This window comes from Saccopteryx leptura, chromosome 2 (assembly GCF_036850995.1).
Source record: "Saccopteryx leptura isolate mSacLep1 chromosome 2, mSacLep1_pri_phased_curated, whole genome shotgun sequence".
NCBI classification, from domain to species: domain Eukaryota; kingdom Metazoa; phylum Chordata; class Mammalia; order Chiroptera; family Emballonuridae; genus Saccopteryx; species Saccopteryx leptura.
This window is the reverse complement of record NC_089504.1, coordinates 122346789-122418877: the sequence shown is the minus strand read 5'-3', so window position 1 is coordinate 122418877 and position 72089 is coordinate 122346789. Positions and strand designations below refer to the sequence as shown.

At 39.9% G+C, this 72089-nt stretch overlaps 1 pseudogene; it reads right to left on the bottom strand.

Annotated features, from left to right (window-relative positions):
- Window positions 1-59519: 59519 nt before the first annotated feature.
- On the bottom strand, window positions 59520-61143 carry LOC136393876 (elongation factor 1-alpha 1 pseudogene; annotated as a pseudogene).
- Window positions 61144-72089: the final 10946 nt, after the last annotated feature.

Sequence of the window (72089 nt, the reverse complement as noted above, 5' to 3'; positions counted from 1 at the left end):
ATGTTCTTTCTTTCTTTTTTTAGACATGGCTATCTTTTTAAATGAAGGAATGAAGAGAAAAAAAAAACTAGCAATTTGTGACACTAAACACAAACTAAAGCAGGACAGGGTTGGGTAGGGATATGGGAGGGAAAGCCTAAGGCCACCTGTTTGTCATAGATTAAGTTTAAACAAAAACATTCTCAAGCCTCCATGTAACCTCCAGGAAGATAGTTCATTTCCCAATTCCCTACTACCACACTTTACCCTGCAAACAGAGAAATTCAGAATGACTTGAGAGCAGCTGGGGCAGAGAAAGGGGGGCCCACAGGGTGGTCCACACTTTTTTACACAGATGGAGAGTGGGAGGCAAAGCAACAGTTGTAGCAGCCCGCCTCCACTGACGATCTGCCCGACATCCTGGCCTGGAGAGTTCATTTTATGGGTGGTGCCCAACCTTCCCGAGACAGGACATTATCTGCTCCTTTAAGACGGTAGCCACACCACAGTGATGGTATTTACTGAGTCAAAGGCAAAACAAATAAGCTGATCAAAGACTTTGCAAATTGGTAAATATAGTTCTGTTAATAGATTATTGAGCCCTGGCCAGATAGTTTGGTTGGTTAGAGCACTATCCAGAAGCACGGGGGTTGCTGGTTTGATCCCCAGGCAGGGCACATACAAAAAGAGAACAATGTTCCTCTCTCTCTTTCTCTCTCTCCCTCTACCTTCTGCTTTTGTTAAAATCAATCAATAAAATTTTTAAATAGATTATACAATACATCTTATATACATACATTTATTGAGAATTAAGTGATTTTATCAGGAAATTATAAAATTAAGACTTTGTTCAGAAAAGCTTCAAGATATATGTAATCATTGCTGCTCTCTTTAGGCATGTGCCTGCCTGCACACACATGCACGCACACACACCTATACAAACACAGGCTTACTTTGTGCGTGTTTTGAAACCATCATCCTAATCATTGAAGCATTCCAGGCAGGTCCTCCTGGATAGACTCTAATCCCTAAGAAGATCCTTATGAGTGAACTTGCAATGCCTGACTGTTGGGGAAGATGACCACCCTAGGTTAAGGTTATGCTGACCTATAGAGAGATTGGCTTGGCCTTAAAATTCCACAGTGTAGATCACAGCATTTGGACTCATTGTTGGCTGATATCTAAATGAATAAAAACTATTAACTGTCCTTTTCTTTGATCCAGGATTCCACTTTTAGAATGATGATTTTTTTTAACATTATTATTTTCAGCACATATATTGAAAACCTAAATGCTCATCAATAGGAGATTGGTTAAGTAATGTGTTATTCCCATAAAAAAGAAACAAAAAAAAAACCCAAAAAACAACAAAAAACATGGTATAGATCCATAGGTACTAACATATAAAAGATGTTCACAAATATAGTTTAAAGGGACATGGGGGTGACAGACAATGCATGCATCATGATTGAATTTTGTTTTATATAAATGTGTGTTTTGTATATGACCATACAAACACCTTGGTTATACATAGGAAAAAATATTACAACAAAAATGAACAGTTTTATATCTGTATGGTGCAATTATACCCAATATTCTTTTTAATCTAAACACTTATCTGCATTGTCTGATTATTTTTTTGCAATGAGAAAATATTACTCTATAACCAGAAAACATAATAAAAGTATCTTAACCAAATTACACTAGGAGGTGCTTCCTTACTTACCCGGTGCATAGGCAGTACTAGTTCTAAGCACATGAGATGGCCAGTTGTACCCACGGCAGAGCACGAGACAGCAGACTGCCCGTGGCTGTGAACGATGCAGAAGCAGAAAAACCTACCCCAGCTTCACAGAGGTTCTGCTGGCTTCAGTGACAGGGCGAGCAGCCGTGAGCCACAGGGACCTGGGCCGTGACGTTGGGTTGCAATGGTCTTCTAGAAACCCTGCTGTTGGGATAAGGGGGCCTGACAACTGTTCCCTGATGCTTTGATATGATGTTGTAAATGGAAATGCAAAGTCTAGAAGAAAATAGGAAGGAAAGTGAACTTTGAATTTACCAAGCTTATATTGATACCACTTGGAAGAGTTTGTTAGAAATAATAAATTCAACTGTTAGCGACTACAGAAATGGATAATACAAGCTGGGTTTTGCCTGAGTATTGTTCTTGGTTTATATAGCTATGGACAGCACCTGAGATTCTTCTCCTCCAAAGGAATTCTCCACACCAGCCTAGGCCATCTCATTGTCATATCTCTCTCTCTCATCTTGCTGGCCAGCTTTTACTACACTATGCAGATCACCTGGCTGGTTACACATTTATCAGTATAGTTTCACAAAAGAGGTCTCTCTCAGGCCACTGAATTTCTCTGGGCCCTTCCTTAGTACAGGTATCCTTGGTATAACCTCTTACCATTATAGCAAAAACCTTTACATCTATCCTTTATCTGATATAAAAAGAAATGGTTTGGAAGCCTAACCAGGTGGTGGTACAGTAAATAGAGCATCAACCTGGGATGCTGAGGTCTCAGGTTTGAAACACCAAGGTTGGCGGCCTGAGCTCAGGCTCATCCAGCTTGAACACTGGGTCCCAGGCTCGAGTGTAGGTAGGATCATAGACATGACCTCGTGGTTGCTGGCTGGAGCTCAGAAGTCACTGGCTTGAACCCAAGGTCCCTGGCTCAGTTGGAACCCCCCCCCCCCAGTCAAGGCAGGTATGAGAAAGCAATCAATGAACAACTAAGTGAGTGCCACAACAATGAGTTTGATGCTTCTCATTTTTCTCCCTTCCTGTCTGTCTCTGTCTCTCTGCTCTCACACTGAAAGAAAGAAAGAAAGAAAGAAAGAAAGAAAGAAAGAAAGAAAGAAAGAAAGAAAGAAAGAAAGAAAGAAAGAAAGGAGAGAGAGAAAGAAAGAAAGAAAAGAAAGAAAGAAAGAGAAAGAGAGAGAGAGAGAGAGAGAGAGAAAGAAAGAAAGAAAGAAAGAAAGAAAGAAAGAAAGAAAGAAAGAAAGAAAGAAAGAAACTATTCTGAAGAACTTTTCTATTATTCTTTTTTAAAACTCTCTCCAAACATCCCCATCCACACATGCATACACATAAACACAGATTTTTCAACATTCATGTGTGATTCTGACAACCAAAAACAAACATCTTGATCTTTACTCCCCACCTGAAACCAGGAAAGGCAAAACAAAAGTCAGCTGTGCTTCCCAGCACAAGTCTTGCAGTACTAGCATCCTGGAACCCTACCTCTGCCTGTAGACAGACGCACACTCTAAATGAGAAAAAGGGCATTCTCCAGCCCATCCCTGGAATGTAAGGAAAAGGTCTTGCAGAGACGCCACTAGTGCTCAGGTTAAAAGAGAATATAGAGGATAGCCAGGGATTCCTCCATAAAACTATAAAAAACCTTTATTTGACTCTAAGAGGTTAGCTCTAACCAGTGAGGCCAAAAAACATGTGGTATAGACAGCAGAAATCATTGGAAGCAGCCAAAACAGAATTTAGACAGAGGTATATTTTAACTTAAATATTGCTTTTGAAAATTTTAATTCCTCTGAGTGCCCAGAGGTTTATATAGCTTTTATATTTGATTAACCATTTCACCCTGAGAGAGGAGAAACAGACACAAAAGAGTCATATTATATGGAAAAAAAATGCGTCATTTTTATTCTCCTCCTTACTCCAGGGGGTCCCATGATAGTCTGCGCAAGATTTATACTAATGCCCACGGGCCTCCGGTTTAACCATAGGGTTCTAAATCATTCTAGAACACAAATTAATTTTCAATATCTATTCAATAGGAAAATGCCAAGCAACATGGAAATCTGGGCTGCATGTTTCATTGATGGAATGCTAGTGTTTTATTAATTTGGCAGTGATATACCAGATAAATTCTAGTCAAGAGGGACCACTTCGCAATATAATGGCTTGTTTACTTGGCTGCCTGAACATTAGAATGTAATCTCCATTTGGCCAAGGACTCTGTTGTTTTCTATTAAACCCTACGGCCCCAAATGTGATTAAGTATTTAATGCATAAATAAATAATTTTCTTAGAGGGTTCAAGACCCAAGGTGATGAGAAGCTGCACTCAGGCGACTGCAGTGCCAAACACAAATGTTTCCCATAGGGCCCTCCAACATCATCAGAATGAATCATACACAGGCATCATGGCCTTGTAAGAAGTTCTCTGATTCCAGGGCAGCTGCATAGATGAGGACCAGGATCTTCCAAATTTTTAGCCATTAGGTATAAAGCATAAAGCCAGAGATAATTTTCTAAAAGAAAACAAGCCATTGAATATTACCACCAAGAGTAAACCCTATGTGTAGACTATGGACTTTGAATCAAAATGATTATAATGCGTTCATGAATGGTAACAATTGCACCATGCTGGTGGGGGACAGTGTTAATAAGGGGGGAAGTTTTGCATTAGTGGTTACAGGTGTATACGTGAAATCTTTCTACCTTATGCTCAATATTGCTGTGAACCTAAAACTATTCTAAAAAATAAAGTCCATTTAAGAAAAAAAAAAGGAAAAAGAAAAGAAAACAAGGAAGAAGGCAGAAATAGATAAGGAGAGGAGGCAAAACATAAGGGAAGAAGAAAGAACAGGAGAGGCTATGAACAAATCAAGTCCTGTCATTCCATCTTGGTGGCCCTGAGATCACAGGCTAAGAGCCCGGCCCTGAATCTACAATAGTATTATTGCTCACACAGCAAGAGTGTTAAGTGCTATTGGGGGTTTTCTTATGCACAGAGAAAAGGAAATTTGAAAAAAAAAATAAGTTAATTTAGTTATTTCCATGCCTAGCATGATGAGATTTTCTGCTTTTTATCATTTTTTAAAATTACATTTGACATACAATTTTATATTAGTTTCAGGTGTAAACACCAGTGATTAGACATTATATAACTTACTAGGTGGTCATCCTGGTAAATCTAGTACCCATCTGACACCATACATAGTTATTAGAATATTATTGACTATATTCCCTATGCTGTACTTGACATCCCCATGACTATTCTGTAACAACCAATTTGTACTTCTTAATCCCCTCACCTTTCTCACCCATTCCCCCAAACCCCCTCCCATTTGGCAGCCACCAAAATGTTCTCTGTATTTATAAGTCAGTTTATGTTCTGCTTCTTCATTTATTTTGTTTTTTCTTCAGATTCGTTTATTGCTAGATATGTATTTATTGCCATTTTATTGTTCATATTTTTTTATCTTTTTCTTCCTTCCTCTTAAAGAAGACCCTTGAACATTTTGTGTATTGCCGGTTTGGTGGTGATGAACTCCCTTAGCTTTTCCTTGACTAGGAAGCTCTTTCTATGCCCTTCAGTGGTAAATGATAGCTTTGCTGGGTAGAGTAATTTTGGTTGTAGTTCCTTCTTTTCATCACTTTGTATATATTTTGCCAATGCCTTTTGGCCTGCAAAGTTCCTGTTAAGAAAGTAGCTGACACTCTCTGGAAGCTCCTTTGTAGGAAACTAACTCCTCTTTTCTTGCTGCTTTTGAGATTCTCTCTTTGTCTTTCACCTTTTACATTTTAATTATGATGTGTCTTGGTGTGGACTTATTTGGGTACATTTTCTTTGGGATTCTCTGCACTTCCTGGACTTGTATGTCTATTTCCTTCACCAGATTAGGGAAGTTTTCTGTCATTTTTTGAGACAGTTTTTTTAACTTTTTGTTGTCTTTCTTCTCCTTTCAGCACCCCATGATGCAGATGTTGATATGCTTGAAGTTGTCCCAGAATGTATTTACACTGTCTTCATTTTTTATATTCTTTTTTCTTTTTGATGTTCTGATTGGGTGTTTTTCTTCTTTATATTCCAAATCGCTGATTTTATTCTTGACTTCATCTACTCTACTGTGATTCCCTGTAAATTGTTCTTCATTTCAGTTAGTGTACCCTTTATTTCTGACCGGTTCTTTTTTATGGTCATTGTGTCCTTTTTTTTTAGGCTGTTGAAGTTTTCTCTAAGTTCAATTACCTTTTCCTAAGTTCATTGAACATCCTTATAACCAGTGTTTTGAACTCTGTATCTAGTAGAGTGCTTGTCTCCATTTTGTTAAGTTCATTTTTTGGAGTTTTCTTCTGTTCTTTCATTTGAAATGTGTTTATTTGTCTCATTTTGTCAGCCTCCCTGTGTTGGCTTCTATAATCAGGTAGATCTGTACATCACGTGAGGTTGGTAGAGTGGCCTTGTGTAGTAGGTGTCTTGTAGCATCCAGTGGCACAGCTTCCCCAGTCACCTAAGCTGGACACTCCGGTTGTGCACTCCCCTCTTGTGAGCTGTGTACACCCTCCCATTGCCTGCTATAGTTGAGCTTAGATTGCTGTTGGCATGTTAATGGGAGGGATTTATCCTCAGGCCCATCTGCCACAAGGACTGGCTGCAACCACAGACCTCCATGGAGAATGAGCTGTGCAGGAGCCGATCCCACTGAGCAGGACTTCCTTTAGTGGGACTCAGGTGCCTGCTGAGTCTGCCCCTTGAGTGTGTTGCTCTGGAAGTGGTTGGGTTTTGTTTCAATGTGATCTAAAACTGTCCACTGGGTGCACTGGCTCTGGAGCCTTCCTGGAGGTGCGGGCCAAGGTCAGCCACTCACTGCCTGTGTTCTGCCTAGGGCCACCCAGTATGAGCTACAGAGCAATCTGCAGATGGCTGCTACTTGTACTGGACTTGGAGGTGCCCAGGGGAGGCCAATATGTGAAGTAAGGCTGGCTGCTGCTAGTGCCAGAACTGCGGCCCCTTAGCAAGAGGTACAAGTTATGCTTAGATCAGATACTTGCTTGTTAGAAAAAGATTTTAGGAAAATCTGAAGTGTAAGCCAAGACAGGCTATTCATATGGAAAAGGCGCTGGAAACAGTTGAGGAGGCCTGCAAGTTTGGTGAGGTTGGATCTCAAGGAATTTCCAGGGTGGGGCAAACAGTGACGAGCCGGTTGATAGAGACTATATGGCATTCGCCTGCTGTCTGTGTGCAGAGAGAGCCCATTCAAGGAACAATGGCTTCTGCCAGCACTTTTGTCTGGAAGAAAGCTGTCCCCCAGCTCTTGCCTTGATGCTAGACAGATCAGTTCCTCCCCGTACATCCTTGGTTCCTTTCAAACTGCTGCCTCAGTGCTGGATCTCAGAGGGACTGAGTCTAAGTAAGTCTATGTGAAGATCTTTAAGAGGAGCTGCCTGAGGTTCCAGCAGCCCTATGTCAGCCTCAGTTCCCACTGATTTTTACAACCTGAAGTTATAAGGACTTCTCTTCCTGTCACTGGATCCTTGGGCTTGGGGGTTCAGTATGGGACTGTGATCCCTTACTCCTCAGGGGGGATCTCTACAGCCAAGATATCCCTCCCAATTTTTATCTGCCACACATGGGTGTGAGGCCAACCTGATCTGTGTCTCCGCCCCCCCTGCCAGTCTCCATGTGGCTTCTTCTTTAAATCCCTAGTTGTAGGACTTCTATTCATCTAGATTTCAGATGGTTCTGCATGATGGCTGCTCTGTAGTTTAGTTGTAATTTTAATATGGTTGTGGGAGAATGAAAAGTATTGCATTTACCTATGTCACCATCTTGACTGGAAGTCCAAGATTTTCTGACCCAAAACTCAGAGCACATTGATATTTGTTCTCATGTAGAACAGACACTGGATACCAGAATTCCATAGTATGAAAATGCTACCATTCATTTCAACATTCCTATTCCAGTGGAAATATAAGCTGTTTCTATTTTTTTACTGTTACAAGCAGCACAATAATGATCATTCTTTATGTTCCTTCTGTGCAGGTGCACACGTTTCTCCAAGGTGACTACAGGAGTAAGTTTTGGGTGTCAGGGGTAATATGCATGTTTAGTTCTAATAGGTGCTGACAAATCACCTTCTTTATTAGTTTTACTACTTATCACTTCAATCAATAGTGTAGGAAAATATGTTGAACTACTTCCTTACCAATATGATGGCATTAATTTTTTTTCCCCAAATTTATGTTTAAAATGATACAGCTTAATTTTTATTTCTGTGAAGTCAAACATCTTTTCTTGACTTTCCTGGCCCATTTCTATGAATTAGCTCTTCATAGCTGTTGCACTTTTTTAAGCCATTTATTTTTGTTTCTAACATATATTCCTAATATGAATCCTCAGTCTCTTGAATGTGTTGCAAATATTTTCTTCCAATCTACTAGTTATTTTCTAATTTGTAATCCAACTTTGTTGTACAGGGGTTTATAAGTTATAATTAATAAAATTTATCAGGTTTTTCTTTATGGTATTGCTTTTATCCATAATTTATGAACATCTTCTATACACTACAAATTTTTTTTTACAGAGTTCTAGTTATTTGTGTTTTTAATTCACCTGAGTTGATGGTGTGTGACAGTCTGATTTTTTTTCAGATATGGAGCCACAACCAATCTTTTTAACTATGGTCTAAACACTAGAGCCATAATATATTAAATTGGTATGTAAGATAATGTATCTTTTCAACCACTATTCTATTTCATTAATCAACTTATTTACTCAATCACCAACAACACATTTCAGTTAACACAACTTTATTTTGTTTTTCACCAGGTGCTATGAGCAAGCCCTTGCTCTGTAATTCCTTTTCTAAATCACTTTAACTATTCTGTACATTTATCCTTATAAAAATTTTAGTGCCCTTTTTATAGTTTTATTAAGATTACATTGAATTTGTAGATTATTTGGAGGAGAATTAACATTTTTAAATGTTGACTATTTTTTTATCTTCTCATTGTCAATCCTTCCATTTATTTTGTTGGTTTTTAAAAAAATATCTTTCAGTAAAGGTTTGTAGTTCTTTCCACAAAAAAATCTTATGGAGAAATTTATGTTATTTCCATTTTTGAATGAGATCTTTTATTCTATTGTATTTTCTAGTGGGATATTACTGGTGTATAAAGTAAATCTTTTTTTACATAGTATTTTTTAGTAAATGTCCTAATATATTTCTTCTAATTTCCTGGTATTGCCAGTACTAGTGGGAAAGATGAAGGACATATGCCAATTCACAGTATTCTACAAAAATAATTACCTGTGGAGAATTCATGAGAACATCTTTAGTGTTACATAATAAATTCAGCATAAAATGAGTCTCTGTTAAATTTTCCCCCTCCTCCCGATATCACATCTCACCTGCCTGAGTCACTGTGCCTCTTGCCTGACCCTTCTATTCCTTATCTCTCCTCTCCTTCTCCCCTGGACCCCATTGTTGTTGTCCCGTTATTCAGTAAGAAACTGTTCCTTTTTTCAGAAGTACAAAACAAAAGAGAAAGGTTATACTGTCCTTTTCCATCCTAACAGCATCCAAGTAGAAAGAAAAATCCATCTTTTGTGGAATTTATAAAGAGGGAGGGAAGTCTCTTTCCCTCCTGCAGCCAGTGGTTTGATTGGTTCAAGCATGACCCCAGGCACTGAGGATAGCTCAGTAGGTCAGCACATCAGCCTCAAGCACTAAAAATAGCTTGGTACTCCAGCACTGGCGCCATATGAGGTTGCTGGGTGGATCCCAGTTGGGGCACATGCAGGAGCCTGCCTCACTATCTCCCCTCCTCTCACCTAAAAATGAAAAACAAATTTTAAAAAAGAGGGAGGGAGGAGAATCAGAGGTATAGAAAAGTTTAAAGATCTACTCCCCCATTTCCTCTGGTTTCATCTTCTTAGCATTAAAAACCAAACATGATGACTTGGTATTGAGCACACCAGACCCTGTGCAAAATATTTAGTCTGCATCATATGTAAGTCTCCCTGCAGGACTGTAAAGTGGGTACTATTATTATCTCCATTGTGGAGAAAAGGAAACGTAAGCCCCTCATGGGATAGATAACTTTTCAAACTACATAACAAGTAAGTTTGGCTAGGAATGAACCCCAACAGTCTAACTCCAGCCCCTGTTTTTAGGCCTTAGTCTAAGCCAGTAACAGTGTGGGAAGAAAGGATGGTGCAAAATAATAGCAATTATGGACTATGAACTTCGGGCTGTGTGGTGGAATTTTCTTTCCACTTGGATATTGTTAGGATGGAAAAGGACAGTATAACTTTTCTCTTATGGTGCAAAATAATAGCAATTATTCTGATACATATATATCTGCATATATAAAGCCTACAAGGTATTCAACATTTCACTGTTCAGCACAGTAATAATTACTGTTTTAGCCATAAAGGCTACCTGCAAGACAGAAAATACAGTCTCTTACCTACAAAGGAAGCATAAATTTGGGGTTATGGGCCCCCACAATGCTCCTGACCCCATGACTACAGAGAAAGAAAAACAAATGAGACTGTGATGTTTTACCACATCCCTCCTCTTCAGGAGGCTACGAACTTCGGGCTGTGTGATCCTGGGCATACCGCTTCATTGCTCTCTATCTCAGTTACCTCAGTGGTACAATAGTGAGAATAATCAGGCTGCTAGGGTTGCTGAAAGAATTAAGTGAGCACATATATGGTGCTCAGAAGAGGGGCTGGCACATTTTTAACACCATGGGAGGGGTTGCATCATCTTTAGATCTTTTATTATTCAGGGTAACAAGCTCAAATTTACTCTTTTTCCAATATCTCAAACTGGCTTCCAGTTGGCGGGAGTGGTATAAGAATCCAAATATTTAGTTTTTCTAAAGCTTTTAGAAGCTTTTGGACCTCTGTGTTCAGACCTATACACACTTTCAAGGACAATGTGTGTGTGTGTGTGTGTGTGTGTGTGTGTGTGTGTGTGTGTGTGTGTGTTTCTGACTCGCATGAAAAGAATATTTTCTTTGCTTCATTTCCCCTCCCCCCACCAAAAGTCACTTACAATTCATCTACTATGAATCTTTTAGGAAAATAAATACTTTTGGAAGGATCCCCTTTGACCCAGAACACGATCCAAATCTTCAACAGCAGAAGCATGCACTCTTCTGAGCCTGGGACTTCGCTGTAATCTTCTAAGACTCTCTGCAACTGACTCACGGGAGCCGGGCTGACCCCTCCTGGTAGCCTGGATGAGTTTGGCTCATTTCAGCCTGTGAACTCATTGCTGGTTCTCACCTGTGCCATCTAGACCAGCCCTGCTGGGACTGCCTCCCACCAAATCGTTGCTGAAGAAAGCCTCAGAAACAGGAACAGGAAGCCTATTCAGGCATTGGATTTCCCTGATACCAATCTGTCCTTCTGTGTTGCCCTGCCTGGTCCCTCACCCACCTTTTATTCTCCCACTCCCTGTGGCCTTATCTTCACTCAGACTCTTTGACTTTGGGTGCCCTTGAACTTCTCTCTCATAGAGGCCGATTTCTCATTTTCTCAGACCCAGCCTGCTCTGTCACTAACCCCAGCCTGCCCTACCTGCCTGCCACCTGAGCTTACTTTTGACTTTGGACAAGTTGTCCTTGGCTCAAAACCCTAAGTCTTGAGTGGAACCACCTGTGCCCTGGAACCAACATATCCCTGCCTTTTCTTTTTATGTGAAACTCACTGATTAAGGAGACTCAGAAAGATTTGTCATCTCTACCAGCGTGTGACTGATGTGTTGTGGCATTGCAAAACCAGAGAAAACACAGTGAGAGACCTTGTTTATTCTTTTTGTGCATAATCTTGGCTCATTAGAGTTTCTAAAGATCAAAACACACAATTTTTTTATATTATCTTGTAAAAAGAAACTCAAATATTTTGTGCCCATTAGTGGGTGGTTTCATCGAGCTTCAGGGCCATCACACATGTGATGAGAGGACTAAAACCTGCCTATGGTCCGGAGTGGCACCAGCTGTGTGACTGTGAGCGAGTCTAATGCCTCCAAACCTCCATTTCTGCTTATTGAGACCAAAAATCCACTAAATTTAATCATTTGAGATTATGAGATGTGTCTTAGTTTTGTGACACTCTTCCCCTACAACTGAACCAGAGAAAGAGCTCCAAGATACCAATTTCATAAGGCTAATAAAAGAATCAAATAAATTAAGGTAGGCATAATTGTTGAAAATTACAGAGCAGAAGATAAGTGTCTTTGTGATTATAAATGAGTTATGTGCCAAACATTTTTATAGAATTCAGAATGTATTTTCCCCAAACCCATGCTCTAGGGCCCCTCAGCCCTCAGTACTCAAATCAGACATGACTCGAATCCCTCTACTTCCCCTCTTGCGGGCCTTCGTTAGGCTTGGCCTGCCCCCATTCTAGTACCTCCTTATCAGAACTCCCCGCTAGACCGCAAACTCCCTGAGGGCAGAGCCATGTGGCCATGCCTACACCATTGTACATACAAATAATATAAAACACATTTGGCATAACTGAGGCTTCATCATTATATGCTTTACATATATTAGCTCATTGAATCCTCATCAAAATCTTATGAGATAGAAGTTACTAGTATACCTATATAATAAATGTAGAAACTAAAGCACAGAAAGGTTAAGTAAACTTCTTAAGCACACACAGTGGCACAGCTGGAATTTAAACCCAGATATACTAGTTTCAAGGTCCACGCTCTTAACTACCACATTATAGTGATTTGGTTGGATGGATAGGTTGGTGGGTGGATAGGTAGGTTATGTGTATTACTGTGCTTATTATCTCTGGTTAAAGAGAAGATGATAATGTAAAAAGCATGAAGATTATAATTAAATATTCATGAGGTATCAGAGTAACTTTCTCTACTCAATCTACCAATGTTCTCAGTGAGAATCAAACGTGGATGATTATCTAACCAATACTTTATTCATTGCAATCAATAAAAGTATTATTTTTCTAAATCTAAATAGTGATTATTGGCTACACTTAAGTATATATTTTTTTGTTTTTAAATAGACTGTTAAATTTGCTTTGGAAAATGTATTTTAAAGATATGCAACCATTCATGTGTTCTGTATAGTTATGGGGAAGGAGAATACAAAACAATTCCCTCTCCCCAGCTTCTCTGAGGCCTAACTGTGTCCAAGGCCTGGGTCCTTTAAGGCTGAGGTTTTGAACTCTACTCTAAATAAACTACCCAAGGGGTTTTGATTGAGCTTGGAAACTACCACTTTAAAGCAAAAATTACTCTTGACAACAAAGACACATCCATCTCCCCCCACTCAAACTGCACCATTACAAAGCCCCACCTTCCCTGCTTCAGCCTGCTCTGGATACACTCTCTTTCTGGTCCAGCTGGTTTGCTGTGTACATTTTCCTCATTCATTCTTATTTCAATAGCCTCTGAAACCTCAACCCTTCTCTCTTCTGTCCCGTTCAGATCTATATATTGAACTGGTTGCTCATCAGACATTTTTACATGGATGTTTTATGAGCATCTCAAAGTCAACATATCCAAAACAGAATAAGCTTCCCCTTCAAATGTGTTCCTTCTAAGAGTAAATGGCAGTGCCTCCATCAGGCCCTCTAAACAGAAATCTGGAAATCACATTAATCATCCTCAGCTTCACATCTTATACCTACTCAGTGAATCACAAAATCCAACAATTCTCTCTGCTACGTATCTTAAAGCTTCATTCCAGCTCCCTTCCACTTCTGGCATCCAAGCCATTCTATCTCATCTAGAAAATCCTAGGAGCCTTCTAACAGATACCCCTCTTCCATTCTCTCTCTTTTTTTAAAAAAAATTACTTATAAAATTAAATATAACAGGGTGACATTGATCCATATGAGCACATAGGTTTCAAGTAAACATTTCTATAGCATTTGAACTGTTGATTATGCTATATACCCATCACCCAAAGTCAAATCATTTTCTTTCACCTTATATTTGTCCATCTTTACACACTTCCCACATCCCTCCCCCACATCCCCCTCCCCTTGGTAACCACTTCACTTTTATCTATATTCATGAGTCTCAGTTTTATATCCCACCTATGTGTGAAATCATACAGTTCTTAGCCTTTTCTAGTTTACTTATTTCTCTCAGTATAATGTTCTCAAGGTCCATCCACATTGTCGTAAATGGCCCTATGTCATCATGTCTTATGGCTGAGTAGTATTCCATTGTATAGATCAGGGGTAGTCAACCTTTTTATACCTACTGCCCACTTTTGTATCTCTGTTAGTAGTAAAATTTTCTAACTGCCCACTGGTTCCACAGTAATGGTGATTTATAAATTAGGGAAGTAATTTTACTTTATAAAATTTATAAAGCAGAGTTACAGTAAGTTAAAGCATATAATAATAATTACTTACCAAGTACTTTATGTCAAATTTTTGCTGTTTGGCAGAATAAATCTTTATAAAACAACTTATCTTTTTATTTATACTTTGGTTGCTCTGCTACCGCCCACCATGAAAGCTGGAATGCCCACTAGTGGGCGATAGGGACCAGGTTGACTACCACTGGTATAGATGTACCACATCTTCTTTATCCAATTCTCTATCAAGGGACACTGGTTGTTTCCATGTCTTGGCCACTATGAATAATGTTGCAATGAACATGGGGTGCATGTGTCTTTACATACCAATGTTTTTCATTTTGGGGGTAACTACCAAATGGAAGGATTGCTGGGTCATATGGTAGTTCTAGTCTTAGTTTTTTGAGGAACCATCATACTTTCTTTCGTAATGGTTGTACTAATTTGCATTCCCACCAGCAGTGAATGAGGGCTCCTTTTTCTCCACAGCCTCTCCAACACTTGTTATCATTTGTCTTGTTGATAACAGCCAACTATCAGATATGAAATGGTACCTCTTTGTAGTTTTGATTTGCATTTCTTGAATAACTAGTGAAGATGCACATCTTTTCATATATTCATTGGCCATTTGTATTTCTTCCAGGAAGAAGTGTCTGTTCATGTCCTCTTCCCATTTTTAATTGGATTATTTGTTTGTTGAGCTTTGTGAGTTCTTTGTATATTTTGGACATTAACCCCTTATCAAAGATGTTTGCAAATATCATCTCCCATTTAGTTGGCTGCCTATTTGTTTTGTTGTCAGTTTCTTTTGCCGTGCAGAAGCTTTTTAGTTTGATATAGTCACATTCATTCATTTGTCCAATCTATTCTAATCCACAGAGTCAAAAGAAAAATATGACTATATCACTTCTCATCATAGATCCTCTCAAAGCCTTCCAAATGTTTTTGGGAGAAAGGAAAAAATCCTTGTTGTAGCCCATAAGACCCTAGATGGTTCTGTTGACCCTATTTCTGCAATTTTATCTCATAATCCTCTTTCCCTGGCTTTCAACCTCTGAATAGATAGGCCTTTCATGAATTCTTTGAATGTGCCAAGTTCTTTCTCACAGCTTTGCACATGTTATTCCCTCTGTCTGGACCTCTCTCTTTCCCATTTACTATCCAATTAATCCCACATTCATCTTTTGGACCTCAGGTTAAATATCACTTCAGTGGGGAAGTCAAGTCCTCCCTTTATACACGTCCACTTTCAATGTACTTTTCCTTCACTGCACTTTGTTACACAGTGTGTTTTCTTTTGTTGTCCTCACTGCACTTTATTATTCTTATAATTACTTGCATTGGTCTCTCTTTCCCAATGGACTATGGGTTCCATAAGTCAAAGGCTAATCTTGTTAATTGTTCTGTGAACAGTGACTAGCGCACATCCTTGAATGAATGAATGAATGAATGAATGAATGAATGAATGAATGAATGAATGAATGAATAAACAAACCAACATTATTCTGGAGGATATTAGCAATGGACAGTTGAGGCATGCTTTTTCATTTTACCCCAAAAACAACTCTGAGAAGATATTATTGTCACCCTTTCACAGGTGTGGAAGCCAACATTCATAGGAGTAAGGTAACTAGGCCAGGCAGTACAGGGCAATTCTTCCAAGGACTCTTGGGATCATTCCAAGTTTTAAAGAATAATTAATTGCCTACTTGAAAAAATTTCCCAGATGTTCTATTCTTTATAAAACCTAAAGAATGTTACCATCTTGTTGGCATTTCCAAGGACTTCTTCAAAATGAGCATAACCAGTTACTACCACTTCCCATTTAAGTCAAAGCCCACTAAACCCTTTAGTAAAAGTCCTGAAAAATAATGAAAAGCATTTCACATTTTTTGAAATGGCAAAAGCACAGAGAAAGGAGCTGGATAGATGAAAGTAAATTAGGCAGAAAAAAAGAAGTTGTGATGAAGTCAGGAACAAAGAAAATGGATTTGATAAAGGAAGAAAGAGAAGAAGAGATAAGTACAGGGACACCAGGGAGACAAAGAAAGAAAACAGACCTCTTATTCCTTGAGAGCATCCAAAAAAGAAAGCAGCAGGGAAGATGCTGTTTGCACTCTGAACAAAAATAGAGGTGTTTCTGAAGACCCAAGCATTTACCAGCAATAGCCAGAGCATCTGGTGACTACCTGCATTCCTTAAATCTCTAACTACCTAGATTATTAGAGATTTTTGGTGAGTTATGTTTAAAATAACATTTTATATTTGCTTCTAATACATTTGTGTTTGGATATGGGTGAAAGTGAGAGGAAGTTAGAGGAATATCCTACACCAAAATATCTAATGTGTTCCCATATCCTATGCTCTGTCATCCATCTGGCACCACTCGGGGGTGTGCCCCGACCTTTGTTAATTAATTAATTGAGCAAGGAAGCCATTAGACTGAGGTGCCTCTAATGCCAGTGGTGTCCTACATAAGCAATCCAAAACCAGCCTTCAAATGCATCAAGGTTACAAAATCAAAATGCACAGAACAACCAATCACAAATAGCCAACTAGGCTTTAAGCAATAGCCAATCTAATAATCTCCTTTCTTTGCTTCTGCACTTTCACTATCATAGTCTTTCTCCAGGCTCCTCACCACTTCCAGTTTGATGCTGCCAGATTGAAATTAATTTTTGTTCAAATAAACTCCTAAGCTGATAAATATACCTCCATTTATCTTGTAGCAACCTCATAACTGGGTTCTTCCACAGACCAACCATGGGAAAAGCATTTTACTCCTCTGAATCTATTTGCTTATCTATAAAGTGGAGCTGATCATTCCTGGTTGGTTTTTCTCAGTGCACTTTGGCTCACAGGCTCTCAGTAGGGGGAAGGACTTGAGGGGAGAACCAATAAAACCATAAATGAGGTGCACTCATCTCCAAAGCATTATCCCACTCACTCACCAAACTTTGTTTGCTCTTCCGCTCCTCCCTCAGCTTCCAGTAGTTCAAATTTTAGACTTTTAGTATTACTTCATCTATGACACAGTTTTTCTGGAATTATGTTTAGATAAATAGAACAATTTTGTGGTCTTTCAAAATTAAAGTGATACGGTTTCTGCTTTATGCATTATACACAAGGGAAAATAAATGAGGGGGTATATGAAAAATACCATCATGTTTGGAAGATATTTTTAAAGGAAATCTAGATTTTTAATATTGTTTCTGGAACCCAGAGGGAGAAGGAAAAAGTAAGTTTTAAAGATATATAAATGAGGATGCCGTCCCTCTCTGCAGTGGTTCCCAATGTGTGAGCCTGGCCAGGCAGCAGCAGCACCTAGGTATGTGTTAGAAATTCAAAATCGCTGGCCCCGCTCCAGACTTACCAAGTCAGAGACACAGAGATTGGAGACCAGCAATCTGTTTTCTAACAACCCCGTCCTGTGAAATTTGAGAACAATTGCTTTCCACAAGAAGTGAGAAGCTTGGATGGGGAGCTAACTGGGGGACGGACAGGAAGTGTGTGTTGGTGTGTTTTTATCCCTACACATGAAGATAATATTAGGTGAAAGTGTGTGTAGTAGTCAACCATTTTTGACTTATATAAAATGCAAAATACAATTCAATCTAAAATGTGTGTTTTTCTGTATTATGAGGTTAGGATAGTCAATGTGAAAAAACCTTGCCCAGAAACTGGATATCAAATTCCAATAAACATTACCTTCTTTACGCTTTTCCTAATGCTCTTAAACATTTTGACAAGAGCCTTTATCTCAGAAACAAGCTCTAGAATAATGAGCAGATGTGCAGTTCAACAATGCCAGTGCCCAACAATGGTCAATGGCAGGTAGCTCATCCCCACCCACACTCACCAGAAGGAATTGTGCTGTTAAATGAAGATTGTGCCACCAGCTCCCATTCTCCCCCCCCCCCCAAATAAGTAGTTGTCACTCTTTAACAATTAAAATATCAGAGTAATACAATGTCTAGATGTTTGCCTGCCATAACTCTGGGTAAAAATAGCAACTAGTCCTACTCTCATGTCCTGCTTCGTTCAGTATATATGTATATACAGGCCTCTCCCTTCCAAACAATTCTTTTCTTCCACCTGCTTACCTGCAGTTAGATTCTTATGAACTATGTAGCTTTTAGGAAGAGACAGAAATGAGCACGGGAATCAAAAACAACTCTGAAGAAAGCCATGAACATAAAATTAAGACTCTTGGCGAATGTCAGCGCAGGTCAAGAGTGAGTCTCCTGTTTCTCTTGTCTTGCTGGGTTTGTTTGTGCTGCAATAAGCTGTGTTACCGGAAATGGCCCAGAAAGGAGAGGAGCACACCTTCTTACCAATCTGTGCGCACTGGGTCAGTAATGCTGACTCCAGGTGAATGAGCTAAATGTCCCCACAATCTTTGATAGCCTCAAAGGGTAAAGGTGAAGATAAAGTTGGAGGAGGAGGAAGAAAGGATAGAAATGGGAACAAAAACTTTTTTGGGTATGTATACACTCTTTCCTAATTAAAGGGCAGAAAGATCAGAATTCTGTTGTATGCATCTTTAAACAGAATTCTCATATGGGGGAGAGAGGGACAATAAATAAACTGTCAATACTCATGAATGACTACAGAGACCAAAAAAAAAAAAAAAGTAAAGGATCTATAGATTGCTGTTCAATAGATGGTTGGCAGGATATACACTTTATTAGGTGTCTCTGTTAATAAAGAGTTGCCATGGACTGAATGTTTGTGTCCCCCCCTCCCAAAAATAAAATGTATATGTTGAAACCCCAATTCCCAATGTGATGGTATTTGGAGATGAGGCCTTGGGAGGTAATTAGGTTATGAAAAATGGAGCTTTCATAAGTAAAATTAGTGTCCTTAGTGTAACCAGAGCTCTTCTTGCTTCTCTGCCATGTCAGGATACTATGAGAAGATGATGGTAGACCAGCAAGAGGTTACATTCTACAGAATGTAACCCTCCTGACACCTTGGTCTGAGACTGCCAGTCTCTACAACTGTGAGAAATTGCTTGTTGTCCAGTGTTCTTCTACTGCCAGTCTGCCAGAAATTTTGTATCAATCTGCCCATCAGGGTAGTTGACTCTTTCTCAAACTGGCACAAAATTTCTGATGGACCAGCACCAGTCTGCAGACCAGCAGTTGAAAAACGCTGGTAAGCCATCCAGTCTTGTTATAACAGTCCAAATTGACCAAGATGAAACTCTTTAGCCATTCATATTTTTAACATAATAATGCCCATCCTCACCATCTGCTTCCTATTCCAAATTAATGTACATATTACTATCAAAGCACCTGTAGTCCAGATGCTTAAGACATCACATCCTATGGGGAGTACTATTGCCCTGCCTTGAGTTGGCTTTCTCTGATGTGTTTGGAGAAACGAGTCTATCGTCTTCTGTTCTTTGCCAGAGCACACAGCCAGATGGATAATAAGGTTCCCGCTCAAAGTGCGGTTAGAGTACACTGGGGAGACATTATCGTTTTACATTTTCTTCCGGATGACAATCTCTATCATGCCTTCTAGTCTGAGCCATTTGACCTCAATCTTTCAGATCCACCACCTGATAGCTAAGGGCAGGGCCATTTTGCAACAAAATTGGGGTGTGGTATAAGCACTACAGCTTGTAAAGAACCTGATACTCTTGAGATTTTTGGGAACTAGGCAAAGGCAATATATTATGTATTCTGCCCTTTCTTAATTATTCTTGCACACCCTCTATTGCACAGGCCATTTTGTTTCGAATGTATATGTATATCTGAAAATAAGAAGGAATAAAAGCTAGTTGTCATTTACTATGAACCAAAGATCCCTTTATCTGATCAGTTTTCTCTGTCACTTAAGTACTAAAATTATATTCTACTCTAAGACAAAAAAATACTTCTTTCTATTAAGTATAAAAGCTTAACAGTATTAAAATTTTTTCTTTTCAACCTGGTTTTTCTGACCTAGTCAAATAAGATGTTTAAAAGAATTTAAAAGGTGCTGAACTGAAAGTATTGGGTTGGGGAATAAGTTCATAGCGTTTTTACCGAAGACTTTTATTTAAACAAAAAACAATAATTATATCAATAAGTTAATCAAGTATATATTCGCCGTTGCTGTTTACAACCTCTTCCCACCTCTCGAACAATTTGTTGATGCCGTTCTGCCAAAAATCGCCTGGTCTGGTGTCAAAGAAGTTGTTGAGCCAGTTTTTAAGGACCTCTTTGTTATCGAAGGTAACGCCCTTCATATGGTTTGACAGGGAGCGGAAAAGATGGTAATCGGTCAGTGCAAGGTCCGGAGAATACGGCGGATGCTGAAGGACCTCCCATTCGAACTCTTGGAGTGCGGCTTTGATGACTTGTGCAACATGTGGCCTGGCGTTGTCGTGAAGGAGTATGGTTTGACCATGTCGATCGGGTTTTTCAGTCGAATAGCCTCATTCACGCGGTGTAGCTGGGCAATGTAGAGCTCCTTGTTGACTGTGGCATTCTTTTCGAGCATTTCCCAGTTCTTCATCGAATTCAGAAGGCCTTCCACTGCGGCATGTGTCATCGACGTCAAAGTCACCATTTTTGAACTTTGCAAACCATTTCCGTGCTGTAGACTCACCTATGACACCTCCATACACGTCGCAAATGTCCCGGGCTGCTTCGGCAGCTTTTTGACCTCGATGAAAAGCAAAGAAGAGCAGGTGTCGAAAATGTTGATTTTTGCCTCCTGGGTATTCCATTTCTAAGCCTCAAAACTAATAAAAAATTAAATAACTCAAAAATACAATTAACATAGTTTTGTAGAGCAGAAAGAGTTTTATCGAATGAATACTTACCCTTTGCCAAACAGCAAACAAATCATTGTAAAATAAAAGAAAATATAAAAACACTATGAACTTATTCCCCAACCCAATAGCATAAGACCCAGCATCATAGTTCACCCATACACACACATGCACACACGCACACACGCACACACAGTCTTTATTTCTCCCAAGAACACTCAGGGGCTTCTTCCCTTCATTTCAATTCACTCTCCTTACAGACATGCTTGCCAAACCACAACTCAGGAGATCTTGTCAGAAAGATCAAGAAAGCACCTTCTCTCTCCACTCTCATCGGCAATACTTCATCATCCTTGCTCTGTCAAATTCATTAACATATAAGTGCCCTTAGCACTTCACAGGTCTTCCTTCTGTATGAGTTTGCTAGAAATGCCATTAAAAAGTACCATAAATTTAGTGATTCAAACAACAGTAATTTATTTCCTCACAATTCTGGAGTCTGAAAATCTAACATCTAGCTGTCAGCAGGACTGGCTTCTTCTGAGGGTCTTTCTCCTTATCTGTGTCTTCCCATGGTCTTCCTCTGTGTGCATCTGTGTCCAAATTTCCTCTTCTTATGTGGACCTTATTTAACCTTAATCACCCCTTTAAAGACCTGTCTCCAAATATAGTCACTAGTCACTTACTTGCTGAATTTCTGGGGGTTAGGATTTCAATATATGAATTTAGGGGTGATAATATTCAACCCATAGTACCCCTTTATGGAAATGAAAAGGGTAAGTGGGAAGATAAAGAACACATAACTGATTTCTTTCACAAAAGCTGAGTGGAGAAAAAAGAACTGTTTTCCCCACTTGCTATATTTAGGAGACTAAAGTAATGTTCTGGGACTTCAAACAACAGGAAGGAGAGAAGAAACAGAGGACAGGGCCATTTACTCACTAGATACGAAAAGCACTCTACTTTGGACCCATGAACTTTTCAAGGGCCGATGACAATGTCTGAAAATTGAAAATTTAATAGCTTCCAGGAAAAAAAAATGGCAAAATTTTAGTTAATAAACATTTAAAAGCCTATAAAACTTAACAGTATGTCAACTCATCAACTGCAACTCAACCCAACTGTCATGAAATTTAGTCACTCATTCCTTCACAGTGTCCCCCAAGTGCCAGTAACCATCCCAGAAGCTGGGGGATCTAGAAGTGAACACAAAGACAAAACTCTCTACCATCAAGGAGTTTACACACTAACGCACAGAAGGAAAGAGAAAATAAATATATAAATTATGTATTAGGAGATAATGAGTGCTATGGAGAAAAAAAAAAAACAGAGAAGGTGAATACAGAGAGCCAGACAAGAGATTTGCATTTAAATAGGTGTTTAGGGAAGGCCTTGGCTGAGCACAGTTTTCCAGGAAGTGAGAGAATTCACCATGTAAAATTTGGGAGGAAAGAGTTTCAGGGAGAGGCTAAAGCAGCAGCAATGTTCCTGAAGCAAGAACAAGCCAGAGTACCTGGGAACCATCTCGGAGGCCAGTGTGGCTGTGTCAGAATGTGTGAAGGCAGGAGGCCAAGGACGTGAAATCATTAATCCATAGATATATTGACATCCCTCTGATTATTGAAGCATTATTCACAATAGTCAAGGCACAGAAACAACCTAAATGTCCACTGAAACTGAATGGACAAAGAAAATGTGAGCTATATATAGGATACACACACACAGAAGTAAATCTTGCCATTTGGGACAACACGATTAAACCTTGAGGGCATTATGTTAACTGAAACACACCAGACAAAGACTAATATTGTATAGTATCACTTATATGTGAAATCCAAAGAGTCAAGCTCACAGAAACAGAGAAATGATTGGTGGTTGCCAAGGTTAGAGGCTGGGGGAGATGTTCAAAATGTACAAACTTCCAGTTGCAAGATGATTAAGTTCTGGGAGCTACTTTAGTTGGCAATCTTGTATTATTATATACTTAAAAGTTTCTAAGAGAGTAGATCTTAAATATTCTCACCACACACACACACACACACACACACACACACACACACGGCAATTATGTAAAGTGACAAATGTGCTAACTAACCTTATCACGGTACTCATTTTGTAATTGACATGTATCAAATCATCATAATATATACCTTAAGTTTACACAATGTCAATTAAATTTCAATGAAACTGGTGATAACAAGTCAAGCAGCATAGGAAATGAGGTTAGAGGTAACAAGAAACCAGACAATATGGGGCCTTCTATAAAGTCTTCTCTGTTCAGTCCACATTGCAATGAGAACCAACTCAAGGGTTCTGAGCAGAAGAATGACATGGTCCAACTTAGATTTTTAAAGGATCACTCTACTGAGAACAGACTGTAAATAATTTTTAACATGGATTATGAGTATAATTTATATTATGTGGGCTAAATCCTTTATAAGTAAACATGCCTAATATTTAAAAAGATCTTAAAATGGCCAAAGGTTGAAGAAAGGCCAATATTAGTAATTTAAAATAATAAAATTGATTTTGCTCACAAAACTGCCATTTGTACAGAGCTCAGCAAGAACAGTATCAGTGTGAAAATTTGATGGCTAAAGGCTGGAATCTGTAGTCTTTCTTGTTCACATGTGTGATGGTTGATGCTGTAAGAGTCAGAGAGCTGCCACCACTGGACTTGTGTGACATTGTGATCTATAGTAAAATAGATTACATTTCCTTTGTTGAGAGCCAAAGAGGGGGTCTTTGGTCATGTTAATGAGGTGGCTTCTGTAAGTCACCTAATGAGGGGGGCTGGTTGCTAAGGGAAGCAATGTTGATTAGAAGACTGGAATTTTTTGTCCTACCCAGACACCCAGGGAGGGTAGAGGGGCTGAAGACTGAGTTTAATCACCAACTGCCCATGATTGAATCAGTCATGCCTATGTAATAAAACATCCATAAAAACGTGCAAGGACAGGGTTTTGAGAGCTTCTGGTTGATAAACATGTGGAAACCCAGGAAGAGTTAGAGTGCTCAGGGAACAGGAACGCTCTGGGCTTCTTCCCACAGACCTTGCCCTATGCATCCCTTCCATCTGGTTGTTTCCGAGTTACCTATCCTTTTACAATAAACCAGTAATCTAGAAACTGAAATGTTTCCTTAAGAGATGTGAGCCGCTCAAGCAAATCAAACATGAGGAGGGAGGTTTTTGGAACCTCCATTTGATAGCAGGTCAGTCAGAAGCACAGGTGACGACCTGGGCTCGTGATTTAGTGTCTAAGGTGGGGGCAATCTTGTAGAACTGAACCCTTAACCTGTGGAATCTTATATTATCTCTGGGTAGACACCGCCAGAATGGAGTTGAATGACAACACACGCAGCTGTTATCGGAGGATTGCTTAGTGATGTGGAAATAACTCCATACACATTAGAACTGGAGATCAGAATCTTAGCCTTGTATGGCTATTGAACTCTGTCCATGGTCTCTGTAGCCTGGCAGTTTCAGGGTTACTGACTTCTTACATATTATTAGCTTGGGACTCCCATGGTGAATGTCCTGAGATGCCGAGGGAGCCTGGTAGAAGCGGAATCAGCATTTATGACTTAGTCGCAGAAATTATGTAACGTCACGTATGCCACTGTTTATTTGCTACAAGCTAGTCAGTACAGCCAACCTATACTCAAAGGAATGATTAGACTTCATTGTTTTATAAGAAAAGCCTTAAGTAATTTGTGTACATGCCTTAAAACCACTGCATAAATGTTTTACTTACAGTTCTTTAGATACCTAGACTATACTTTGTTAGTCCTCTGACTGATGCTACCACACCCTCTGAGCCTGGTCCTTTTCAAAGCAGTGACAGCCCCTGCTAAACTTCTTTGCTGAAGAAGAGGCTCAAACATAGACAAAACTTTGGGAAGGGGGAGAGAAAATGAGGTCCCCTATTTGTGCCCAAAGAAGATAAATAAGGATAATTAAATTTATAAAAACCACTTGCTGTTAATTGAGATGATGAAGATATAGTCTGATGGAGAAGATGAATACAGAGCTTGGATTAATAATCAAGCAATATATGAAACTACTGGACATCTTCACCTAGGTGTCAATCAACACCTTGAGCTCAATACAGCCAAGGCTGAACTCAACTCTATCCTTCCTGAACTTCACCCACTTGTATTTCCTAATCTTTTTCCCCTACCCAGCACCCATTCCTATTGCTCAAATTAGAAATCTGATAATCAAGTGACATCCTCTCCCTCTTCTCCACTGTCTATATTCAGTTAGGTAGAAGACCACCTTCTAAACATGTCCTGAACCTATCTCTTCCTCTCTACTCCCACTGCTTCTGTCTTAATTCAATCCTCAACATCTCTCATTCATGGTAACTGGTTATTTTGCCTCTCTTCTTATTACTTCACCTTCCAAACTGTTAATTATTATCTTTATAAAGCAGATTTAATAAGGACATTGTCTTAAGTAAAACAGTGTTTTCTCATTGCTTTAGTGGTTTCTCATTATTTAGAGGAGGAAGGTTCTAGTTTTCAGCAGGTTTCATTTCTCATCTACAATATATATGCACCCAACACTCCAACCACTCCATCCTTCTCGCCTTTCTCCAAACACATCATGTCCTCTCTTGTTTCTGTACCTTTGGGAGTGTTTTTTTTCCCCAGAAAAAAACATTTACCTCTTGAATCATGAATTCAAACCTTCTATTTTCAAATCCCAGTTCCAATGTCACCTCTACTGTAAAATCTTTACTCTAAGGGCTCTGTTTATGACATTTTCTACTCACTTATTAAAGTAGTTCATACTATATTATTTCATAACTAACAATTTCCATACCACTCTACCATAAAACCTGTATGTTCCTTAAGCATAAAAGACATGACATTGTCCATTTTTATGTCTCACTTGTGTTTGGCACAGAAAATAACAGTCAATAAATAATATGTATTAAACTAAAGAATGGATGAATTAAAATTATTATTTTTCTCTTTTTCTTTTTTATTTCTGTTTCCAAGTGAGTGGTGGGGAGATAGTGAGACAGACTCCCACATGCTTCCCAACCAGGATCCACCTGGCAATCCATGTCTAGGGTCAATACTAGAATCAACCAAGCTATTTTTAGTACGTGAGGCTGACTGTGCTCAGACCAACCAAGCTACCTCAGCACCCAGAGCCTACACTTGAACCAAATGAACTGGATGCGGGAGAGGAAGATGGAGAGAAGGGGAAGAGGAAGGAGAAGCAGATGGTTGCTTTTCTTCTGTGCTCGAAACAGGAATCAAATCCGGGCCATCCATACACCAGGCCAACACTCTATCCACTGAGCCACCGACCAGGTCTAGAATCAGTATTTTTTTAAGTTTGCAGAAACTTTATACTTACTTGTGGCTTTCACTGATTGATACCCAAATAATTACTTTCTTTGTACAGGTGGTATTTATGGTGCCAGAGTTAACCCAGCAAGGGATTTAGAGAATACTTAATTCAGTCCTATCAACTTCTAGGTCAGAAAGGCAAAGCTCAGAGGAGAAGGAAAGAAACAGTTTATTGGTCCAGCCACTTTCACATATATAGCACATTTAGTCTTCATGTCAAACATATACTTTAGGTGTTGTTAATTTTCCAGTAAAAAAAAATACACTTCAGAGAGGATGTTTAACTTCTTCCTCTGTTATGCAGTGAATATGGTTTCTAACCCTGGCTTGTTTGTTGTTTTTTCTGGAATATCTTAATAACTTTTATTTGCTTTTCCTTCTTATTTATTACTAAGATATAATAAATCCCTCCATTAGTAAAACTGCATTAAATTTTCTAATCTGTTCTGATCTAATTTTTAATGTATTAGAAGTAAATATTTGAGTAAAGTTATGTCCACAAAGAAAAAGAACATAGGAATGAATCACTAGAGATAGGATAGTAGAGAAGAGAGGTCAAAAGTCTTGAATCCAGTGGGCATGAAATAAGTTTCCCTTTTTTTTTTTTTTTTTTTGGTGAGAGGAGGGGAGATAAGGAGGCAGACTCCCACATGTGCCCCAACTGTGATCCACCTGGCAACCCTGTCTTGGGCTGATGCTCGAGTACCAAGCTATTTTTAGCACCTAAGGCTGACATGCTTGACCAACCAAGCTATCCTCAGTACCCAGAGCAACACTTGAACCAACCAAGCCACTTCCTGTGAGAGGGAAAGAGGGAAAGGAGGAAAGGAAGGGGGAGAGAAGCAGATAATTGCTTCTTCTATGTGCCCTGACTGGGAATTAAAACCAGACATCCACACACCAGGCCAATGCTCTATCCACTGAATCAACTGGCCAGGGCCTCTAGTTCCGCATTTGATTTGCAAAATCATCCTGGCCAAATTTCTAAAAGTCAATGAATAAATGAACTTTAGAAGACAATGATGAATATGATTTATAATTACTTTTATAGGTACCTAGCACCTCCTATAGTGGTTACATAAACTCTAGTTTTTCATTCCTTATTGAAATCTTATACAACTGTAATATGTATATCTTATTAACTCAATAAGGTAGATTAAAACATATTTATGGACCCAATAAGGTAGATTAAAACATATTTTCTCATTATATGGATTTTCAGGTTGATCCTCTGTTGTAGGGCTGCTTTTTAAAAAAATTATCAAAGAAAACATATTTTCTCAAACAAGTTTGAACTATATGGTGATAAGTTATAGTAGAAAAAGGAAGAAGCAAAACAAATTATTCTTGAAAAAACAAATTATCCAGAAAAGTCAGACACAGGAAATGTGTAACAGCCATTTCTTCACCCACAGACGTACAGTAAAGAGAAGTGGTCAATAACTTGGAAATGACCAGCACCAGTAACATGCTCATCAACACTGTCAAAAAACAACCAGTTTCTTTCATGACAGGGGGATTGTAAAGCTTCATAATTCTGGCTCACAATGGAACCACTAAAAATGTATAGAGTTTCCCAGAAGTTATGTATTCTTCTTTCAAATAAATGCCTTATCATTTTTTATCCCATAAAATGTTACCAGTTTTCATTGCAGCCATCTAACATGCTACATGCTTATGCAAGGTTAACATCCTTAAAATAATAGTAAACAGAAGAGTGTGTATCGAGTCCCTCAGCTCTCATCCTGTTAACCAGAATAAAAAGAGAAGAGCATTTATAATATATATACCAAGAGCTAGTCACTAGAAAAATAATTTTTTTGCAGATCTGAGCAATGAAGCATGCCCACTCAAAATGGAGGGTCGGATAGAGAACTGCACCTCCCTGTGCTTCACTGCACACTCCTCATGGCACACTCCTCACTGCACACTCCTCATGGCACACTCCTCACTGCACAATCTTCACTGCATACTCCTCACTGCACACTCCTCATGGCACACTCCTCACTGCACACTCCTCGTAGCACAATCCTCACTGCACACTCCTCACAGCACACACCTCACTGCACACTCCTCGTAGCACAATCCTCACTGCACACTCCTCACGGCACACTCCTCATGGCACACTCCTCACTGCACACGCCTCATGGCACACTCCTCACTGCACACTCCTCACTGCACAATCCTCACTGCACACTCCTCACTGCACACTCCTCATGGCACACTCCTCACTGCACACTCCTCACGGCACACTCCTCATGGCACACTCCTCACTGCACACGCCTCATGGCACACTCCTCATAGCACAATCCTCACTGCACACTCCTCACTGCACACTCCTCACTGAACATGCCTCATGGCACACTCCTCACTGCACACGCCTCATGGCACACTCCTCATAGCACAATCCTCACTGCACACTCCTCACTGCACACGCCTCATGGCACACTCCTCATAGCACAATCCTCACTGCACACTCCTCACTGAACACGCCTCATGGCACACTCCTCATAGCACAATCCTCACTGCACACTCCTCACTGCACACACCTCATGGCACACTTCTCACTGCACACTCCTCACTGCACACTCCTCACTGCACACTCCTCACTGCACACTCCTCATGGCACACCCCTCACTGCACATTCCTTGTAGCACAATCCTCACTGCACACTCCTCATGGCACACTCCTCACTGCACACGCCTCATGGCACACTCCTCACTGCACACTCCTCATAGCACAATCCTCACTGCACACTCCTCATGGCACACTTCTCACTGCACACTCCTCACTGCACACTCCTCACTGCACACTCCTCACTGCACACTCCTCATGGCACACCCCTCACTGCACACTCCTCACTGCACACACCCCACTGCACACTCCTCACTGCACACTCCTCACTGCACACTCCTCATTGCACACCCCTCATTGCACACTCCTCACTGCACACCCCTCACTGCACACTCCTCGTAGCACACTCCTCACTGCACACTCCTCATGGCACACCCCTCACTGCACACTCCTCACTGCACACTCCTCATGGCACACCCCTCACTGCACACTCCTCACTGCACACTCCTCACTGCACACTCCTCATTGCACACCCCTCATTGCACACTCCTCATGGCACACTCCTCACTGCATACTCCTCACTGCACACTCCTCATGGCACACCCCTCACTGCACACTCCTCACTGCACACGCCTCACTGCACACTCCTCACTGCACACTCCTCGTAGCACAATCCTCACTGCACACTCCTCACTGCACACTTCTCACTGCACACTCCTCATGGCACACTCCTCACTGCACACTCCTCACTGCACACTCTTCACTGCACACTCCTCATTGCACACTCCTCATTGCACACTCCTCACTGCACACTCCTCATGGCACACTCCTCACTGCACACTCCTCACTGCACACTCCTCAGTGCACACCCCTCATTGCACACTCCTCACTGCACACTCCTCATGGCACACTCCTCACTGCACACTCCTCACTGCACACTCCTCATGGCACACCCCTCACTGCACACTCCTCGTAGCACAATCCTCACTGCACACTCCTCACTGCACACTCCTCACGGCACACTCCTCACGGCACACTCCTCACTGCACACTCCTCAGTGCACACCCCTCATTGCACACTCCTCACTGCACACTCCTCATGGCACACTCCTCACTGCACACTCCTCATGGCACACTCCTCACTGCACACTCCTCACTGCACACTCCTCACTGCACACTCCTCATGGCACACTCCTCACTGCACACTCCTCACTGCACACTCCTCATGGCACACCCCTCACTGCACACTCCTCACTGCACACTCCTCATGGCACACCCCTCACTGCACACTCCTCGTAGCACAATCCTCACTGCACACTCCTCACTGCACACTCCTCACGGCACACCCCTCATGGCACACCCCTCACTGCACACTCCTCTTTGCACACTCCTCAGTGCACACCCCTCATTGCACACTCCTCACTGCACACTCCTCATGGCACACTCCTCACTGCACACTCCTCACGGCACACCCCTCACTGCACACTCCTCACTGCACACTCCTCATGGCACACTCCTCACTGCACACTCCTCACTGCACACTCCTCATGGCACACCCCTCACTGCACACTCCTCACTGCACACACCTCACTGCACACTCCTCATGGCACACTCCTCATTGCACACTGATGTAATATTGCACAAATTGGCACATGAGACATTTCACTTTATTTTTCTATTTCTTGTTTTCTTTCCCTCACTTTCTTTTGCATATATTTCTCTTCTCACCTTTTCCCTCATCATCTTTTCTATTGTTATTCTTTTCTCTCTCTTTTTTTATTTCCTTTTTAAAAAAAACTGTCACCAGCAATTTTCCTTCCTTACCTGTTCATGTCTGCCTTTACAAGGGGCGCTCTTATCTCCACTTGATGTCATAGTTGTTCATATGGAAAATAACACAATAATTAATAAGTAATAATTTCAAGAATAAATTCTGTGTTTTGTGTACTCAGAACTATAAACCTTCTTTTGCCCCACTCTGTATAAATATGCCAAATAATAATTTTTAAAAAGCTGACAAGTCCTGATTCCACAAAAGTGAAGAGTGACTCTTTCTATAGGAAAAGAGGCACTTACATATTACCTTCAGTAGTCGGCAAACTCATTAGTCAACAGAGCCAAATATCAACAGTACAACAATTGAAATTTCTTTTGAGAGCCAAATATTTTAAACTTAAACTATATAGTTAGATACATTCCTTATCGAGGTAGTGCCCACACGTGGTATGTTGTGGAACAGCCACACTCAAGGGGCCAAAGAGCCACATGTGGGAGCCGCAGTTTGCCGACCAGGGACTAGATCAACACCGTCTGTGATGCCCTTCAATCAATGAAAAGAATACCTTGTTACATTCTTTGCTGGTTGGCTACTGAAAGAAAGCCCAAGTACATTATGAGGAGCAATCTTGGGTTGAGTTTTTGTCCCCTCAAAATAATGAATAATTAACAACACTGCTTTTCATTAACTGAGTGGAAATTTTTATGTCTGAAGATGTTCAAGGAAAAGCAAGCAACCACTAAAGAAAGATATTTTAAAGGCAATCTTAATGCAGTGACTGTGATAAAGAACCCTTTTTAGGCTTTTCCAAGTTTGACAGTGAATTCTTCATGTAATCTACACTATAATGGTACCAGAGAAGGCACTGTGACCCCCACTTAAATGGCAACATAAAGAGGGTATTTGTCCATTGATTTATGGGCCTACATTCCAGATCTCCAGATGCCTTTTCCTATGTTCTTACAATTGAAAAAGAATAATACCTTCATGCAATACTTTCCAGTTAGTTCAGAAACTATAAAAGAATAACGGCAAAGAAAACGTGAACCAGAAGTGCAAACAGTAATCAAGCTTTCCAGTCCAGTGGAGCCAGAGAATGTTCTGCAGGACCTAGTGATCATTTACCCCAGTCAGAGGGAAAACTGTTGGACTAAAACAAATGAAAGAGATTGAGAAATTCTCTGTCGAAATCGGTGACATTTCACCTTATCCAAAGATTAACTCAGTGAATGGTGTAACTCAAAAGATGTGACTTAAAGACATGCCTTGAAAATACCGAAGCTCAAAGATACTAATTTTAATAGCATCGGGGTAAAACCTGCTTCTGATTAACAAAATAAAGGAATAATCTCATCTGGGAGATCTCTTGATTAGGTAGGTCATTCCATGCAAAATGTCATAATGACAATAAGAAAAGGCATCCATAACATGCACAATGAAGGATTTTTAAAAGAAATTGGTTTACTTACAGAGACTAGGAGACAATATAATTTAGTCCTTGTGTAAAAAGGCCCAGCCAGAGGAAATGATGGGGTATATTTGAGGGTTCCACAAAACTGAACAAAAATGAGAAACAGACTATGCTGTCATTTCCATCATCTCAATAGTTACTCATCCTCTTTCCTCTTTCCCACAGTCAGGAACAATCTGGAACTCATGACCAAAGAGGAAACAGTCATCACCTCAAAGGCTATACTAATCAAGCTTGGCCTGGTATTAATTCCTGGTCAATAGGCATATAATGGGAGGAAGTGAATATATTTTCCTAACATATCATAATTAGCAGTTATTACTCAAAATAAAAATGATTTGATCAGTAAAATTAGAAAGTACTTAATATACATCAATAAGAGTGAATGGAAGGTCAAAGAAAAAGGAGATTATAAAGTACAAAAGAAAATTATCTGCTAATGAAATTATTAATAGTATATTATATTAAAGCTCAGAGAAGTAAATATTTCGGTTGTATTATAAATGTGAACAATGAATATGAAGGATATTTGATCAAACGGAAAGCTATAATGGATGTTAAAAATGTATGTGTTTTTTTTTACATTGGAATTACAGGCAGCTTCCAAACTGAAACAGGATAATGTTCCAAAGGTGATTTGAAAGACACTTGTTTGGATTGTAGAATATATATTCCTATAAAAACATTGTTGAAAAGTCTTACTTAGGTTCCTAGGTTACTTGTGAATTCAACTTAAACCAAATATGTGGCAAAATAATATTAATTCATATTTTGAATCAGTAGAAAATAAAACTGTTGCATTATAACAAAAATTGGTTACTGAGAGAGTAAGGAAATAAGATGTCTGGTAGACACCGTAAATTTAACATGTCCCACACTGGATTTCTGATCGCTCCACCCATCACCTAGCAGGGGTCCCCAAACTTTTTACACAGGGGGCCAGTTCACTGTCCCACAGACCGTTGGGCCACCACATACAGTGCTCCTCTCACTGACCACCAATGAAAGAAGTGCCCCTCCAGAAGTGCAGCAGGGGGCCAGATAAATGGCCTCAGGGGGCCACATGCAGCCCGAGGGCCGTAGTTTGGGGATGCCTGACAGGCATCCAGTCGAGTGGGCATTCAAATATTTGTTGAATAAACTGAATAAACAAATAAACTGAATACCTGGATGAATAAATACTTATTTCACAAGTTCTCTGTTTTTATTCTTCTCATGCATTACAGAGATACTTTAAAAAAAAAAAAATAAATGGAGAAAACGAAAAAGGCAATGGCACTTTTTTTGGTCTATCTCCAGTAGTCATGATGCTTTTCCTAAAACTGAAACCCGCTGCAACTGCATTTGCGGAACTTCATGACTTTGAAGACAAAATCGGTCTTTTTCACTCGACCTATAAGACCCCTCACTGTTTATCTCTTGCACATCTTCCCAACTTCACAGTCCACTAATCATGCTTCTGATAGGGAAGACCTAAAGTCAACAAAGAGGTACTGAAGAGGGTACTCCTTTGGTCAGCGGCTGCTGGTGCTGGGTCAGGATGGCTCTGTCACTGTCAGAGTGGGCTGCCCTTCTTAAGTATGAAGTGATCTGCAAGTTGTCATTGATTACTCGCAGAGTCCCTATACTTTTTAAGGTTACAGTGGAGTTGCTTTATTTACCCCTATTATCTTGACTTACGTGTTACAGAAAACGGAAATATTAAAAAATAATTGTTAAGCGAAGCTGGTCCACTTATGATAACAGGGTTTTGAGGGGGTCGAGTCCCGCCTACACCCTCAACTCCCTCGCCCCCGGCTTGGCCCCTGAGGCCCCTGGGAGCCTCTAAGACACACGACCTGCAGACAGCCTGGCAAAGCACCCACACATGAAGAAAGCCTTTCCAAACAGCCACTTGACTGGTTATTTACAGAAATTGCCTAAGTGACTGAAATGCACCGTGCTGGGCCCTCCTCTTCTGTTTACTGTGTGACACATAGCAACATCCTATAGCAGGAAGCAACCAAACTAGAACGTCAGCGTCTGCGTGGTGCCAGGGTCAGCGCCTGCGAGGGCCTGCGCCTGCGCCGTGGCCTCCCAGACTGAGGAAAGAGGCCTTGGCGCCTCTGGCTGGTGCTCCCTCTGCTTCTCTGACGGAGGATTCTGAGCAAAGGGTTGTGGTTTCAGTGTGAGAACTGCATTTCAAAACGACTCTTCAAACGGAGTGCACGTAGGGACAAATGGTGTTCCTGTTGAGCAAGTGGTATTTGGATTCACAGCTGTTTCTCTGCGTCAGGTACATGACAGGTTTATTTGTTAGAAAATCTAATTTTAAAAAAAGCTATTTAAAAAATTGAAAGTGGAGAGTTTTTAACTGCCAGAAGTTATGATTTTTGTTTTTAGAGGCCATGGTGGCCCTTTGTCATGCCATTTGAAAATGGGTAAGATTATTATCAAATTGAGAAATAAAACCCTATCTACTTTTAAAACCCAATTCTAGCCAAACAAAATCAACGTGAACTAGAGTCCACTTAGAAGAAGGGCTAGTGCCAATGCAAATCTAAAAATACCTCTGACTTGCAATGGAACACACATACAAATCAATGAATAACTCGAGTTTGTTAACACTTCAACAGTATTCTTCCCACCCCCATGTCCTTGCAACAAAAACCAGTTCCCAAGAGGAGCTGGGGGTCAAGGAGTTCTATTAGAAAGAACTGGGCAGGCTTTCTTGCCTACAGCTTATGACTTGGAAGAACTAAGGAAAAGGAGCCATTATTTCTTGGATATTATTACATTTAGCTTATTTCAACAGAATAAATTGCAATAATGATTTTGAATAGCCCTGAAATGAATCTAGGACTACTAAAGGATAAATGTCTACCTGTAGCTCCATCGCATACCCCCTTCTCTTACACAGAGCTGCAATGTATGCACATCACCATGCACATGCATCATCCATACACACCACACACACACATACACACCACACATCACACATGCACCAAGAGATACCACACATATATGTAATCCATGCAAACATTCCATACACACCACACACATTGTATATAAATACCACACATCCATGCACACACAGCACTAACATACACAAGCTACTTGTAAATAAATACACAGTACAAGCATACCATATACAAATAAATATATATGCATATTATACACACACCATGCATTCCACACACCTGTAGCATACACAGTGCACATGAACATATAACACTTGGCCAACACACACCACACACATACAGACTACATATAAATTTACCACACATATAGATGCACCACTTTAAATGCAAATACATACCCTAAGTGCAAATAGACATGCACATACATCACAAATATACACAAATAACACATGTACACCCACAACACACACAGACAGGTCTCCACACTACTTACCAGAGGTGGAATAATCCCAAAGCTCTCTTTTTTCCTACCCCCATTCTGCATTACACATGTTTGAAAGCCTTTTCTCATTACCCCACAGAACTGTCATCCTACCTCCTTAAGGTCAGGCTACTAATAGGGACCTATTTCTAACAAAATGGATTGAGTCTAGTTTGGAACCATGCAGTTCAAAGTGATCTGGGGAAGAACCCAAAGCATTCTTGATTGTGGGATGCAGGGTCAACTCTGAAGGCGAGAGGGCTTTGCAGACAGGTTACGTTCCTGAGTTGCCACATGAAAATATACCTTCCCCAAATTGTTCTGAAATGTAGATGTAAGTTAAAAAATCACAACTTTTTCATGGAGGCATATGCAAGAAAAAGACAAAGCAAAACCTGAGCAAAAAATTCACAGAAAAGAAGAAAGAAGAAAAACAGAGAATGAGGGAGAAAGAGGATGTGAAAGAGGATTTATTTCATCTCAGAAGAATTGCACAGGAAACACAAGACTCTGCATATCTATAAACCCTGAAATGATGGGTTCAGGAAGCAGGATGTGAACAAGGTCAGATACCCGACACCACTGTAGCAAAAGCCCCTTCTTTCTCCGGTACTCCTGACCCAGCCCAGAGTGGCAAAGCCTCAGAAAATCCGGCCTCCTAAGACAGACACTGAGAGGCTGTTTTCTAGACGTTGTATAGGAAAGATAACTAAAGTGCCGCCAGAGGTCATAGTGCAACATCACCTCCATCTCCTTTGTTCAACTTTGTTTCCCCTTAGTCCACAGGCCTCAGAAGGACAGTCCTGGAAGGCCAGAAGATGAACTGGGGGACAGGGTCCCATCTCCTAGGAGCACTGCTCTCTCTCAGTAGGATTTTGTGATTTGATCATCTGACCTTGAAATGCTTTTTTTATAGCACAGAAGAATACTTGTTTTCAGTCCCAAAAAAGCCAGTGCTCTTCATCTGTCCGTTTTCCACATTCTCATATAAATAAGGTGAGCTTGTGATGACAGCTCCCTGTTCATGCATTTGGAGGAGAGGCTCTGCTTTTTCCAAGAGCCAGCAAAAAAAAAAAAAAAAAAAAAAAAAAATGCCGTAAAGGAAACACTATTTACAAATGATTACAATGCATGCGCACACCCATGCCCAGACGCAGAGAGCAGGCTCAGCTCTGTGGTCAGGGAGTCATGTCAGTGAACAAGACAGCTGAAAGCCAGGAAGGTGAACTCACCTTCAGAACTGATAAGAGCCATTGTTTGGTTTCCCTTTATTCTTTGTTTGATCCCAGGCTGCCTCTCCTATCACTTTCTCCCTTGACACAGTCTCTCATTGTCAGCATGGAGACTAAAGAAAACTGTTCTTTTTATGTGAGAGCAATATGCTCCCCTCCTTTTGTCTTTTTCAGGAAATTAGTAGCTCATGTTCCATGAACTGGAGTGTTTTACCTTATCTTCCTCCTATAAGTGAAGTGGGAATTTCAAGGCCATAATTTAGAATTATTCTGTCCACTTGATCCTCAATGGATTCTGCTCTCATTGCAACCTTTATCTCTACACTTTACTAAAGATTATATTCAGACTCACCTACAAGCCCACAATTGTCCTCTCCTTGGAACTGATGTCTTTAGAAACATAATAAAACATGACAGGTTTTTGAACTGGGCTCTAGATACTGTCCCTTTTATGGCCAAGGGGATTTGTTGCCTTTTTAGAAGCCAGTCTCTACCTTGTTTTATAATTTATTTTATAGAAGGACCTGGGAAATTCTGGATTTTCTAAACAGATAATAACTTCTCATTGTTTCAGATCAGACTTACAGAGATTTGTTGCTTTTTCTAATATTTATTTGAAACCTGAGGTCTAAATATGATATTTAGTCATCGGATGGAAGCTTCAATTTATCCTTTTATCATACGAGTATCAAGGGTGAGGATGAATACTGATGTTGCAGGCTAATGTGACAAGCTTTTACTGTGTGCACTTCAGTTTCAAGAGAAAATTTAAGTTGTTCAAAGCTGGGTGACATTCTTCCAGAATGCAACAGTTCAATCAAGTTTTCGATAACTGGCATCCTATGTGATTGGTTGGAACCTATGCTGTACCCTTGTCTAAGTAGTTTACCATCTAGACCAACTCCTTATTTTAGTATATGTGCTTCGGAAGTGAGCACAATTTCTTATTTTAATAATGTAAGAATGAGATGGCACTCGAACTCCAGGTGTGCAGGCTTTATTAGAGGAGAAAGACCTGCCGGGGCTCTTCTCCAAAAAGAAGGGCGCTGAAAACAGACTGAGGTAAAACTTTGTAGGGTTGGGGATAGCCTCGAGCAAGGGTGTGCTGGTATTTTCATTTTCTGGAATACTCTTCTTTGGGGTGATTGACCAGCTTCCTGGAATTCCTTTGTCCCAGAGGCAATTGTCCGGTTATTAAGGGTGGGGTCAGGCAGCCAAGTGGAACAGCAAAAGGGCAGTTTGGAATTCACGTATCTATCAAATAATAAGTCAGATCTCAAAGAAGTTAAATGATTTCCTTAGTCGTATAAATAGTAGATCACCAAGACTATGTTATGTCACTTGTATTTCACTTTAATACCCTTTCACCAACTTCTATGGTCATCTAAATATTATAATGATGAACTGTATTCTAACAAAACTTCACTGTTTCATTAAAAGCAGCCTTAGAGTCAATATACTAGCTCAATTATTCTATAGTATTTAATAATATAAATACATTGATTATTATAGCTTGTAAAAACACACAGATTTCTCTTCTCTGATCATGACATGATAGAAATAAAGTTCAGAAGGGTTGATCCAGGAGCAGTGGAAAGAAAATAAAATTTATTGGGTTCTCTGGGTTCTAGTCCTGACTATAACCAATAATTTTTTGACTTTGGGTAAGTCTTTTGTTTTCACATGTAAAAATTGGTCATGTCTAAAAGATAGGTGCTTCATTTGAGATTCTCAGGTAAGTGATTGGACTAGGTGATGACTGAGGTCTCTTTTAACACTGAGATTTATTTCCTGACTTGTTGGAGGGCCAGGGGCTGCCACAGTCATGGCCATTCACATACAGGTTCTCACTGGATTCTGGCAGATGGTAAAGAAACAATGGAGCCAAAAACTGATGGGTGCATGGCCAGCAGTCGCAGCCATCATGGCCACTCACATGCAGGTTCACTTTGGATTTGGACAGACAGTAAAGAAACAGTGGAGCCAAAAAAATGGTGGGCCATTCTTTTATTAAAGTCTCGCACCAGCCAATGAGCAAACGGGCAGGGAAAGCACTTCCCTTTTCATTCAGAGTTCCCAAAACCCTGATACAGTCTCTGGTTCCACAACCAGGAGAATCTTCTCCAGTATCTCTTAGAATCAATAGCCCCACCAGTCTTAGTGGAGTTCACAAAGCCCCTCAGCTCTGGTTCTCCATCTGTACACCTTCTCTTTCCCTGCCAACATGGCTTCTTCTTAAGCATTCTGCATTCTCTCTGCTCTCTCACTCTGCAAACATGCCTTCTTTCTCCTTCTCCTTCTGCTCTCTCTTTTCAAAACTTTCTGGTGCAAAAACCTCTCCTCCAGCAAACATTAGCAAAACAATGGCCCTTCCCAAGCAGGAAGGTAATTTGCAATTTCACAGACCACATATCACTGATGCTGCCTGCCCCCAGTGCAAACTATAAGCGAGTAAACATAAAAATCATATTTTACAGACTTATTTGACCAACACCTGTTTACCAGGAAATTAGTATAATATGCTCCCCTTATTGAGCCTTTTAAGAAGTTTCACTGTCAGGCCAAAGCAGAGTCTACCATCTACCCATGAAGCAGCTCTGATTGCAAGTGAGTCATTCTAGCAAAGACTGTTAGCCACGCACCAATATCCACTCACTGCTTCTTTTGGTACTAAAATCCCCTGTTGCAGGAGAGCAAAACCTCGGAGGATTGAGACTTGGATAACTTATAAGAGGAAAAAGAGAATTTATTAAGCTAGTGGAGCATTTGGGGCTATAGCTCCAAAGACAAGTGCTCCCCAAAATTAGATTTCTTACATCTTATATATCCTTTACAGGACATAAGTTCACATTCATGGGTCTCATGTTTCCTTTGTCATTAATTACATAATTTCAGGATGGGAGGGGGCTTACAGGATACCAGAGGATAATCATTTGTAAATCTCCCATTAAGTAGAAAGAAAGAGGAGAGGAAAGGGCTACTCAAATCTCCCTTCCACCTCCTATATTCCTGGCTGTTTTACCTTCTTTCACCCAGGTGTGGAGAAGGGAGGGGTCCAAGCCTCCTTCCTCCTTCTATTCAAAACCTTCTAAGTATGAAAACCTCTTTATTTACATTATAACAGCTCTTCCTAAACAGGAATATGATCGGCCATCTTGAAATTTTATAAATTACACCAAAAAAATCATATTTACAAACTCTCTCTGAATTCTTGGCCTAAATTATAAAATATTCTTGAAGCCTCTTATTTCAAGCGGGCTCTCCTTCCTCACCCCCATCCACATTTTCACTGGGTTTAAGGTTCTCCCAGTGTAGATGACAATTCCTGGCCTCCCATGCTCCTGGGCTCTGTGATTGAGTTCTGACTAATGACAAGTGAGCCAGAAGTGATGTGTACAACTTTCAGGTTTTAACCCTTAACTAGGAGGGATGTGCCCCCCACTTCGTCTTTGCCATGTCTCACTGTTGGGCAGATAAAATGTATTATGCTCACGTTGTTAAAGATGGCGCTGCCCATGTGGAGGCCGTTGTCCAGGTGATATTAATGTTTGTCTCTGTGGGCTGTGGGCAGGCAGAATTCTTGTAGCCTGGGGCTTGGTTTTGGGATTAAGCCTTTTCCACCCTTTTTAATGTGGGGTGGTACAATCCCATCATGCCCCAGATAAGTGACTTTGTATTAGAGACTTCCCTATTTTGTATATTGGATTAAAGGTTTGGATTTCTACACTATAAAATAGGGGCAGAACGGGAGCTTGCTCTCTTGGTTCCTGAGATTATCATTAGAGAAGAGAGCAGAGCAGAGAGCAGAGAAAGGCCACGTGGAGGATGTAAGATATTTTTCCCCGCTGAGAAGGAAGGAACAGGTCTCGGAACCACCAAGTGTGGTAAGTTCAAAAGGCTTTATTCAGGACAAAGCATTCCCCGGATGAGACTCAATGGCGTGCAAGATGGAGGTCAGGAAAAAATCGCACATGGAGAGACCGAGCGGGTATATTTAAAAAAAGGGTCCCTCTAGGGCAGTTGGGCTAATATGACATAGAGAAATCTTACTGGCTGACAGTCAATCACCTTTGTTTCCAAGGAGTCCTAGGAAGTTTCTTTTTGGCGCGCTTGACTGTGGGCGGTCCTAGCCAAAGTTCCCGGGCCTAGGTTCCCACGTGACCAGCTCTCTATCCACGACCTTACAGAGGAGGCCAGGAGAAGCAGCAAAGATGGCGGAGTGTTGAGTGAGAGGCCAGTTTGTGCAGTTTGTGCAGGGAGAAGGAAGGAGATGGGGAACAGAGGTGAATAAGTCTGGTGAGCTAGAAACCTTTGATTCTAGGAAACTCGGATAAGTCAGTAGCTTTGTGAGCACTGAATGTGAGTGGGTTTTGGAGCGCAGTGTGTGTTTTTACTTGCCCGCTGGGTGCAAGCTAGGATTAAAGGTAATGGCTCCATTGTTTCTTTACCGACTGTCCGAATCCAGTGCGAACCTGCATGGGCTGGGCGGCTGTAGTGGTGGCCCTGGCCCTGGCTACCGGCTACTGGCTTTACACTCACTTTCCGGGGAGAGTTGCTCTAGCCAACCTGTGTTGGACACAAAGATGGAAGCTGTGTGTTAACTATAACAGAGTTAAAATACCAGTCCTGCTTCCTTACTTCTAGATAGGCACATACATGAAAAGGGAGCTCTCACTGCATTGTGCATGTCTTCATTTTAATGGCTTCCAGTGAGTGCTGCCATGGAATAAAATGAGGAATCTTGGCAGGATGCTTCAACCTCGGATTCCTTTCAGTATGACCAAGCTTACACATGAAATTACCATTTACAAAAATAAAAAGTTTTCACTATAAACTAACACATCTCAAGTTTTATATTTCATTAAAAAAAAACCCTGCTGATTACTAAGGCCAGTAATATTTTACTTTAACATGTCCTGTAAGGTAATGATGAAATGAATCCTTATTCTTAACATATGGTAGTCAGATATACTTTTCAAATTTCCAACTTCAGTAAGCAGTCTCACACTACAGAAGCAAAGTATAATCTATAAAGATACACTAGTGTCATCAGTAATGAAGTCATCACTTTTGGGTTAAGTTGTAATAGCCACCAAGTTGTCTTTAGAAAAGTATATCTTCCAAATAAAAAACCCTTGTGATTCCTGAAATCTCAGGAACCCAAGGACTAGAAGTAACTGATATTTCTGCTAATATACTAGCAGAATTATTTACAAAATTTGCATTTTATTGATCATTTACTGCCCATCTCTCCTCCAACACTGAGCTAATTCATAAATCATTTTGTGAGTATGTAAAACCAAGCCTGATATTTAACTAGCATCTAGCTGGAGAATAAAGAACAAGCCACAGTTTGGTCACAATAATTATTCCAGATACTGCAGACTGGTTCATTCAACAATTCCAATCTCCTTCTGGCATGCCTTCTTGTAGAATGAAGGTTGGAAAATTAAAACCCACATTCCACGGAGGGTTCTGCGTGGGACCCCAGTTCTTCTAAGCCCACTCACATTCTGTAAAGTATGTGAAAACTTATACAGTGGTACCTTGAGATACAAGTTTAATTTGTTCTGTAACTGAGCTCGTAAGTCAGTCAACTCATATATTGATATAAAAAAATTTCTCCCATTTAAAATAACTGAAATAGATTTAATCTGTTTAATAGATTTAATCTGTTTCAGCCCTGTGAACATCCCCAAACCATCCTAAATTATGAAAAAAGACATTTTTTAATTAAGAAACACACTTGTATACTTTGTTAATGCATAACAAAATATATGAAATAAAAGAAAAAAGTGTTATTTAGTACTGTATTCTTACCTTGAAGACAGACGAGTGCGGCTAACAGAGGTGAATGGTGGAGGAGGGAGGGAGGGAAGAAGGGATGCAGGCACTGTAGACACGTAAACTAAGACTGCACTTTCTTAACACTAAATGTAAACTAAAACTGCATTTTCTTTACTTTAAACAAAATTAAAACTGCACTTTCTTTACTTAAAATGAAACCACAAAAATTTAATTGTAAAAAAAATGCACTTTCTTAACTTTAAACTTAACCTAAGTTTAACATTATGTATTTTTCATTTAATCATCATCTGTTTTTGCCTTTTTGGCTGCACTTTCGGCACTTTCACTTGCAGGACTTTTGAATAAAAATCTACTCAAAGAGGTTTGCTTTTGCCTGTTTTTTAAAATGTTACGTGAATGTGACAAACAAGTGTCATTAAAAAATGCTGAAGCACGACCAGTTGAAACTATTTCTGGGTGTTTCTTTTCAATGAAACTTGAAAGCTTCTCCCTAATGGCCAGAGTGTCTTTAATTTCACTGTAGAAATCATTTGCTCTGACTCTCCCTCCTCCTCACTACTAATTTCTTGCAGAAGCTCCGCATGTTGCATCATCTGTATGTAGCTCCTTCAACTCCTTAGTTGAGAGTTCCTCCTCATGTTCCTCGACGAGCTCGTTTATGTCACCCACATCTACCTCCAGACCCATCGACTTTCCGAGGGACACAATCTCCTCAAACACTTCTACCTTGGTCTCAGTCTCTGGTTCGAATCCTTTGAAGTCCCTATCTGCAACAACATCAGGCCGTAACTTTTTCCATGCTGAGTTCAAGGTTCTTCTTGAAACCTCTTGCCATGCCAAGTCAATAATGTGTAAACATATCACGATGTTGTAGTGATCTTTTTAAAACTCTTGAAGGGTTAGATGTGTATTCTCAGTCACCTCAAATCAGCGGCGGAACAAGTGCTTTGTGTAAAGCTTTTTAAAGTTGGAAATGACCTGCTGATCCATAGGTTGCAAGATTGAAGTCATGTTGGGTGGGAGATAGAGGACTTTCATGAATTTGAACTCATCTTCAAGGCCAGATGGGTGGCTGGAGCATTTTCAAGGATTAGTAATGCTTTCATCAGAAGTTTATTTTCTTGAAGATATTTCTTCACTGCAGGACCAAAGACAAGATTTACCCATTCAATAAAAAACTGCCACGTAACCCATGCCCTAGCATTGGCGCGCAACATACCCTGCAGTTTTTCTTTAAGAATCTTGTGAGTCTTAAAGGCTCGAGGATTTTCAGAATGATACACTAGCAGTGGCTTTACTCTACAGTCACCGCTAGCATTTGCACACAATGCAAGGGTCAGACGGTCCTTCATGGGTTTATGGCCTGGCAGCTTCTTCTCCTCTGCAGTGATGAAAGTCCACTGGGGCATTTTTTCCCAAAACAATCCTGTTTCGTCATAGTTGAACACTTGTTGGGAGATGTAGCCTTCCTTTGCGGTAAGCGTAGCAAAACATGTAATGTACTCTTCAGCTGCCTTAACGTCAGCACTCACAGCTTCACCATGCCTCACCACTGAGTGGATGCCAGATCTCTTCTTGAAATTTTCAAACCAGCCGTGACTTGCCTTAAACATATCTTCTGCTGCCTCTTTTGAGGTTGATGGTTCTTTCTTCTTCAAGTCGCCGTAAATAATACATGCCTTTTCGCATATTACAGTCTCTGTCACTGCATCTCCTGTCAGCTCTTTCTCTTTCACCCACACCAGCAGAAGCTTCTCCATTTCTTCTTGGATATTTGTCCTTAATTGAGACAAAACTGTAGTTCTTTTTGCTGGATTTGCACTTTTGATGGCATCCTTTCGTTTAAGGATGGTACAAATTGTATTGATAGATGTATTGTGGTCGTACAGCCTTGCCAGTTCAATCACTTGTACACCATACTTATGTTTTTCTATTATTTCTTGCTTTATTTCTATCAACATCATTCTCATCATTCTCTTCTTCTTCTCACCACTGTCCTTTACACTCACTTTCTTCGGCCCCATGATAGCACACAAAAAAAGTTAGTAAAAAATGCAAAATGATGCAAGAACAAGTACAGTGCACGAGATTCAACTCAATTCTATGGGTAACACGTGAGAAAGAACGAGATACTGGTGTTGTGCTGCCAATACTAGACCTGTGCACCAAGGCGCCAACTAGCAGCAGCTTCCCAAATCATGACTGGTATCTCGAAATTTCACTAAGATCTCAAACAAAAATATGGACTGAGTCACAGTTTGTATCTTTAAAAAAAATTGTATGTTGGTCTGCTCGTATCTCAAGGTACCACTGTATTAAGTCTTTTTGTTTACACTAGCTACTGTAACTTCAATCGATTTTTGCAACTCATAATTCTGTTACAGTGACATTTAATTCTCTCTTTAAAGACTAAAGACATGAGGAGGTTCATAAAAAAAATTTTATGGCTATCTTCTTACCATTGACACATTTCACATTAATTATTTTGTTAAGGGAAAGAGAAGGAAGCACCAGTCAGGAGGCAAGATCTCGGGAGATGTGAGTGCTAATCAGACTGACTCAGAAGCCATCTGTGGAGACATGTAGTCATTTTCACACTGGTCTCAGTGTGAAAGCCAGCACTGAAAGACAACAGAGAGCAACTGAGCTTTGGATGTGTATTTTGAATGTGTATTATATATTTCTAGAGGTTACAGGATTAAGCCAAAGGAGCGATAGTCATTGGAAACTGTTGACAGAGGAGTTGTTAAACCTGCTTCATATAGGTTGATAGTTCTCAAAGTGTGGTCCCCAACCAGCAGTGTCAGCATCACTTGGAAACTTCTTGGAAATAGGAAATTTTGCACACGTACTCCCATGTCAGACCTATTGAATTAGAAATTCAGGGTTCAATCCCCCCTTCTGTTTTAGCAAAGCCTTCAGATGATTCTGATGCACATTCAAATTTGAGGACCACTGGTGTAGGTGGCCCAACCCTAGTTGAGGTTAAATGGAGATTAACAAAAATAGTGTTAGGCTGAGAAAAGACAACTGAAAAAATAAATCTTTGATTTAAAAGGAAGTATATATTAAGCTCTGGCTATGTAGCTCAATTGGTTAAAGCATTGTTCCAATATGCCAGGGTTGCGGGTTCAAATCCTCAGTCAGGGCACCTATAAGAATCAACCAATAAATGCGTAAATAAGTGGAACAACAAATCAATGTTCTTTCTCTCTTTCTCTTCTTTCCTCACTCTCTAAAATTGATAAATAAAAAATAAATAAACTGCTCACAAAAATTAAGGGATATTTTATCACTTCATATTCATTTTGAAATATCCCCTAATTTTTGTGAGCAGTATAATAAAAGAAGTACATGTTAGAAGTAGAATATAAATGTAAATCTTTTCCCACATAAAATGAAAAAAATGTTAGTAAAAAAAGCATTGTCCTGGGAATCTAAATCATTGGATTTGAATTTTTAACTAATAATTAAGTAACTTTGAACTAATCACTTAACTTTTCTGGTATTCCATTTTCTTGTTTGTAAAATGAAGAAATGGGATAAGATGTTCTTTAAAAGTCACAATTCTATTTTCTATTAGTTCTGGGCAAAATTAACACTATCATTATTTGTTACCATCATATTATTTCTTAAGTATCATTCCCTTTCTGTAGAAACCTGATAGAAATTTCCCAACATTCTACTTCTCTACTAGGAGCAGTAACTGAAAGAAAAATACTGGAAGATGCATGTTGTTCTCTACCTTAAGTCAATAGTCCAGGAGTATATGGCAGCTTAATTCAGGACACGTAAAATCCCCTTGGGATCTGAAAGGCCAATGTGACATTTAAAATACATTGGAATCTTACCAATATACTGGAAATATGTACAAATTACTTATATGTGTCTTTATAGTATTGATGATTTTTATCACACATGACACTTGAATGTTAAAAAGTAGATTTTCACACTTCTAGACACTGTGTGTATTAATTAAATGCTTCATTTTATTTCCAAAGGTATTTTTAATGTTCATTTTATTGATTTTAGAGAGAGGAAGGGAGAGAGTAGGAGAGAGGCAGGAGTATCTGTCCCTGCATGTACCTGACTGGGGGTCAAACTGGCAACCTCTGCTCTCTGGGACAATGCTCTAACCAACCAACCTATCCTGCCAGGGCTATTTCCAAAATATAAGATTTGAGACTCACTGGCTTTCAGACTCAGGCAGGTAGTAATTACATTTGGGAAAACTACAAAAACTACAACCTTTAACAATGTAGAAATATTGCAATATTGAGAAAAGATTGTGTCCATTTTGTGAACTTGGAAACTAGAGAGGAAAAAAGACACCTGGGTAATTAAAGTTTGTATGCATGAAAGAAGGAGGGCGCGGCCTACCTATGCAGCAACGGGACCAAGAGCTGATCAGTCAATAAATTTGTTGAAGGTGGCAATGCAAACACATTGCACAGCTATGAAATCATAAATTAATATCTAATGCTAGAGGAAGGATTAGCAAAAATATGTCCTTTAAAACTGAGATTATATCTTCCTTTTTATCATCTATCTTGACAGATAGTAGGTACTTAGTAAATATTTGAGATTGAATGAATGAATAAAGATTGTGAATGAGAATATTTTAATTTGTATATAATCACAAAAAAATCAATAAGTTTTAGCTGTTTCAAGTAGAAACAACTTGCTTTATTTTTAATGACCCTAAAATATATTATCTTCTTTCAAATTCTTGAAGTGCCAAGGTTTTGGGAATGAAAGTTTTGTGCAACTATTATGTTGAACCTTACAAAATTACAGAGATTCACTGGATTGGTCTTATAAAAATGTCAAATTCAAATAGTCCAATCTAATTTTTTTTTTTTTTTTTTTGGTCCAGGAGGCATCATCTACATTTTAAAACACTGACTAGCAATGTCTTTGTAAACACTGAGTCAGAGAAAGTTAATCCTGGCATCCAAAGAGCTAGAGCCAGTATATGTTATGAAAACCTGTGACTGCCAATTATATGCAGGTATTATGTCAGAGTATAAATCTTCTTTAAAAAATAAAAGAAAATGTTATTCCAGAGGTATTAGAATTAAACATTTTTTTTATACAGACAGAGTCAGAGAGAGGGATAGATAGGAACAGATAGAAACAGAGAGAGATTAGAAGCATCAATCATCAGTTTTTCGTTGCGACACCTTAGTTGTTCATTGATTGCTTTCTCATATGTGCCTTGACCGCGGGCCTTCAGAGACCAGGTAACCCCTTGCTCAAGCCAGTGACCTTGGGTCCAAGCTGGTGAGCTTTGCTCAAACCAGATGAGCCTGTGCTCAAGCTGGTGACCTTGGGTTCTCAAACCTGGGTCCTCCACATCCCAATCCGATGCTCTATCCACTGCACCACCGCCTTGTCAGGCAAATTAAACACTTTAAAAAGAGTCTTTAAATAGGTTTTAATATTGGATAGTAGTGATGGTTGTATAACCCAGTAAATGTGCTAAAAACCACTAAATTGTACACTTCAAAAAGATGAATTTTATGGCATATTTATTATATGGCAATAAATGCATTTTTTTAAAAACTAGAAGAGACTGGAATTACAAGGAATTGAAATACAAATGCACTATGTGGACCATCCTCCAGCTCTGAGGAGGAAGAGGAGGAGGAGGAGCAGGAGGAGAAGGAGGAGCAAGAGTGCCTCACTGTCCAACCCCAGACGTCTAGCCAACCTTCACAGTATCATCTTCGGGAAGACTGCATGTTGCAGCTCACATGCATGTTTCTTGCCAAGCCATGAAAGTAAATATACATATAGTATTAATAACCCCTGGTATTTTCAGCATAATTCTTAAATTCTGGAAGAGGATCCCCTGAACATTCCTAAATTAAAGCATGGGAGAACTACCATCTTTGCAAAATGCCAGTTGAGTCTTTGTAGGAAAGCTTTTTCCCAAATCCGCTTGTTCCAGTCAAGCTGATATGGCTGGTTCCAGGACACAGAATAAACGTAGATAGTTACCTTAAGCGACAATTCTTAACCTAGGGAGAGAAGAGGTCAGGAGTCCCAGATGAAAGGCCAAACACTCAAGGAAATGTATATATGCACCGTCTCAGTTCTACAGAAAACATCAAGGGCCTAAGGGCTTTGCATCTCTACCATGGACTATATTAGGAATCTTTGGTCTATGTTCTGTATAGGATATCTGTGTTGCATTTTATTAGAGTATTTTAGTAAAGCTTAACATTGAAACTAAATACTAGAGTCTTAGAAAGGCTCTAAAGAGACCATCCTTTTTCTTTTCTATAACAAATAATTTCTTGACTAGAAGTCACAGTGGCTGCTACTGGGATGCAAACAGTGCTGGACAATGGGAGGAAGAGCCCAGTAGACTGAAATCATAATTACTGCAGGTTTTAATGTTCTCTGGCATCTCTCTACCCTTTTTTTTTCTGTCCACTTGACATCACATATATTATTCAATTCAGTGTTTCTTTGACATTGCATTTTACCCCAATACCTACACAGGCATATATAGTTTACAATTTCTATAGAAGACCTATTTTTAATAATAGTCATTTCCATCAATTATCACTAACAATTACAATCTGTAGCAGCAGACTTCTGAAAAGAACAGGAACTCAGTCATTTCCCACAAATTATATTACTTGGCTTTGACCATGCTGAGTAAGAATCTCAAGACAAAGTTTTGAATATATCTTAAAAGCATCTCTCTCTTACCCTAGAGATGGAATCAAAAGTGGCAAGAAATTATTAAGCACCTATTGTACTCTCAGCCTTCCATTTAAACTGCAAGAAGAACACAAAGAAAAAATAGCTCCTTCCTTCAAAGAGCTCACTATTCATTGAAAAGACAAGACGGACAAATATAAGGCAATGAGAAAAGTGTTCACCTTCAAAATAAGACTGCATTTGAACATCAAGAAAACAACATCCACGACTACAAAAGAAACACACTTTCACTCAGACAATGACTAAACTAAAATTGTTAAAGATTTTGTTTACCTTGGTTCATTTATCAACTCAAAAGGGACTGTAGCCTGGAAATCAAGAGGAGGCTAAAACTCAGAAGGGCAGCAATGGAAAAATTAGAAAAGATCACCAAGGGCAAAGATGTGTCATTAGAGACCAAGGCTAAAGTCACTCACATCCTTGTATTCTCAGTTACTATGAATGGATACAAAGGTTGTACAAAGAAAATGATTGATAGAAAAAGAAAACTGATTCATGTGAAATACTGTGTTGGAGGAGAAAGGAGAGTTGTGTGGATAACCTGGACACTGGAGAGATAAACAAGTGGGTTGTAGAGCAAATAAAGCTTGAACCAGGGAGGCAAAAATGATAAAACTGAAGCTGTCCTACCTTGGGGACATCACAAGAAGGCAGGATTCTCCAGAAGAGATAATAATGCTGGGGAAAAATGGATAAAGAAGGCAGCAAGAAAAGAGGAAGACCAAATATGAGACTCCATAAAAGAAGCCATAGGCATGAGTCTATACTAGCTGAGCAGGGCTGTTGAAGACAGGACATCATGGACGTCACTCATTTATAGAGTCACCAGGAGTAAGAGCTGATAACATACACATTCACATTTATAAATCTTTTATGAAATGTTTTTTAAAATGATTAATGAAAATGTTTCAAATAGAGAGGTGTTCTATGTTCCAGCATCAGAGTTGCCTATACTAAAAACTAAGGACTTTATGAATGCTGCATTTAAATAGCAAAATTCAGCAGTGTTGGGGGGCAAGGGGAAATGACATGTCAACAACCACCAATTAGCATTTACTTCCTGGCAAGCTACACAACTCCATGCTATATAATATATACCTTAAAAATTAAGATGTCATGGCTTTTCTACATAAGTCACTTATAATCCATGTTTATGTTTCCCAACTGATAAGAGAGAAAAGGTTGCTTTTATTTTTCTACTTGAAGTTCCAACAGGAAGTGTCAAAGGAGAAATCTGTTTTTGCAAGATTCAGCAGACACAGAAACATTTCCATCAAAAATATAGCAAGTAGGACGGCTCTCCTGAGATTTCTAACCTAATTAGTGAAATGAAAACATCTTTCAGATATTCCTTTGAACGTGTGTTTGGAGATGATAAAAAAAAAATCATTGAATGTATTTCTCCTTTGCTATCTATGGAACACAGGCTGTGTCACTTGAGGTAAAAGGAGACTGACAAAAAATAAATTTGTGGGTCATTTAGAAAGAGTGCAAGGCTGGAATGAAAATGAAGGAGACTAGACAAATTCTCAGACTCCAAAGCTATTCTCGTGTTAGATATATTAACATCTAATGGTTTTTATCCCTAAATCAAACTGCAATAAGACTAAGTGGGCAGTTATAAGAATGAATGAAGTTAGTTGAATCCAACAGGATTTTACTGAAAAGGGATTTTGTGTGATAACAACCCAGTCTAGAACACAGTCAATCAGTGATGTCACATGAAGGAGTGGCACCTTGAATCCAGTGCACACTTTGCTCGTAGCTGCCAGCTCTAAACTGTCCTCCAGACAGCCAGGCCCACGTTTGCATATCAAGCATTATGAGATCACACGCCATGGACAATAGTATTGGAATATGTGTCTTTGTTTTACTGTGCAGCATATAAACATGCATATAGGAAAATACATAAAATACACATGTACTCTTTGACAATTATTTAGAACAAGTAGTCCAATCCAGGTCAAGAAGTAGAATATCATCAGCCCTCTGCTGTCTACCTCTTTCCCCAGAAATAACCACTGTCTTCACCTATCTATGTTCATCATTTTCCTGCTTTTCTTTATAGTGTTCCTATGTAATATATATTATTAAACAACAGCGTTTAGTTTTGTCTGCTTTTTAATTTTACAGGAACAGAATCATAATGTAGGGGGGTTTTATGCCATAATTCCTTTATTAACTTTACGATCATGACAATTGCCATGATGTTGTCTGTAACAGCCATTTGTTCATTCACATTACTGTTTATATTCCAATTTTCCATTATCCTGGGGCTCATAAGCAAGCATATCTTCAGGAGCGTATTCTTGAAATCACTGGGCCATATGGCATATATATCTTCAGTTTTCCTCAATAGTGCCAAGCTTTCTTTCAATGGGATATTTTTTTAATTTTTAACTTATTGATTTTAGAGAGAGAGGAAGGGAGAGAGAGGGAGAGAAAAAAGACATCAATCTGTTGTTCCATTCATGCATTCATTGGTCGAGTCTTGTGTGTGTCCTGACTAGGGGTCGAGTCCGAAACCTTGGCATACAAGGACAATGCTCCAATCAATGGAGCTATCAGGCCAGGACTCTTTCTATGTGATTTTATATCCTAATTTTAGCCAATCTGGTCAATCTGTTATTGTCCTTTTAATTTTTTATTTTTCTAATTGCTGATGAAGTTGAGTATCTTTTCCTATGTCTACTGACCTTCATCGTCTCTTAATTTTATAATCAACATTTCCCCAGCTGGGAATTTTTTTGTATGCCACATTCTTATACAACAATAAGCCTGATCTTTTCTTTTTAGTCAATTTAGAATATTTCCATTGTTAAGATTATAAAACTATATATCGACCTGTGCTTCAGTTCTCATAAGTCATTGAAGCAGCAAAGGGTGGAACGCTTTTCTGTTATATCTACCACTTGATGTTATAAAGAAAGTTTTGTAAAACCCATCCTATATCTAGTCCTTAGGCTAATCATGGTGAAGTTGTACAAGGATAAAAGACAAAACTTGAACTCTTTTTGCCACAGAAAGAAGCCTGTTTTGTACAAAAACTGAGGCCTTATGATCCATCAAGGCCGAGCGTTATGATAGTAGCTGATTGAATTGGTTTCTGTGTTCTGAGTGGTGTTTTGGACTTTGATATTTGGGGTAACACTAGGATTCTCTCGTCTTCTAACTGAAAGAGCCCTGTAATTTCAGAGCAGGGAAGATGTAATATGCTATTGTGTATCTTCTAGACGCATTCATTAGCTAGTTACCTCACGTGCCCCAGTGGTCAAGGGCAGGCTGCACTGTCACTGATAAAGAGTGCTTTCTGAAAGAGTCTCTGTTCCACACAAATGGAGCCTGTGTGCTCCCATAACCTCGGGTGTGCAGAACAGAGAGCTGCCCTGTGCCTGCTGTTAATCTTTTAATCCTCTTAAATCATTTGGTTTATTGTCTTCATCAACCTGTTTCCATTGTCTCGGTATTATTATAAAGCAAAAAAGAAAATCTTTTAAGCAAGATCTGGAAAATATATTAATGAAGAAAAATGTAAACTGCTAATTTTGGTGACCATAAACTTAAATGAAACTGTGTTTCCATTTCTTTCTCAAATTGTATAAATATGCATCCATTTTCTAGTTTTTTATGTCTTGTGAAAAAGAATTTCTAAGACCTATGCACAAAGTAAATATGCTTTCAAAGTAGACAATTACAGAAGAGGCAATACACGTAAACCTATTCAAAAATGAACCATTCCCCAGAAAGCAAAGAAACTCTTCAGACATCCATCTTCTTTAGCTTTTTGTTTATTTGGCTTTTTTCCGGTTCTTTTCAGAGTGAAGACAAGACTTCCCAGGGTGTACTAAATTCAACATATGAAGGAAGAATAATTTGTGTGAAATGTGATGTAAAAACAGCTAACCAATTGTCACTTAGATGAATATAAAACTAATTGTTTACCCGAATTGATAATAAATTCAGTGACAACAATCGCTTCATCCGGCTATTGGCCTAATATCTTCAAAAACCATATTCAAGGAGTAGAAAAATAGAATGGCTTTAGGTATGCTAACATATTACTTGTCTGAGGAGACTGCACATGGTAATTTTCCTAAACGGGTAACTACTCCAAGATTTCTGGCCAGCATTTCTGACAAGAAAAGTTTTACTCTATTTTATATCATAATATATCAGAATATTCTTTTTACTGAAATGCATTTTACAATTATGGTAGACATTATATTTCATGTAATATCTCTAATATCTAGCATAGTGGTAAGGACTTGCTAAACAATCAAATGTTTGTTGAATAAATCAATGAAACCTTTTTATGGCCTAAAATTTACTTTGTTTTGAGGGTTTAATTTGAAAAGTACGGTATACAGATTATTTTTAAACAAGAGCATATAATATTTCCAGTTTAGTCAGGTTAAATTTTTGCACCCAAAATGAAACTAAAAACAGAACAAGACAACCTCTCAACTTTCTCTCCAAAACCAAGCATGATCAGTACATTTTAATATGAAAATGATCAGCAGATCAACAAGCCAATCAGTATATTTTTTTTTTTTTTTTTTTTCATTTTTCTGAAGCTGGAAACGGGGAGAGACAGTCAGACAGACTCCCGCATGCGCCCGACCGGGATCCACCCGGCACGCCCACCATGGGGCGACGCTCTGCCCACCAGGGGGCGATGCTCTGCCCATCCTGGGCGTCGCCATATTGCGACCAGAGCCACTCTAGCGCCTGGGGCAGAGGCCACAGAGCCATCCCCAGCGCCCGGGCCATCTTTGCTCCAATGGAGCCTTGGCTGCGGGAGGGGAAGAGAGAGACAGAGAGGAAAGTGCGGCGGAGGGGTGGAGAAGCAAATGGGCGCTTCTCCTGTGTGCCCTGGCCGGGAATCGAACCCGGGTCCTCCGCACGCTAGGCCGACGCTCTACCGCTTAGCCAACCGGCCAGGGCCCAATCAGTATATTTTAATGTATGAAAATGACCAAAACATTGTCTCTCTTATTTATTTAAGGGCAAAAAAAGTATTAATAATAACATTAAAGGAAAATTTAGCCTTCTTTTCTAGATCCAAGATGGTATAATGGAAAGAACATGGACTCCACTCATATTCATTCAACAAATATCTATTGAGGACCTAGGTCAAGTACTATTGAGAACCCAGGTCAAAAATGGACCATACAGAAAACAAACAAACAACAGCCAAACAGCCCTTGCTAATCTTACATTTGTTTGTGGGTATTCCATTCAACCCTTTGTTCAAATTTCACTTTTACCATTTACATGACTTTGTACCAATTATTTAAAGTACCAAAGCCTCAACTTTCTCACCTGTAAAAAATGAAGGACTCTTTAACTTGGTTCTCAGTCAGTTAGTAGAAGTGTGAAATGTGGCAGTGCACACACAGTAACTACTCCACAGTAGATGCCAATGTAGACTAACTCCTCTCTTCTGCTCCCCTCTCCTGAAAATAGGCAGCCATCTTGAGAAAGGTTGAAATATGTACATATTTATGATATAATTTATTCTTTGGAGAACCCTCTACATTGGGAAGCAAGTATTATAATTCACACTTTTTAATAGAGAAACTGAAGTTATAGTACCAGATCTATTTCCTGTGTGTTCAGATTTCTCCTTCTATGTTTTGTTTGCTAAACTACCCATAATGACTTCTTTACTGCTAAGTGTCACCTTAGAAGTGACACAAAAATGCCCACGGAGTCCTCTGGATGGAAAAGCAAAAGGAAAAGGTTAAGGAAGGAGGGCTGACACAGAAAGGGGAAGAAGAGACAAAAAAATCCTACATCAGACCAACCTTGGTTTACATATTTGACAGTACAAAAGAATCAAGTTAATCTAAAAATCAATGGAATCAATACAAAATTCAAGGTTTTGTGACTTTTTTTAATTGACCTGACTCATTTGGTGCTACTTTTATTGTTTTCATTATTTATTTTACACAAATGTCAGTGAGAGCAAGTTCATCTCTGTAGCTTGACATAATCAAAGAAAAGAAAAATACAGACATTTAGGGAATGATAAGTGTACTGACAAAGGATACAATAATAAATTGGGAAAAAAATATTTACCAAACATAGAAAATATTAACATTCATGATATATGAAACATTAAAGGAGTAAAAGGGGAACAATCCAAAAGAAAACTAAAGGATAAAACACTCTAACAGGCAATTCACAGCAAAACTATATATGATCAAAACTATTAAATCTCAATAATAATAACTTAAAACATTAAGATAGTATTTATTCTTATCAAGTTAATAATATTCACTTTCACTACAGGTATTTAAAAATCTAAATTCTCTCAGAGTATATTTGAAATGTAAATTCATGTAAAATTTATGGAGTGCAAGTTGACAAAGCCTATAAATATTTAAAATGTGTATAATACTCTGGCCAAGCAATTCCACTTCTGAGAATTTATCCTATGGATATACATATGCAAATATATAGACTAAAAATAACTTTCATGTAGTATTTTTTATAATAGTGAAAAGTTGTAAACACTTTGAATGTTCTTAGTTATAAAGTTATGATTAATCTATAAAATGGAATACAATATGATGTGAGAATTTCTTAAAATAATGTGGATACATGTGTATAACATGAAACACCACAAAATATATCATGAGTAAAAAGTAAATTATAGAACAAAATGTACATTTAATTCCACTTTGTGCAAAAAAAAAAAAAAAAAGAATTATATGTGTGTGTTTATATCTTTGCCATGTGTCCTGAAAGAAAGCTTGGAAGACATTAAACAAACTATTAAGAGTAATTTATTGTAAGGAAAAATTGATTATGGGCCTGGGGATTGAAGAAAAAAGAGCATGTTTTACTGTTTGAATTGTTAAAATATGCATGCATTATTTTATAGACAGAGAGAGAGAGAAAGAGAAAATTTTTCTACTCTCTGTGTCATAATTTTCATTCAAAGAAAAATAACAGGCAAAAATATTAATTGAATGGTATAAAAATTAATTTTTTTTTTTAGTTTGCTTTGATCTACATCCATGATAGTGAACCATTTTATAAAAACTGCCCACTTTTGCAGTGCTGGTCAACCTGGTCCCTCCCGCCTACTAGTGGGCATTCCAGCTTTCCAGCTTTTGTGGTGGGCGGTAGAGGAGCAACCAAAGCTGTGATTGGCCCACCATGAAATCTGGAACGCCCACTAGTGGGCAGGAAGGACCAGGTTGATCAGCACTGCAAAAGTGGGCGTTTTTTATAAAAAGGTTCACCATCATGGATCTACATGAACAATAAGTATGATCTGTGGCCTTTTATCCTTCCCATGATGGCCAAATTTGCTTCTCCCAGGAAAGATGTTAATGAATTCAAGTTGACATGATGTGGAAAAAAATATCTTCAATAGACCCTGGCTGGTTGGCTCAGTGGTAGAGCATCAGCCTGGCATGTGGAAATCCCAGGTTCAATTCCCAGTCAGGGAACACAGAAGAAGTGCCCATCTGCTTCTCCACCCCTTCCTCTCCCTTTCTCTCTCTCTCTCTCTCTCTCTCTCTCTCTCTCTTTCTCTCTCTCTCCCTCCCTCAGCCATGGCTTGAATGAGCAAGTTGGCCCTGGGGACTGAGGATGACTCCATGGCCTAGTCTCGGGGACTAGAATAGTTTGGTTGCCAAGCAACAGAGCAGCAGCCCCAGACAGGGGTTGCCCAGTGGATCCTGGTCCGGCACATGTGGAAGTCTGTCTCTATGCCTCCTTGCCTCTCACTTAATAAAAAAAAAAAAAATTATTTAAAAAAATTTATCTTCCATAATTTTTTCTACTCTTCCAATAGAATCTGTCATTCCCTGCCACTGTCCCTTAGCTGGAATAACCATTCGATAAAATATTTGTTCTATCAAACCATTGTATGTATATATATTTTGCCTTCTCATCTGTATATTTCATCTACCCAGCATCAGGTTCTGGGTCTTCTGTTTTCTTGCAGTGCATAGAACTAGGCAAAGGAATTAAACTGGTGAAACCACAACACACAGACATTATGGACGTCTAAACAATAGCAAGATGTATCCCAGTATCTACATGATCCTTATTCCAAAGCAATGAGATCACTTACTAAGTCTTGTCAAAAATCTCTGACTTTGTCCCCAAAGAGCCTGGACTGGACTGAGATTTCTTAACCTAGATCTAGAATTTGATTCACAGGTCAAGAAAAAAATCTTAACCATGAGTATACAATTATATGTGTTTAATAAATCTTCATTACTTCATTACAGCATTCTCTCTCTAAAAATATAGAAAACTGATAATTCGGTCTTCTCAATGTCATGAGTAGTAGTGGCCTCTGAGAAATTAACCATAGTTCTGTCTCACACCTTTGACAGAGCAGTCTGAGCTGGAACCCTGCTGAGGAATGGGCACACTCTCACAGCTACCCAGTCCATGGAGGGCCTAAAGCGAACAAAAGGAGGAAAATGGAGGAGGAATTTGCCTCTTTTCTTTTTTTAATTGAATTAGTTGGGGTGACACTGGTTAACAAAATTATAGAGGTTCCAGGTTCACTATTCTGCAGTACATCATCTATACTCTGCATTGTGTGTTTATTACCCAAGTCACATCTCCATCCATCACCATTTATGTCCCTTTTCTTTCTTGCCTCACTGACTGAGCCTGGCCATGTCCTCTAATCATCTGCCCTTGGCTATCAACCCCTCTGGTTCTCAGGCCTTCAGTATTTCTGGATCTCCAGCTGACAGAGGGTAGATGATGGAGCTTTAGAACCTTCATAATCATGTGAGCCAATCTTTCATGATAAACCTCTATATAATATATCTCCAACTATTTCTCTTTCTCTAGAATACCCTAATTAACGCAGGTCCTTTTCTGAACGAAAGTAAAAATGTTGCAGATCAGAATGACTCTGCTTGGCCAACCCAGGAAGTTTGCTGACTTTCTGTCTCCCCACTTGCCTTGCTGCATAGAAGCTATCAAAAATCTCCTCTTGATTTTATTTCACTCCTATTTTATTTTATTTTAAAGTGAGAGTAGGGGAGATAGAGAGACAGACTCCCACATGCACCCTGACCAGGATCCACCCAGAAAGCCCCATTTGGAGTCAATGTACTGCCCACCTGAGGCCATGCTCACAACCAAGCTGTTTTTAGTGCCTGAGGTAGGAGCTCCACGAAGCCATCCTCAGCACCTGGGATCCATGTGCTCGAATCAATTGAGCCATGGCTGCGGAGAGAAAGAGAGAGAGAGAGGGAAAGAGAGAGAAAGGAGATGGGGAGAGGGGAAAGCAGATGGTTTTCTCTCATGTGTGCCCTGACTGGGAATCAAACCTGGGACTTCCACATGCCAGGTCAATGCTCTACTGCTGAGCCAACCCACCGGGACCCATTTTATTTTTTTAATCCTTAATTAATTTCTGCTTTAAAAGGAGCATGTTTACAATTCTTCTTCATACAAATATATTTAAGGGAAACCTTATCCATTTCATAAGATAAGGAAACATCCTTTTTAAACTTTAATGGATCCAATAGTTACCTACAGTTGACTACTGAAAGAACATCTCTAGTAAGAATAGCCATTTCTAATCACTGGTCTACTGTGTGTTTGCTCTTTGGGTATATTTTTTCTTTTTCCAACTTCCAGTATAATTACTTTTTTCTAGAATCTGGATATAATTACCTGTAGCAAGACAGTTCTCACACTGTCTAAACCTCATTTTAGGTTCTTTAAACTACCTCAGTATTTGTAAACATTAATTTACATTCCAGTAAACTGGAAAACTAAAATTTGGTATATGAAAAAATTTACTCAATATTGATGTAATTACAAAATTTTATATGTAACACATGGAATTTAATATAACAGAATCTGGCTTTTATAAACTAGCTTACACATAAACAAAGTTTTTCTTTGCTGATCTGTCCTAACCTATTCAGTATTGCACCAACAGACACCCCCCCATAGCTTTTTACTATGTAAACATACAATTCCTCTTCTTAAGATAAAGTAAAAAAAAAGGTTTCTCAAAAAAAAAAAACAAAAAACCCGTTAACAGAATTATCCAATTCTAAAATATCAGCAGATATAACACCAGAAATAGATTATGGGCAACTTGTAAGTCTTTCACCTAAGTAGTATAGAAAGTTACAGTGTTGACTAAAAGAACACACAGGTTTCTCATTAAACTTTGTTTTAATGTGTCTCTAAATTCTGTGACAAATTTTAGCTCATTGTTTCTATTAAAAAGTCCTGATTTTTAAAACTAATAACTTAAAAACTGCCACACACACACACAAAGAACCAAATGGTCCACAAAACAAACATTCTCCTTTCCTTCTGGAGGTTTTACGATGCACTGTAATCATTAACCAGTCTTTCACTATTAAACTTAAATGGCCAATTGAGACAAATAGTTCTGAGACCATTCCTCCACCACTGAGTAAGAGTGGGGTGGCAGGCAGTGGGGAGGAGATTCATTTAGCCTTCCGAGCTCGCTGGGCAAACTTGGTGACTTTGCCAGCTCCAGCTGCCTTCTTGTCCACTGCTTTGCTGACACCCACAGCAACTGTCTCATGTCCCGAACAGCAAAGTAGCCCAGAGGAGATTAGTCAGAGAATCTCTCAACACACATAGGCTTGCCAGGAACCATATCGACGATCACCAGATTTCAAAAGCTTTGGGCCATCTTCCAGCTGTTTCCCAGAACGTTGATCAATCGTCTCTGTCAGCTCAGCAAACTTGCCAGCACTGTGAGCTGTGGGACAACCCCGCACAGGTGCACTGATCCCCTGGGTGGTCCGGGGTCACCACCTGAGCTGCAAAGCCAGCTGCCTCCATTGGTGGGTCATTTTTGCTGTCACCAGCCACATTGCCATGACAAACATATTGGACAGATGCCTCCTTGACATTGAAGCCCACATTGTCCCGAGGAAGAGCTTCACTTAAAGCTTCATGGTGAGTGACAAGATTTTAGCAAAACTTGGAAACCGAATGCTTGAGAATTAAAAAGAATATTTTTTATTCTTTCCCAACCAAAAAAAAAAAATCTTCATGCTGCATTTCAACAGATGTACTTCAGTTGTAACATTGACTGGAACAAGGGTGACCACCATGCCAAGTCTGAGACCACCAGTCTCCACCCAGCCCACAGGGTCAGTACCAATTCTGTAGACATTCTGGAGGCACAGACGCAGGGCTTTGTCAGCTGGACGAGATGGTGGCAGGATACCCTCCACAGCTTCAAGCAGCGTAGTTCTACTGGTATTGCCATCTTTTCAGGTGATTTTCCAACCCTTGAACCAAGACATGTTAGCACTTGGCTCCAGCATGTTGTCACCATCCCAACCAAAAACTGGCACAAATGCTACTGTTTCAGGGTCGTAGCCAATTTTCTTAATGTAAGTGCTGATTTCTTTAACAATGTCCTTGTATCTCTCCTGGCTGTAGGACAGCTCAGTGGCATCCATTTTGTTAACACCGACAATCAGTTGTTTCACACCCAGTGTGTAAGCCAGAGGGCATGCCTGTGGGTCTGCCCATTCTTAGAGATACCTACCTCAAATTCACCACCACCAGCAGCAGTGACCAGGACAGCACCATCAGCCTGACATGTGCCTATAATCATGTTTTTGATAAAGTCTCTGTGTCCAGAGGCATCAGTGATGTTCACATAATCCTTGCTGATCTCCAATTTCCACAGAGAGATATTAATGGTGATACCACACTCACGTTCAGCTCTCAGTTTATCCAAGACTCAGGTGTACTTGAAAAAGCCCTTCCCCATCTCAGCAGTCCCCTTCTCAACTATTTTGATGGCTCTTTTTTCGATCCCACCACGTTCATAGATCAGACAGGCAGTCGTGGTAGACTTGCCGGAATCTGTGTCTAACGACAATGATGTTGATATGTCCTTCCCTTTCCCATTTTGGCCTGAAATTAGTGGTGGTTTTCATGCCACCTGTGTTCTGGCAGCAAACCCATGGTGAGAAACCCCTGGTCAACTGTTTAAAAAGAAATTCAAAATATCTCAAATCAATGACCTGTAATGAGGCTTAATAACTAGAATTTCTGACAGCTTCCCAGGAATAAAAAGGTTTCTTTTCTTGATAATTACCCCATGTCTGTACAATGGTGAAATGGGAAGGGTTTCAATGACTCAGTTTTTTAAAACGCCAAAAGGAAAAAAAAAAAAAAAAGACACATGAACACAAGGAAACTAAGAAAGACCTACAAACTTCCTTATTTTAAAGAAGCAGAAGCACTGAGAAAAGGAAACTAAGGTCCACACTCTGCAGACAGGGCTTTCAACATTCTGACCTTTCAAGACTCTTAGCTTTTTGACATTGATGAAATCATTTATTAATTTCCAGTATAGCAAACAAACTGTCAGTCATATGTCCTGAAATGGAAAGATGTAGGTGACACAGACAAACCAAACGGGGAAGAATCAGTAGGCTATTTTTTTTTTTTTTTTGTATTTTTCTGAAGCTGGAAACGGGGAGAGACAGTCAGACAGACTCCCACATGTGCCCGACTGGGATCCCCCCCCCCCCCCCCGAGCACGCCCACCAGGGGCGATCCCCTGCCCCTCCAGGGGGTCGCTCTGCCGCTACCAGAGCCTCTCTAGTGCCTGGGGCAGAGGCCAAGGAGCCATCCCCAGCGCCCGGGCCATCTTTGCTCCAATGGAGCCTTGGCTGCGGGAGGGGAAGAGAGAGACAGAGAGGAAGGAGGGGGTGGGGGTGGAGAAGCAAATGGGCGCTTCTCCTATGTGCCCTGGCCGGGAATCGAACCCGGGGCCCCCGCACGCCAGGCCAACGCTCTACCGCTGAGCCAACCGGCCAGGGCAGTAGGCTATTTTTAAAAGTATATGTTGGGCTTTGTCAGGAACTTCCAGCTTTCATGTATGTAGTAGAATTATATTTCCTTTCTTCATCAAGTTTGGATTAGTTGAAATCAAAATTAGCTTCTGCTTCTTGAGCCACTGAAAGCAGGAGTGTGGAGGTGGGAGGAAGGTTTAGAACATTCTTCGGTCTGAAGTGGTTGCAGCTAAACCCAGGGCAAGCCACAAAGCAAAGCTCACACTCAGATGATCTGGAGTTCAATTTAACACATACTCGCCATAGAAAAAATCCACCATTCGTGACTAAGGGAACCCAACTCAGAAGCAATAGCAGCACCTACCTTCAATCCCACTAAGTGAAAATAAACTAGAGAATGGCTAAGCTCCAAAACAGTGAGCTGATAATCATCATGGTTTTCATTCCTCCTGTAGAGGAAATGAGAAGTCATCCAATGCCTGCAGGTGCCTTTTCAGGAAATTGCTCATCTGTCTAATTAAGCTCCTTTTTCTTCACAGGACTGTGGATACATTCAGCTTTTGGACATGCATTCACTGGCTTCCAGAAAACCTCCTTGCCCTTTTTCTGTTGGCCATTGGAAATTTCTGATGTCATGGAATCTCCTTAAAATGGAGATTTTCGGAAATTAAAATCTCTACTTTAGGGAAGTTTCATCATCTTGCATCAATCAGTGGCTACACTTCATTGACACCTTATTAGAGAATGTCATTTCCTACTGGGAAGCACTTTCAAAAGAGCATAAATTAAAAGGCCTAAGAGACTTTACAAAGGCTCTATGCCTTGTTACTAGCATAGAGCATCTAACTGCTCGCAGACTCCAAGTTTATATGTTCTCAGGAAGCTGTGTCCCAGCTTCTTTATTTGTTTTTCCAGTGGATGGTCATGTACTTTGGCCTCTGCCCCTTTCGTAACACACCACAGAGAACCTGCCCTGTCCTACTTTCCACTGATTAACCTTGCTTTATTTCCTGTCCTTGCAGAGTTAGTACAACCCACTTAACTTCCACCCCCAAATTGATCATTTCCTTCCTTCTAAACTAAGTTTCTTTTCTGCCTCAGTTGAAGAACAATGTAACAGGCATGTATGAAGCCCTATGCCAGAACCTGGGGACATGAAACAACACAAGACAAGGGTTTTTTTTCCTCAAGGAGCTTGCAATCCAGCAGAAAAAAAAATACAGAATTAACCAAAAATTCTGCATCCAACTACAACAGGAGAAAAAAAAAAAAAAGGTAATAGAAACATGTTAAAGAAGCAAAGAGGAAAAAGAAAACCACCATTTTTCTACCTATGGGGGAAAAATGTATCACTTTGAAATGTTTTTATCCTTTGCAAATAATAGTATTCAGATGTGTAATTAGAGAAGGCTGGTCAGCAAGCGTGTTCATGCTCTGCCACCGACATATCTAAAACACTTAATGAAACGAAAACTGATATTTTTTAAGTTATGTACATACAGAATACAATGGCAAATGAGATTAAAAGAAATAATGTCATAGTATTAAAGTCTGTTGAAGTTAATGACTCCCTATCGCCAAAGCATAAAATAGCAATAACAAAACAAGCCTGAAACCTAAGTCTTATTCAGTTTTATCATCCCTTTGGTCCACCTGAAATCAAAGCTATGCATACTTGTATCTTTTGAAAGGCATCACAATAGATGTAATTATGAGCCTTCAAGCACATCTCTGGATTTGAGATTTAACATTCCACTAGTTCTGGAATGCTTTCAGCTACATTCATGCACACCAAAGTGGTTGGAAGGCAATTTTAGTTCATCTATGTGCAACCCAAGCCTGTAGGCTCTTAACATCTGCTACATTTATGGGTTGAGAGCAGATCCAGGCAAGGTCATTTCCATTCCATTCAACAATTATTTAATCCCAAGGAATCCTTATTATTTGAACATGCATTATGCCCATTCCATAATTACATAGTTGCTTAGGGAAGCAAAAAGGCACCATAACACAAAAATATTCACAAAGGGGTTGACTGATCTCTTGAAATACTCATCATCACGTATCCCACCCCATTTAACCCTAGTTTGTATCTCCACCCATCACATTAATACCAGCTCCGGCTGATAGTGCAAATATTGTAGACATTTAATCAAACAATGCAGATGCAATGCAACAGATAGCCAAGCAAAATGGCAAACATTGCGAAAGTTGTGGTATTTCATAAGACTGATGAAAGTGATATCAGAAAACTTCTTGTTTCACAGAAAAGAAAATGAACTGGCAGAGATGAACCTATTAAAAATTAATGAATAGGAAATCAACAAGGATGCTGATGTAATAAGCATGGTAAGAAAAAAACTAGCTGAATAAAAAGAATTAAAAGAGTCCTTTGGGAATATTGACAAAGCCCTCACTTAAGGCAAAAATAACCCTCACCGTGATAACATTGTAACAGTTATACATATATTAAGTGAAGATTTCAATATTGCTGTCATACAATTTTATTACAAACTTTAGACTGAAAGAGAATGATCAGTATTTATCTTTGTTTTCTCAAAGTGCTAAGTATAATTTAACTTTAATCTATTTAAATGGAAGAATAAGCAAAGACCCAATCACAGTTCTTTTAAGTATTTTTTTTAAGTATTTTAAGTAGATTCATTTTCAGGACCTTTCAAATCTCTATGTATTGGCCAGTTTTCCTTGAATAATGAGGACCCAGTTCACTGTTCCAGCCATGGCTCTTGCCTTAAAGAAGCTTCTAGAATCCTGCCAGCTGTGTGACCCATCAAATCACGGGGGAGCATTATGACATCGACCTGTGCAGAGCGATTCATCTGAATATTGAACACACGTGCTCAATTAACTTAGTTCTGGATAAAGGATTTGGGTCTTCATTTTAACCTAGGTGTTTCCTTTGATTAAAAGGGAAGAGTTAGCACACTAAATTCACTTTTCCAGGACTGATGAAAGAACATCTACCAAAGAAAAACATCTCTAAATGCTGAATTCCAGATTAGGAACTTCTGGTGTTTAAGAATGCTTAGTTGGAGAGAGGTCAAGGACAATGCCACGAGGCATCTGCGGGGACAAGAGGATCCTGCCCCAAATCATAAAATATAGCTAGCTCCCTCCACCCTGAATGCCCTGGCCCTCTGACCATGGCTCTATTTTTTTTTTTTTTTTGCTGGGGCTCTATTGGAAAAGCACTGCGCTCTCTACCATACTCCATGAAGCCCTCAATGGGAAACATTTTTACATCACCCCTTTTCTTCTGCCAAGGTAACCTTATACAATGAGGAGCCCAGATGTTGAAGTCGGGACAGGCTGCGCTTCAAATTCAGCTTCTGTATCTATAAGCTGTGTGATCTGGACAAGCTTTCTATCCTCTCAAAGACTAAATTTCAACTCCTGTGACAAAGAAATAATAAAATCTACCCCATGGAGTTGTTAAGAGACTGCAAATGAAACAATGACTCTGAATGCCCAATGATGTACAAGCTTCATAGTAGCCAAGACTTAAAAAAAAAAAAAGTTCCCACCACTTCCCCTATGTCAGGAAAGATAATAGGGAAGCATAACCCCTCTGGCATCTGGTGGGAAAGGAGGAACTGAAAGGCGATAACGGAGTGTAAGAGGAAATGCAGAGGGTGACACAGACTGACTGCCCCAGCCCCGCCCCCACGCTCCCATTCCACCCAGGACTGGTCCTGGTCGCACATGAAAATGAGGGAGAAGTTATCTGTGCTTCATACAGAAAGTAAAAATTCAGTGTGTCTGACTCAGAAGCGGCACAAAGCCACCCAGAGTTAATAAATATAATCACCTGATCTACTGTAATTCAAAGGCCTCAGGGTTTGGTCACTCCCAGCTGAGAGTATGGTTGGCAGGAAATCCAGTCTGGTCTACATGTGACAGTTGCTAATAGTTTTCTAACCATAGTTTGAAATGTAATCTTTTTCATGAATGAGGTTTTTTATTTGTTTTAAATAATATATATATTAAAGGTGGTCTCTTCCAGTACTTGGAAATATAGCAATATTTAACAAAAACTGGTCAATGTTCATGTTAGTCTTTATCTTCAAGGTCTGAGCACTTTGATTGACAGTCCCCAAATGTTTATTAAGCACCAGGAATAGTTGCTGTGTCAAGCACTGTGAGTAACTGGGAAGAGGTGGAGGGTTTGAATCTCACTCCCGAGGAACCTGCAACCAGCTAAGGCACACCAGACCCACCCTTGTATGAAATAACTGGCGATAGGACTAAACAAAACATCTATACTCAAGTGCTAGTGTGCAGGGATGCTTCCTGGCTCAGAATGTTGTCAGGAAGCTCAAATACAATGAAGCACAGAAAACTCTTATCTGGAACGTATGTGTTTAACAAATTAACTTTCCCCTCTCGCTCGGAGAAAATCTAAGGAAGAGCAATGCCAAAGCCCAGGCAGCAGGGAGTCACAGGGACGGTATCAATAGCAAACTCTGCTGAGAGATTTAGGAGAAAAGCAAGTCACTGACCTTTTAGAGTGCTGTTTCTGGAGTGTGATGACCATGGAAGTCAGTTCATTATAAAGAGTTAGGAAAGATAGGAAGTGTAGCCAACAGGTATAAACTATACCTTTTAAGAGGCTTGGAAGGGATAAGGAAGACAGAAAAACCATTGGATCCAGTGACACTAGTTCTATTTATTTTTGTTGTTGTTAAGAAATGGAGCTCTGTATAAAAGGTTTCTCTGCCTGACTGGTGGTGGTGCAATGGATGGATAGAGTATCGACCTGGGACGATGGTTTGAAACCCCATGGTTGCCAGCTTGAGTACAGGGTGACTGGCTTGAGCGTGGGGTCATAGACATGACCCCATGGTCACTGGCTTAAGGCCCAAGGCCACTGGTTTGAGCCCAAGGTCACTGGCTTGAGCAAGAAGTCACTGACTTGGCTTGAGACCCAGGTCAGGGCACATATGAGAAGCAACTACAAGTTGATCCTTCTCATTTTGTTTCCTTCCTGTCTCTCTCCCTCTCCCTCTTCCCTCACCTCTCTCTCACTTAAAAAAAAAGTTTCTCTACAAAGGGGGAAAGAATTAATATATTCTAGAGCCATACACAGCCTTAGTCAGTGCCAACAAGTCAATCTCATGACCTTGTACCTCCAAGAAACTCAAAGGTAGGAGGAATCAGTTTGTTTTTTTCTTTTTAATCAAAAAATTCTAAAATAAAATAGCTTCCCTGGGATTTAAAGAAATAAAAGGTAGTCTATTTTTTTTCATCAGAATTCTACATAACAACATACAACAATATAGTAATTAATTATTTTATCTGCAAGAAAGTTAAGGGACTTTTGATCAGAATCATGCTAATACTTTGTTTAAATTACTATATTAGTTTATACTTTAAGTCAATAAACACTGACTTAATATATTGGCTTTTTATATCCCTTATATCACTGAGTAAATACTATAGGAAAGGTAAGGGGATTCATGACAAGCCCTTTGCCTTCCGGAGGAAATGTATATACACATATATCCTTTATATGTGTATAAAGGATACTATGACTGATTTAATAAAGAGCTAAAGATATTAAAAGGAGAAAAGAGGAAGAACTTAGCTGTAGACTGAGAGAGCTGAATTTTTTTGAAGGAAAGATGAATTTAAGTTGGGCTTTGCAGAGAGCATAAGAGTTCCCAAGGCAGATATGGCAGGGGAGGTGCAGTTCCATTGGAATCCGGACAGGAAGAATGAATGAACAAAACAAAGGGAAAGAGGACTGTCGTAAACAAGAGACCATATGTAACAGCCTAAAAAGACAGTCCAGATATCCACTGTACGAGAATGGACTTCAGTGAACCGAAGCCCTCTGATGGAAGCTCTGGACCACTAGGCCTTTCGGGCTAATTCGTTATTGGGTCTGTGCTCATACCACTGTTTCCTAACTTCAGTGTTTCGGCTCCAGGGCCCATTCTTTTTCCCATTGTCCTCATACTGCAGAAAGAGGAAATAACTCATCCAGCAGCGGGGATTTCTTAGTAGGGTTTTGAAGAGAGATGCTGGGTTGGCTGACTCTGCCAAAATGTTTCCTTTTTCTTTTGCTGTTTGTCAGAGATTGCTGTTGAGCAATCCTGGTGTCATCAACATGCAATCTCATCTGATTTATCTTCCTTTACTCACTTAAACTGAGCCCTTTGCCTTTTTCTTTCCTTTTTTTTTTTTTTTTTTTTTTTTTTTTTTTTTTTTTTTTTTTTCATTTTTCTGGCTCATTTAGACTTTCACAATCTCTTACTTTTAATTTGCTGAGTAAGTGAAAAACATCAGATACCATAGTCTCCAAAAATAAAGGGACTCACAGTCACAGAGATGGCTGTGGCTACCTATCATGTCTTAATATATTGCTTTGCCATTATTTCATTTTGAAATTGCATATTTACTTTTCTCAGATTCATATTCAAAACAATACATTTTTGTGGTTATCTTTTCCTCCGAGTCATGCCCTTTTGAAATACAGATGACTAAATAAATATTCACAGAGCTCCTAGTGTCAGTCTCTCCAGAGACCCATAAAACTATTCCACATCAATAAACCATTAGTGCAAGTAGAGGCCGTGGACTGTGGGTTTAATGGGATCCTAAAGTTGACTTTTAATCACACAGATAGAGAAAATTAACTTCCTCTGTAGGTCAAAAGTTTCTGCAGTGTGCTAGAGACAGGGTCCTCATTGCTACTTACGCCAACCAACTAGCACAGACCTTGGGTCTTTGTACTTTATCCTGACTTTACAAATCAACCTGATGTCCCTAGGATCAGCCAAGAAAACCTTCCTTTATTCCCCAGTCTCTCCTCTCTTAACCCATCTCAGAAGGAAGAAAACTGCTTTGGGTTTTGACAGAGGTTTCTAAAACAGAATTCCAGATCTGATTGTTAAATATATAAATATATATAATTTGAGACTATTAAAGAGTATGACCGTGCTAAAAAATGGTTAACTAAGGCAGGTTGGAGAAAACAAGGCAGTGTGTTGATACTTTCAATGGTCTATAGTTTCTACAACCCCTTACACTCCATGCCTGTGCCTGGACTCACAAATTTTAGGGCGACAAGCATGTTTTCAGCTCTCAGTTAAACTAGGAAGAACTCTAAAGGCATTAAAAAGTTCCTAGGATTTGCCTCCACATGCCTAGAGACAAGGTCCACTTTACCTATTATCTTTTTATATAAATATCTTCTTCCCACAAATCCTGAAAAGGTCAGATCTTGGGAAGCCACGTGTTGTCTCTGTCAACATACAAAGGAAGCACCTGCTGTAAGATGTTTCCTGCCTGAGGCCATCTTTGCTTCCAAGTTTGCTGCTGCGCCCACAAAGTTTCAGTAGCACCTGAAGTCTTTAGTAGGAGTTCAGTAAATATTTGTTAAATATTGCATGAATTAACAAATAAAAGGTTCTCATGGTGGTGATGTGTCCTCTTAACTGCCTATCTTGCCAAAAATCAGCCTCGCTATAACCACCAACCTCTGGTCTCTGAGTTCTCGCATTATACTTCCTTTTAGGCTCCCAAGTGTTTCCAACCTTTCGAGTTTCAGCCTGGATTTGGCCCACAGTCAGTAACCAGACTAGCAACTTCTATGGCTATTCTGAAATTAGACTGCTTGGCTCTTTTTGGTTTTCACAGTCCTAAATTCCAAAGCTACATTGATATATCATATATCCATCATAGCACAATGGTATAAAATAAAGTGAAAATGTGCGGAGTTACTCAATGTCTTAGCCATCCTCCGAGATGTCTCTCAACAACCCCCGCCTCCCAGTCTCCGTGCCCTCAGCTGATCCCCTCTCCTTCAGGGTGAGCTGGACTGAGTGCTTGCTTCTAGAAAACTGAACACTGTAGAAGTGACCATACAGTACTTCCAAGATCTGGTTCTAAAAGACAGCTGATTCCATTTTGCAATCTCTCACTCTCCTCCCCCTCTCCATCCCTCTCTCATCCCTTACTCTAAGGGAAGCCAGTTACCATATGGAGAAGCCCATGTGGCAAAGAGTTGAGGCCTCCGAGCCAACAGCAAGTGAGGAACTGAGGTCTACCCACAGCCACCTGCGTGAGTGGAAGTGGATGCGCAGCCTTCAGAGCCTGAGATGCCTGTGGTTCTGGCCAGCAGCTTGACTGCCACCTCATGAGAGAGTCTGAACCAGAGCCACTCAGCTCTGGCAGCCCAGGCCTCTGACCCACAGAGACGGTAAGATAATGAATGTTTGTCCTTTTAAGCTACCAAATCTTAGGGTTCTTACATAGCAATAAATTTCTAATACATTATATTAAGGGTCAGCAAACACTTTCTTAAAAAGGGCCAGAGAGTAAATATTTGGGGATTTGTAGGCCACACAGTGCCCATGGCACTCCTCAGCTCTGCCATTGCAGCCCCAAAGCAGTCAGAGATAACACATAAATGAATGCACATGGCTGTATTCCTATAAAACTTAATTTACAAAAACATTCAGCCAGTTTATGGTCTATAATGTGCCATCCCCTGCAGTAAACCAAAGTACCTTCAGTCTTTATCATCTCTAATGTCTCATTGGCCTGCAGCTATCCTATCAAGGGACAAACATGTGAAATTCAGGTCACTGAGTCTGTCGTATGGTGTACAGGGAACACCGTAATGCTGGTGGCCACTGCCATGGCCAGGCAAGTTCCCACTGGATTTGGGCAGACAGTAAAGGAACTATGGAGCCAGAAAATGGTGGGTGATTCCATTTATTAAAGTCTCATAATGGCAGATGAGCAAGCTGGCAGGGAAAACTGCTTCCCTTTCTCTCAGGGCTCCCAAGCCCGACTGGGTCTCTGGTTCCACAACCCAGACTCATTCTCCGGACTCACCCTCGCACTCACAGGGCCCCCACCAGCCCCAGCACTCGCCAGCCAACAGGCAGGCCAAAATCTCAGGGCTCCCAAGCCCCTCAGCACACACCCACTACTCCCCCCCCCTCTCTCTTTCTCTCTCTTTCTCTCTCAACTTTCCAGCCAAAGAAGCTGGGGGAAAAAAAAAAAACCTTCTCCAGCAAACAATCACCCCTCCTCACAGTGCAGGCAATTCACAATTTGCAATCTGCCACCTGAAGGCAAGTACCGCAGCCTTCCATAGACGATACACACGTGGCACTGCCCCAATACAAGCCAGCAAACCTAAAAAAAATAACCACTTGTTTACCCAACAGACTCCCTTCCCCATTATTAGTTTTCAATTATTATTAAGAAGTGAGGTTGGTGCTCTGGGGGAAGGAAAGTAAGATGTAGAGAAAGTGCCTTCCTGAGCTAGAGAAAAAATAAATATCCAGATCTTTTTTGTTTTGTTTTTGTTTTTATTAAGTGAGAGGTGGAGAGGCAGAGACAGACTCCTGCATGCACCCTGATTAAGAACCATCTGGCAAGGCCCCTACCAGTCAATGCTCTGCCTGTCTGGGCCACTGCTCTGTTGCTCAGAAACCGAGCTATTTTAGCAACTGAGGGGAGGCCATAGAGCCATCCTCAGCTCCTGGAGCCAACTTTGCTCAAATCATTCAAGCCATGGCAGGAGAAGAAGAGAGAGAAAAAAATGGGGGTGGGGCAGAAGCAGATGTTTGTTTCTCCTATGTGCCCTGACCAGGAATCAAACCCAGGACATCCACACACAGGAGCCAACACTCTTACCACTGAGCCAACCAGCCAGATTTTGTTTTGTTTTTAATCCCAGGAAAGTTTAGAAAAAAAATAAGAGAGGCAATGTGAGAAGATAAAATATCCAGGTTTTACAACCCTTAGCCAAACACTGTACACAGAGACAGGGGGAGGTGCTTTAGATACACATAGACAGGCACAGAATCCTAGTTGAATGCCTATAGGAGAAACACTGAGTCATTGGACCAGAACAGCACATGATTGATAGCAAAGCATTGGTGAAAAGAGACTGAATCAGGTTCATAGCCTCCCACGGATTGGGTACAGCACACAGAGTATACAAAAGTTCTCACATGGTCTCCCAGAAGCTACAGAAGTACTAAGAAGACCATTTAATGAGCAGAGTCCAAAGCTGCCTAAGGATGGGACCTCAACAACCA